Source organism: Sprattus sprattus (assembly GCF_963457725.1).
Source record: "Sprattus sprattus genome assembly, chromosome: 18".
Classification (NCBI taxonomy): Eukaryota; Metazoa; Chordata; class Actinopteri; order Clupeiformes; family Clupeidae; genus Sprattus; species Sprattus sprattus.
The window spans coordinates 29,232,381-29,304,469 of record NC_137916.1 but is presented as its reverse complement, the minus strand read 5'-3'; the positions used below and the strand labels follow the sequence as shown (position 1 = coordinate 29,304,469).

Genomic DNA, 72,089 nt, shown 5'->3' with positions numbered 1-72,089 from the left:
CAGTCTTCCATAACAGTAAAGCAACGGGTGTCATGTGTTCCAACCTGACTGTAAATGGCATTCTATATGGAACACGAACCTCCACGAGACGTGTAAAATGTGCAAGGTCTTGTGACAGTTAACTTAGCCATACAACTTTGGGAGACATCTTTACAGTTGGCAGTTGCTAGGGTGTGCTAATATGAAATAATCTAATCTTCTAAGTTTATGTAAACCAATCAGAAAACTGCACAGGCATCCTGATTGGTTTCCTATTGTAGTTTTGTAAGGTTAAATTAAGGAGATTGTAACGTCAGCTAGCTAACCTGTTGTCATTACATGCAAATGGATCTCTGCCATTTAAACCATTTAAGGTTTTTTAAATGTTTTTTTACAATAAAAAAAAAGCCTAGCAACTAGGCAACCATAACAACCAGGCAATAGCATTCGCTGGCTAGCCTGAAGAGACGTTTCATTTCTCAAAATCAGCTCAGCGTTAAAAGACTGTCTTGGGGTAAGTGATTAGAATGATGTTAATTGGCTTCACGTAGGCATGAAAAATCCTGAGAGAAATAATGGTCCTAGATGGGGCAAGGGCTTACTTTGATATCAATATAGTGACTAAAGGGAGAGGTGCCCAATATCCCCTTGCCCTTCTCGAACACAGCAGTCTTGTGTTTCACATTCACACTGGAGCTGAAGACTATCTGTGATGTTCCACGGTCACCAGGGGATAGATTAACGGTTCAACTTTAACGCTTGGCTCCCATTCCCACACCATGACAGTAAAATAAACGTCTTTCAGTGGGAGTGGGAATGGGAGAGAGAGAAGAAAAAAGGGCCAGTAAAGGGCTTTTGGTTCATCATGATTTTTACTGACATTCTCACTTACATTCCACAGGTTTCTTAACACACTTGCAGTTGCCACAAATAAATATTTCTCTGAATCAAAAAAAAAACATTTAACGGCAGAGGTCTCAATCATCAGTGAAACTGCAATTTCAATAGACATCATCTTAACTAGATTTTCTTCACTGGTAGGAGAAATGTTTTGAGTAAAATTCCTTCAGTATTTAACCATAAAGTGGATTGCAGATTATGCTTAATAAAAATGAATTACGCTTAATAAAAACCATCAAGTTTGTCTGACCAGAGACGTTTCCCAACAGACAAACAGGCTACCTGAAATCAGATCATTTACTATGTTCTGGGGGTCTGTGTTCTCCAGAAGCACTACGCTGGTGCGTAATGGCCTCTCGTATGAAAACATTACATTTCTGATTTGAGAGGCATCATCTCTCTACCCGCAGGCAATCCCTACTACATGCCCACAGCCCGGGCACCCAGCTTTTATGACTATATGAGTTCTGCCTCTGAGGTTTGACCTGGTGAGCAGAAAATGAACATCCATTGAAATGTTTGGAAAATATGTTGGAATGCTGAGGTGTCACTATGCCAAACATGAATTACAGAGAGTGCAACAAAGTAGAAAAACAGGGTAGTGTAATACAACCCGTTCAAAGTGATCACATGTACCCAAGTGATAGCGCGCGTGCGTGAGTGTAAGAAAGCATGTTTGAGTTCATGTTTGTGTGGCCATATGTCTGCAAGTGTGTGAGTGTGTGTGAGAGAGAGAATGTTTAGATGTGCTTGTTTATTCCTACACGTGCGGATCTGTTAATGTGTGTGTGTGTGTGTGTGTGTGTGTGTGAAGCCGTGCTTTTGTCCCTCACCCTGTTGTATCTGGCTGCTGGACAAGGTGGCGAGGGGCCAGCCCATATAATTAAACAGTAAATGCATGCAGCCCCAGAGTGCATGCTCTTCAGACAGCTCTCAGTCTCAAAATTATACTTCAACATGAGAAAGACTGTATATGTAAGTGTATGTGTGTGTGTGTGTGTGTGTTTGTGTGTGTGTGTGATAGAGAGAGAGAGAGAGCATTAGAGTAGTGTGGCGCAGTTCTATAATCAGTAATACCCATGAATAAGAAGTAATATTTCCCAAACCGTCACCGAGAAGGAAACCTGGAAATGTAATAATGCGTCGTTTACGTCAGTTCATATTTTCTCTCTCAGCGTCTTTGTCTCTAACAAATGTCCAAAGCTCAAAATCTTCATTTCCTTTGCTGAACAGGGGTAGAGGAAAGATGTGACGGGGAGAGAGGGAGAGAGAGAGAGGGAGAGGGAGAGAGAGAGGGAGAGAGAAAGAGAGAGGAAGAGAGACGGAGAGAGAGAGAGGGAGAGAGAGAGAGATGGAGAGAGAGGGAGAGAGAGAGGGAGAAAGAGAGAGAGAGAGAGGGAGGGAAAGAGAGAGAGAGAGAGAGAAGTGGGACTCTTGTGGCTGAGGGTTATTGGATATCCACCCGTTCTTCAGGACTGCAGTCGAAGCCATAAAAGCAGAGCCACAGATGCATCGGGGGAGTCAAGTCTCGCTCTGTTGAAACAGGAATCTGAACGCGGGTTGTGACAATTCAAACCATTTCATGTAACAATGTTAATATGGTGTGCCAGCTCATTGCACTGGCCTCTCTGCGAGGCATTCTTCAACCCTGACTCAGGAGTTCACAGCGCACTCCTCTCACCAAAACCACTTAACAGCTCAAAACTTGTCTCTCCATGCCTTTTTGGTTTATTTTTGGGTGCGATAACACTTTTAGATTCAATTAAAAATCTTTAACACCCCTCGAACAAAGATGTCTTATGACGCTCTATCAAATCGGTGTGGACAACATGAATGGAGCACAAAATGTTTCGCCTGTTCCATTCCCTGGCAATCAGTAAGTCCCTCAAAGGCTGTGTTAAAGAGAGGAAGGACTCCTCCCCACTGCACCACCGAGACCAATATTCTGACAACCACTGATACTAATACCTCATCAATATTGGTCTTTAGCCTTTACAAACCACAAAGGATATATGGGTGTCATTTTAAGCGACTGTACATCTTGATCAGATCTTTAGCGAGGCACGCGTCTTGGCTGCCGTCATGTGGGGGTGAGTCCTCGGAGTCGTTTAGGTAAGCGGGGTGTCAATAATGACTTTCCCAGATGAAATGCCCCCTCTCTCTCTCCTGTTACGATGACAGGACACAAACACGGCCTAAAGCGGTTGGCACAGCTGGTCACCCCAATCTCACAACGCTCAATCCTTGCCCCAGTGACACTGCGTATTATACAGGCAATGAAACTAACTTTCTACGCACGTTTTGTTTCTTACCAAATGTATCACTTCTTATGAAATTGAATCAACTTCTAAATGGTTCAACTTCTCAATTATCGCTTGTCATTTGTCACAACAGTGTCATTACGATTACAGAATCTCTTTTTATAGCCAGGAAGTTGTTGCCATAGCTGGAGTTGATTCTGTTACTTGATCTTTCAGAGCTATATTTGGCATTACAATGCATGTGCTGGGCATGATAAAACCAAAAGTCTGGAAATACAAGATCGACCTATAATGCTCTATGTTCCTCTCATTACAAGTGTCCAATATCATCTGTTACCATCAGATTCCTCTCACGGATCAATGAAAGTCTCATTACCGATCAATGAGAGTCTCATTGATCTGTAATCGTACATTGATCTGTTTAATACATCACACACTGCTCTGTTTCTTCTGTGATATAACAACGGTAATTTTACATGCATGTGTATGTATATCACACTAACTGCTAAGACTTTAGCTGAACTTCTGAACTGAATTCTCTAATATTACTTTGCAGACTGAAATGATCATGCTTTTTGTGCATGCTAAGTTTGCTAACCCTGGCAGAAAAAGCCTTATTCAAATTAGAATGCATTCCTTACTAAAGCTCTCTTAGCTGGCCAGCCTGTCAATATTTCATATAACTGAAATCAATTTTAAAAGAGTTGTAACCGTGTTTCATGGGACATAACATAAAAGCCGCTTTAGGTCACGCTTATGACTTACTGCAAAGAGAAATCACTGATGGCTCCTCATCAGTCTCCCTTCTCATTTATTTATCTAATTTATTTTGTCATACAACTGTACTCCTCCAAATTAACTCCTCCAAATTAAGTAGGAAGTATCACTCGACCACCTCACTGTGTACAGTTCAGACTGTGTATGGACACCCGCATTAGACAAGGGTGAGTGTTAATGATGACTACCTTCTCAAGTATGCCCGCTAATGTGTGGCATACTTCACTGACATAAAAGCGCTGATTTGTTAACTTGGCCTACGAAAATGAATTTTGCCTTCTATATTCTTGTTACTTTTCTCTGAAAACAGAAGCAATCCTTATGTGAAGACTACTTAAAGCGGAAATGTGCAAGTTAATTCCCTTAAAATAGTTAATAAACCCTCTTAAAATGACGCTGTGGTGGCACACAGAGTGCTCCGGACCTTCCTTCAGGAACTCTTAAGACAGTGGACGGATACATGGGAACGGTAAGCAGCCCTGCATTTAAGAAGCCTTAGCCTGGTGAAAAACAACATAATTGAGCACAGAAGGCGATGTGTGACGGATGCAAACAGCACTGATTTGTGTGAACCCTGCTCCAAGGCCAGGCTGGTGCCACTCCACTCCTGTCCATTAGCCGTGGTATTGCTAGGAGGAGCTGCAAACTTGCATCAGGTCACATGCCTTCAGCGAGTTACGACTTAGTGTCCAGAGGGATGGTCTGGCCTTTTCCCCTAGCCTACAATGGAAACCATTTTGACAACCCCGGACAATAATCTAAAAATTCTGTCACCCCTTTTTTGACCTTACGCATACAGTGTGCGAGTCACGCAGACATGCTTTGTGTGTGACGCAATGACCTGTCCTTTCTGAACAGATAAAGCACATCATAGTTCTGATATACGGCTAGTTTTTCTTATGGCAAAGCTTGAGCTCACTAGAAGTTAATATAAATTAGTTTCTACTTTATATTACACAAATCCTCTTCACAACACTACGGAATACAACATGTTATTGCACTGCAGTGAAAAATCAGCTGGCAACATTTGCTGGTATTGCACAGCAAAAGCTAAGAAGTGGCCAGTGAAACAAAATATAATGCCTGCCAAGGCTTGTTTATGGGGAAAGGTCCTATTTTTGTGAAAGATTATATTCAACTCACATTTTAACATAGCAAAGCCAGTGGTAAAGGATACAACATCTAGTCAGCTACATAAGCTTTTGAGACTCTCAAACAAATAAATGACCGTAACATTGAACATGATACAATTGATACAAAATAAAATTGAATAATAGAGTGATCAATGTGACTTCCATATTTGGAGTGCATGTGATGGTCATGGTCTAATAACATGAATGGAGATCATTGCAAGAGCAATGAGGATTTTTAGGGGCATTATGATGGTGAAACTGAAACACAAGTGCCCCCAAAAGCCCCTCATTCTCCCTGCGGCATTAGACCTTTATCCAACTTAAAGGTGCATTAAGGATAAATAGCTATTCGCTAAAGGTATGCTAGCAGCTAAAACTAACGAAATCTCTTGAAATGTGCTGACTTTGACATTATGACAAACTAATTACTCAACGACTGTCCTTACACAGTCAAACATCAATCATTTGCAACACAAGACTAAGCAAGACGGCAAATAAGCTACTTACTAGATCGGCAGAAGGTAATCAAAGTCAGGTCGGCGGGCATCGGCAGGCAAAACTACAGAACGCAGTTATATGCCCATCGACCCTGCTATGCCATTGGCACGGACGCAATTCTCCATATTAAAAGTCATTGTAGCGCCCCAATTTTTTTTAAGCTGTTATTTTAAGGTTAAACTGCTTATCCTAACCCTAATCCTGAAGCATAATTGTTGCATATTGTACCTTTAAAGTAAAAGAAAAAGGACTACTTTCCATTATTAGGCTTAAGATGGTGGTGGTTATTAGTTCACTGTGAACGACAGCCGTTGCATTTTATACAGTCCATCAAGATATGGCGAATGCCAGAAGCGGGACTTTGCGGGCCAGTTGGATAGGAGACAAAACTCATCTCGCCCCCAAGATCCCGCCACTTACATCACAATGGATCAAAAACACTGGCAACGTGACAACATGAGCGGCAGGCATGCGTTAGGATTTCACCTTTTTTGTTGACTGCATGCGAGACAATAGATAAAAAAAAATATTACAAACGGCTGGGGGGGAAAGTTTGTTTTGCTAATTTTGAAAGGTAAATAACATCAGGATGTTTCAATTGCATAGTTTGGAAAACACTGAGTAGGCTAATTGGCTTGACATTTAACTTGAAAGCCGTTGCGATCTTATTGCAAGTGACTACACCTTTAACAGAACCGCATCATTTATTTTAGATGGCCCGCGACAATAGTCATGGTTAGGAAGTCTTTCACGAATGCCTCCATTAACGAAAGGTTAATGTCTCATTGCATAGCCTATTATGTAGCATAGCTCTATTGTGAACTGATTTGATCGGAGCCCGTTTATTGATTCACTATTGGGCGTCAGTGGAGTCGAGCCCTACACAGAATCTTTCCCTTGAGAGTTCAGGTACTCGCTCAGACACAATCTGTCTGCAACAGTCGGAGAGCAACACCCTTGAAAAACACATAAACCGTTTAAGCTGTCAATTATCTAAAAAAAAACAGCAACATGTTTGTGTCTTACGCCCTAGGATGACACAGGTTATCTCTTAATATAACCTAGGCTATATAATAAAAGAATCGACCCTAATTATGTCTGCGACGAGTAGTCTCAATCCTGATCACACCTGCTTTTGTCGATACGAGACGGACGTCTCTCAAACCGTACTGGTAGACAACGAAAAAAAATGGATGTAAAGGTAATAATGACACCTTTCAAAAACTTACCGCGATTGTGTCAAATCAGCAGCAGACAACAAGGCACCCACGTCCAAATGCATTTAATCTGTTGTTGTATCTTTAAGTATACGCGCTCCTGGAAGCGAGCTCAGCACTGTCTGGCACAACTGACTCCCTGCATGTTAAATTCCCAGAGCCTGCGCCTCAAACATTGCTACATGGTCACGCCACGAGGTAAGAAGAGGCCGTAAAAGGGGAGATCCGGTTTCAAAAACAGTAGACTACTGCGACAGTTATAACTCAATTTAGGCATAAAGTTAATTTCGAAGAGGTAACTAGATTGGCTGTTTGCATTTTTTGAAGACGCATTCTTGTATTCTGATTTGCATGGAGCCGTGAATGTCTGTCAGAGTATTTCAAACCACGCACTGAAACGTCTATTCTCTTTAGGCCGGCTTTAAAGTTTCTGTCTGACTGAATGACAACTGGTTATTTCTATTTTCCTAGAAAAAACATCCAAATATAGAAACGTGGAATGAACGTACGAAGAAACTCGTGAGACATAGCCTAACTGTCGAGTACAGACTTCCACATGGCGCTATCCAAACGTCACTTAGATAGTTGGACTACACAGGCAAAAGTGGCTTCTCAAAGAAAATTGTCACATTCACAAAATTCACTGTGAGTAGTCAATTATGAAAAGGACAAATAGAAAACAATCTTCGTCTTTATTTTGTTATTTTGTCTGGTCGCTAACAACAACGTCCACACACGTTTAAGGCAACCCTCTCTTTAAAGCAATTAATGGAAACCAAAGTTTTCTATTCTGTATTTTGATCATATGAATAACAACGCAAATAACGTTAACAATTGAGCTACACCTGACAATAATTTTTCAAGCTTTTGTAGGTTTTACATATTTTGATGCATTTGCTGCCCCCTGTCGGATCTTAAGCGTTACAGTGGCCTACCTGTCATTAAATCCACTAGTCTAGTGACTAGCCACTGAAGGCCCTTCATTAAGGATAACGTTTTTCTGAGGCCTTAAAATTACAAGTTTTTCACATTTAAATGAGCACTTCAGTATGCACTTTATTTCGCTTTGCATGACCGTGTAGGCCATCATCAAAATTAATTTTAAGATTGTTAGTAACCTGCAAATGCGTAAGGATTAAATACCGAGAGAATGTTGCTTGAACAGCTTTTACTTTGGGACTGCATATGTGATATCACTGCGAGACAGAGCGTGTTTAACTTTCGGTGATTGCATATATCACTGCGAGACAGAGCGCGTTTACCTTTCGGTCACATGGAAAAGGCACGGACGGGGTTCGAACCCGCGATCTTCGGTTTACGAGACCGACGCCTTACCACTTGGCCACCGCGCCTGCGCCATGAAAAAGGTATGACGATAGATATAGTACCACGTACTACATGAGACAGGATGGATTTGTTCGTATGCCGACATAGAAAAATGATCCTGGCAAAACATGCAAGCCTACTTAAAATGGGTGTAATCCCTCCATCGGGTAGGCTACATACCATTGGAACGCGCTGTTATCAGTTATTAAAATATGTAAATAGACAGACGTAGCATACCGCCAAAAGTATTCGTAGACTTTCCTCCTCAGGTGGTTGCCTTGCTGACTTCAGATTCTTATAGGCTTACATAGAAATACGCTAGGCGACTTTATATGTTTAACGTACGTGGCTTTTCCCAAGAGGACCATAGGCTGAATGACTAAAACTCTATAACGAACTAAGTTTTGCGGCAAACAAGCAAAGCAGAACATTTGTTTTAAGTAGGCTTCAAACCCAGTATTTTGACATTCGTGTTAAATATCATAAAAGACCACTGTTTTCTGCAAGTGGAGCTGACATTCACAGTATTTTTGATATTAAATGTTGACTTTACCACGTGGGGGTGGTGTTGTTCTCTTACTGAGAAAGATGGAGGGCGCCACATCGGTCAACGAGTCTGCGCAAACAAGCTTCCAAAGGCACATGTGCTACACGATTACAGACAGTCGTTGAAACCAACCGAATGGAACATGAAAGATACACGCGTAGGCCTAATAAATGTCAACAGAATAGTCGAACATCAAAACAAAGGGCAGGTGTTTTTGCTATTAGCCTGTATGTTATTAGGTGTTTTTGCTATTAGCCTGTATGGTTATTTGTACAATTCTTTCTCCATATGTTTTATTTTTTTACCGATCAGTTCCATGTAAACATTGCAATGTAGATAAATAAAATGGTTTCATGACATAATACTGACTATTTCTAATACCAACTATTTACTAAGGCTTGGTGATAGTGTAGGTGTGTGCGTGTGTGTTATAAGTGGCACAGATGGTTTGGTCAGCTGCCCCTCTCTGCATCTCTTCGTCCTTTAATCTTCTCTTGTTCTGCGCTGTTCTTTCATGGTAGGAATGGGCTTCAGTCTCACAGCCTGAAGGGAGGAATAAACAAGCACCTCTGGGAGACCATCTAGACAGGCATGCAGTGAGAGGGGGAGGAGAAGGGCAGAGCGAGGGGAGACTGGAGCCTCTTTCGTTTCTGATGAAACCTGTTTAGCACAGCAGGCTCTCCACATCTACACTGGAAGCAAAGATCAAAATGCTGTTTTTACTAATGCTTTCATTTTAGAGTGAGTTGCATTTAATAAATGCCTGCTTGTGAGGTACGTGGTTTAATCGTCATGTTGAAATGCTTCTATATAGCTTACAAAAGACCAGGTAGGCTACGTATAGTGTGCGTTTTTTTTAATGCTTTCTTTGTGTCATCTATTTTGATGAAACTAATTTGATGTAAATGAAGCACTGAAAGTTTGCACCCTGGAGAAACGAGCTCAAGTTGAACTACTGTATTGACATTTATAGTTTGTTCATTTGCACCGCATCCCCAGTCAGTATTTATAATACAATATGCATGAGGCTGCCTGAGCGCTTGCCGTCAGTCCTGAAACAGTAGAGAGGAGGACTAGCCTTAGGGGAGTTTCATTTGATCAGTTATCCTGCAGTTGTTTCAAAGGACTTCAGAGAAATGAATCAGGCTTATTACCATCGGGAACGAGTCGACAGTGAAAAGCACAGATGTTGTGTTTGAAACTTTGACCTTTTTTTCACTATTCATCACTACCTAGCTGTGCTGAGACTACTTTCTTCTTCCCCTTGGATTCTGTGTGGGACTGTCTTTGGCTGTCTGCAGTCAATCAGCTCTTGCTTGGTATTTAAATGTGTCTGTGTTGTCTTACTGTTAAACCAGAGCGACCTCCTGTAACTCAGGTATTATCTGTATAATAAACACAACAGAAAAATAACTCTCTGTTTATGTCCATCTGTTTCAATACAAATTTTTACAACCAATCGTTAGACATAAAAATTGGAGCATTTACACTCAACTGTGAGTTTGAAAATACAATTAATTTAATTGTGTCCGTACTTGAGAATGTGAGTTTATTTTTAGTTATACCGTACAAACACATGTCACATCTTTTGAAGCCAGAGAAGATACAAAATAATGAATGATCACATTACTTGAGCTTACAAGTACAATAGTACACATGATCTATCTATGATCACATGGACGTGGGACTAAGCAACTGTTACCATGGCACATGAGACACATGTGTTTAAAGTCAGAGAAAAGCTTTACATACTGTACATTAATTAACCCATGACCCTGACCTCCACCAGTTTTAATGAGAAGCTCCACATTTAGGTAAAGGAAAACCCATGCATTTTAATCCCATCTATTCATTAAATCAACTGCCGGCGGGAGTCGGGGGCAGGTGAATTTGAATCTCTGTAAGTCAGTAAAGCACAGACATGAGCTAGGAAGAGCAGTTCATGAAAATGATTGACACTAGGGATTTATGTGTGCAACCCACACATCGTTTAATGAGAGCAGATTCATTGTGCGTTATAAACTATTTTGTCCAGGTCTGTTTAGGCTGCCAGGATTAGCTCCAGTACTGTAGCCTCACAGGAAAACAGCAGGCATTGTAGTGAACCCATAAATATCTCCTACCTGACTTTACGTTGGTATATTCATGGTTGCTTTGTTTCAAGCGACGGTCATGTGTGTTCAAACCCATCACCACCAAAAAGCGTTTTACTTGGAGCAGGTCTCCACAAAAACAGACATTTCTCTGCAGCACAACAGCCAGAAGAGACATGATCAACACTTAGGTACAAAACATTGTGTGCTGAAGCTCCATGAAGAAAACGCATGCCATACACATTGTCCAGCAACCACATTGTGCCCCAAAATCCCTTTCCAGTAAATATGCAATTACTACAGGAAGAAACTCTTTTGTCTGTCTTCAATCCCACTCAGGGGGGTTAATTGGTTAGTTTTCTGGCGAAAAATGAAGAGGCAACGTATGATTTGTCCCATTCCTCCCATCTGCCTAAATGACTTAATCTCAGAGCAGGCTATTGCAGAGGACTCCGGCGATGCCACAGGAATAAAGGGAGGAAACTCAGACAGAGAGCTAAGATAGCCTTTCAGAAATGATCAGACCCGTTACATATCTTGAAAGCTGAGCTATGTCATCTACATTATGGGCCATCAAATTAGTTTCATCAAAATAGATGACACAAAGAAAGCATTAAAAAACGCACACTATAAAGCCTTGTCTTTTGTAAGCTATGTAGAAGCATTTCAACATGATGATTCAACCACGTACCTCACAAGCAGGCATTTATTTAATGCAACTCACTCTAAAATGATAGCATTAGTAAAAACAGCATTTTGATCTTTGCTTCCAGTGTAGATGTGGAGAGCCTGCTGTGCTAAACAGGTTTCATCAAGCAAAACAACGGCGCCACAAGTCAAATTGGTCTTGCATAAAGCTATCATGTGGCGTGTGGGAGTATTGGGCTGACCCACCCATGTTTGCACTTAGGATCATGGTATTTTGTAAAGTAATGCCCGGCGGACTTTTGCTCATTGCCACTTGCCCGTCGATGAAATAGGGCCCTATAGCATTTTAGGACCAAGTGTATAATGTACATACTATACTGTATACTAATGATCTAGTATGGTAATATTATTGCAATGAAAGACAATGTAATGGAAATTCATTCAAATTATTTTTAGGAATGTTTCTCTGGAGGAGGCTTTCACACTGAAAAGCATTTCTGTAATGTAATACATTCTCCGACTTTGATTATTTGGAAAGGAAAAAAATAGATGTTGTCTTTATTTCCATCACTTTCTCTGGTGTTCCAGGTATGCCACAACCTTAACCAACATAGGAACTGTTAAGATATTCACAACAAATATCAAAACACCAAGGAAAAAGCTTTAACCTTTAACCACATTTACTAAAGTAATTCATTTGTGTAGCACTATGTGTCTGTTTAAAGGAGGTCTAACCCTCAGAATTTTGGTATTCAAAGCAGTTTCCCAAGCAAGATGAGGAATCCAAACGGAGATCCAAAGGAAACAAACAGTTGGTGCACAAATTGCTGGCATGTCTACATTATCTAAGGTGACAGCGGGAATACTGTCAGAAGTTATGACAGCATATGCCAAACACCAAAATACAGCCACTGCAAAAAAGGACAATGGCCACAGGCAATGCTCTCTGACCGGGACAGATGGATACTTGCTAGACAAAGGAAAAACAGTGTGTCCTGAGCTTCGCAAAGCTGGTATTTACATTTACATTTAGTCATTTAGCAGACGCTTTTGTCCAAAGCGACGTACAAGGGAGAGAACAATCAAGCTAAGAGCATTAAAAACCTGGTGTAACAATAAATACTGCTTATTTTTTTTCAAAAAAAATAGAAAACGACATAGAAAGAAAAAAAAGAAGTGCTGGCCTGTTACTTCTTAAGTGCAGGTTAAGCCAAGGTGCTGAGATACCATACATAAACATATGAAATACATCGTAACATGAAACCTGTAACCCTAAGTAATGAAGAAAAGTAATATGGTCTTTTAGTAAGTAATAAGTCTTTTTCTCTTTGGGATGTGGTTTTTTTTGGGGGAGAAAATTAAAGGTAGCATTTAATCCCCAATATCTGCTGTCAGCTGTTCAGTGTGGTTCTGTAAGCTTATGAGCAGCCCGTTCATTGGACTGTTTTGGTTCAGGGACAGCTCCGCATGAAGTCATGGATGTGTGACAAACATGCAATATGAAACTGTATCACAAGACCAGGGTCACACTATGGAGCAAATACTGCTCCTTCTTGATGTCGTCATATCACAACATAATGTCCCATATCCTACATAGTGCTAAAACCATTAGAAATGATTCTAAGACCACGATGGAGTCAAATGCCTTTCATGTCTATCACAATACCACAATTAAACAGAACCCAACCTTTATGGGAAGATCTGGTGCACAGAGCACAAACTATATTTTTTACCTTTGACTGTCAAAGAACTGAGGGCTGCGCTTAGTGTAGATTTGTATGACAGCATTCCAGGGCAAAGGCTGATCCAACGTATTAGTTAGCACTAGCTTAAGGTGGGTCTATAGTTTTTAGCAGAGCGACGTGTCTTTGTGACAAGCATAACAATATTCCAAATCATTGGGCAACAAGTTTGTTGTGCTGCTGGTATGAGCTAGACAATTACATTGTTGTTATTGTTCAAAGTACATGATATTTCAATGACAATAAATTAGAAATGTCTTAGTAAAGATTGTTCTGTGTATGTATACTAAATAGTAGGCAATCGTAATAATTGCATAGTACCTGACGCATTATTGCACGTAATTACCATGACTACACAAGATGTCACAGCCATACAGGGTCAGACTCAGAGCAAGATGTCAGGTGAATAACATAACTTACATAAATAACTTTGTCGCTCAGAGACTGTCAATAGATACGGTCATAACACTACACATTTTATGTGTGGATGTATTAGCAGACGCCTGCACGCATGTCCACTGAGTTACAAATAAAAAATTAAGATCTTCTTGTACTGAGGAACACCAACTATCAAGATATATATACTTAAGGATAAATCGTGACCTCAGCACCTACCCACAGCCAGTGAGAACATTTGTGTTAAGTATAAATAAGACATTAGAAGCGGAATTCTTCAAACCAGCATTATACATAGCCTCTGCCTCCCAGTTTTGAAAGCAGCTTCATCTTCCATAGTCGATTTAAAAAAAAAAAATCATTATTGGAGGAGGACTGATATTTGATTTCCTGACTGTGCAGCGCCTTGAAGGGCTGCCTCACTACCTGCTGCTGGGAACACCTTTCCTCCCTGATGGTCTTTAAAATCAATCTGGTGCGAGACACAATTAGCATTTCCCAGTTTGCTTAAAACCCAGCTCAACGAGGCATACATGTGTTCATAGAGCCTCCACCAAGCCATCTCTCTCTCTCTCTCTCTTATGTCTGGGGAGTATGAATGCAGTTTCAGTGATGCTGCAGAAAGAAAGAAACAAAAAACTACCATTGCCTCAGCAACACCCTGGCAATAGTGTCATGCTGTGCCTTCACTAGGGGAACTACAAAAAAAATCATTGAATGTTGAAAAATCATTGAATGTTGAAAAGCATAAGCATGTGATTGTTGGTCTTGAGTGTTGGAATAGATTGAGTTCATTGATTACCCGTCATTGTCACATCATCTCATGATACTGTCTTTTGAGATGTTTAATGTTGAACTGCATCTGGTGGAGCTGTTGTCAAGGGAAACCAACCTGACATACATTCTTTACACAACGCTTCCTTTAAAGGATTGTATTCAGTCTGCTACTTGTAACCGAGTAACTGGAAAGGTTTGGAGCTTCTGTAAATAGAACCTACAAAACAAAACTAGTAGTGAAGATGATATTACCCTCATGGTCCCTTACAGTGACCCACAATCAGAGAATGATCTTTTTTTTCTCTTTTCACTAAACATGTATCACTGACGTCTGACTGACTATTACATTTCCCCCGAAGACTAAAATCTCTGCTGACTGTAACTGAATCAGAATGTTAAGATTGTGAGTTTCATGTAGATGCTCGTATCTTATGTCAGCAAACATGAAACCGGATCCTTTTTCATTGTGCTTTCTGTTCAAGTCACTGTGCTCAATACATTTCACTTTGCCTAATAAGGTCTGTCTGACAAGAGTATTTAATATCAAACTTGTTTAAAATTTAAATGTTATAATTACCCCCAGTCAACGACATATGCCCAATTTCTATTAACATAACTAAAGAATGGCAGCCATCATCTTAAGATCTTTTTTATAAATTAAAATGACAATGACGAGGACAACTCCAATTAAAAATCTACTTTTTCATCATGATGTATCACAAAATGTGATTCAGTGAGTGTTAAGAGTACTATTCCACCCACACGGATAGGGGTAGTGCAATTTTAAATTAAATTAAAGATTTGTCATTTTTTACATAGAAAAAAACTGTAGCATTCTTTCTTCGCCATCGAATGATGAGAAAAGTTTCAGTGCTCCACTTCAATGCTTTGCTTCAAACTAACCCAAATGCTTTTCATAATTTTAAAGAAACAATGTTAGACTACAATTTTATCTATAAAGTTTATGCTTAGTTATGTGTACTATAATTAAATACATTATGTAATAGTAAAAATACATCAATGTCATTCTTAAATTAATTTTTATTTCATGGGATTATGTTGAGAATCACTCCAGAATCCGATTTCGTACCTCTTAAGATAATGCACTGTAACTGACCCTCCTGCTTTTAATTGTTTGTCCCTCTTTCTGTTCAGGAGCCATTGCGACTAATGACCAGCTGCTGGTAGTCTTGTGACTGTGTCTCTGTGTGTCTGTGTCTGTGTGTGTGTGTGTGTGTGTGTGTGTGTGTGTGTGTGTGTGTGTGTGTGTTATATTCCTCATCGGTCCTCATTGTCAGTAGGCTGTATAAGTGACCAAGCGTGGCTCCTTACCCACAACCTTTTGCCAGTGGAAGCAGTTCCTCAAAGAGAAGCATGACGGGCACTGAAAACAAGACAGACTCCATGAGGAAATTTGGTTGTAGTGTGGCCGCATCAAGACGAATGCAAGTGGCAGGCGACACCGTTAGTTTTCTCCGGGATGGTCTGAATGGAAAATCGGTCATTGTGGGAAAGGTTGTGCTGGGACTGACCCTGGCTGCTTGCAGACGGGCAAGTGTGAAATTAATATGAAAGGTAAGCAGCTGATATCATGGCACTACAAAAGGCTGTATCATCTCCTGTTATCTGCTTTTACCGTTTTCTTTTTTTTCCAGCGTACTCATATGGTGTTCTTGTTAAAAAAAAAAAAATACACGCTATATATGTCCATCTCTTTTGTTGTCCTCTTCTTCGCCAGCAAGGACATGTGTGCATGCCTAGGCTTCACTGCATAAAGTCTGTGCATTTCTAACCGCAGAGCATTTTACAGGACATTTTCAAAACAGGGCTGCTTGGTGGCTTCAGACAGCTCTTTGGAGACAGACTTTCCTTTCTCCCTAAACAGCCTGGACTGGGGATTGAACTTCGCTCAGCGTCATTTCTGTTTTCAAAGCACGTGTTTTTATATTTTTTTTTGCTTTATTTTTTTTTTAAATGCCACCATGAGCCTGATCACCCACTGTGTTGATCTTCACTAATAGCAAATTTCGAATGTTTACCCAGCAATTAGGAGCAAATCAGTCATGACTGTGGGGTCTGTTGCCATAGTTACACTAGGGGTTCTAAAGGACTATCATCTGGTCCTCGGATCGACCAATCAGGAAGCAGAGCTGAGGCTGCAACATAAAGTGAAAAATGCACATCTTTCAGGAACACGCTAGTAAGAAACAGAAACAGATCCACGAGTGTAAGAAAGTACTCCAGGGTGGCAAGTAGGCGACTGCGCCCAACCATGGCGGACGGCAAGAATCACATCGGAGGAGACACCCACCAGGAGAGGCAGGTGAGAGCATCAACCATTTTGAGACTTAAGTCTTGTTCACTGTTTCGTGGTACTGTTCCATGGAACAAGGCTAACACATTTTAGTAAACAAGATTAGCGTCAGTTTAAGGATCAGTAACCAAATTATGAAACGAGGCGAGAATAATAAGGCAAGTACGCCTGTATGGATCGCGAGCATTTGCGGGAGCGAAAGTGGGATGAAAAGGTTTGGTCATACTTTTCAAAATTATTATCAAAGGCGGCTCAGATACATTTTTTCTCCTCCCAACGCCGCGATCAAAGACCTCCAGCCTGGCTTGTGTTTGGTTTCTGGTACATTTTTTTCCTTGAAATCTCGCAGCGAACGAACAACAAAGTTAATTTGATCTGTCTGTGCATGTGTATCCGCCTTTGTATTTGTGTGTGCGTGCTCGACATTGTATGGACAAAATTTGGCCTAGATTAATCATAGTGCTCTAAATCTCATTATTCGGAACATCTGAGGGAGAGACGTCTTCAAAAGCCTCCCTTGAAGGGCTTTAAATTTAGGCCTTGACGAGATCAAAGGCCTCAGAAATGGGAATGAATATTTGTTTGCAGTCAATATGTTTGGAGAGGAGACTTGAGTGTGGTCAGCGGATCTGCGTAATACTCAAACAGCAGCCAGCGCTCCATGTTTCTTCTGCACCCCTACCAGGCGGGCCGAAAGCCTGTCAATACCGCGATATGATGTCAGTCAGAAGAAGAAGATCCCCCCCTACATCACCACTGAGGGGGGCTGGGGTGGGAAAACACAAGGAGAGAGGAAGACAGAGGAGAGAGAAGACCCGCCGACAGCTGAACCCAGTTGTGATTAAACATGGCGGCTCGGCACACCGCAGACTGCGTAACACAAGACCCAATCTGTCGAAAGACAATCGGAGTAGCCCACCGCTCAGCACAACAAAAACAAGCGCCCAACACCAAGGTAAACCCTATTGGAGATGGTAGGTACGCCATCCGTACGACTTTTATGCCGCTAAGTGCGATAGCCGTTGATTTCTACGCTCACAAAGTTGCATTGTTTGGCGCAAATTTTTTTGTCACAATCTGTTTTTTTTTTCGGTTTTATGAATTTCCTCTTGATCTGCGGTCATGGTCCTTCCATTCCACTCCTGCTCTCAAAGGAAGCACACAAATGGTCTTGATCACTTCATGTGCACCCAAGTATTGGAGATAATGGCAAGCATTGAGGCGTCTTTGTCTGCGAATTCACCGAACTCAAGATCTATGACCATATCCATAAGGTTCAAAGACTATGGCTCAATTGTACTTACTCTGTCTCCAAGTCAACAAACAAAGAACAACCAATGATTGTTATTACAACGTTTTTATGTTGTCATGTATGTTTTGAACGTGATGGTTTTAATCCAGAAAGCTATAATCAGAAATATAATACTAAATCAACTGGAGGCAGCACATCAGTTAATCCTCTGTGCCTAATCCACTCCTGGGCTTGTTAGTCAGAATATATTCAACTATGACAAAGGAAATCAGCAGGACTCCAGAATATATTATGCCAGTCTTTTGGTTCTTCAACTCTTTCAAGAGTTGCGCACACTTAAAAGACCAGCCTGCAAAACCGTCAAGGCAGGCTTTCTTTTCTGATGTCCTTCTGATTTTAATAATTATAAAACATCTATTCTTGGTTTGTTTATACATGGAAGGTTATCTTATTTTAATCTCTGGATGGGTTTTTTATTAAAAATAAGCATATATCGTTTAAAATACTTCAGAATCATGTATTTGAGGTTGAGAGTGCACTATTATTAAAATAAAACATCCATACAACTTAACCAAATAGAAAATAACCTAGTTTGTATAAGAAGCTGTATGTATGGGTATATATATCTATCTCACTGTTTCTGTGGCAGAGACATAGCATTCAATATTTAACATCTAAATAGGCTATTGTCAAGTGAGTGGTTTAGAGTTAAGCCAATTTCAAGCATGGCCAAGAAGGGGTTAATCTACACTGGCAGCTGTAACAAAAACCAACAGAAAGGAGTTTTTTTTCTCTCTGTGTTGAATGTGAATTCAGAATGATATGAGGCCCAATTTTTTAGCTATAACTTAAGTGATTCCTTTCAAGACAAAAACAGATAAAGAGTATCCAAAATATAGTACATTTAATGTATTTGTAACGTACCATGTACCTGTGATATATGTGTGGTAATATTAATATCAGGCATGGAGTTAAAATATGTGATTTATAGGGCCTGGTTATTTTGGATTGACCGTTTAATTATTTAATAAGAGCATTCTGAAACATCCAACAGTAACTTCAAGAACACTAACAGCGAGTAGGCTGTTAAAAGTTAAATAGCTTACTTTTCCTTCAAATTTTAAATCTGATTAATATCCATTAGTTTCATTGTTGTAATAGCATGAAAAGTAACACAAGTTACTATCAAACTGCACTGTTTAGGTAATCTGTAGCCTCAGTAAACTTGTTTTATGTTTTATGATATTACACTGTTGGCTGTCTGCTCTACTTAAAATGGATGTAATACAATTAATAATATAGGCAGGCCATCAGAAAAAAATGTATCCACATATTTTGGTAGAAGAATTCAGATAAACTCATCTACATTCAAGTTCTTAAATCAAAGTGATCAGAGACGAAGAGAACACCTGCAGGTTTCATTCTCTTCCATCTCTGTCTCATTTAATCTCATTTTACTGTCACGGCTGTCATCGCCACTTTATTGAGGGCTTGGGCTGCATATTATTCTGTCACAGCCACTGAAATGGTCAGGCATTATCAATGGGTACATGAATTGGTGACACACAGCTGAAACGTTGGAATGTCCTTTGTCTGAATTCTTTGAGGTTGCCACGGAACTGTCAAGCTGGCCCTTCTCACCTAGTCATTAAGGCTATTAATTGACAGATCCATGCACCTTTTACAAGATGTTCTTTCATAGCTACAGTTGATATGTTGGACGTGTAAGGAACTTTTGGGGAAAGCCTTTATTCGGCCTACAGATATCAGAGCATAATTCACAGCTTTTTGTCATACTCTGAGCCTAACAATTGTCTCTCTGATTTGCTCACTTATGTCTGTCGAGGAAGATTTCTGTGACACTTTATCAACAACTTTACACACAAAAGCCTACTCAACAAGAATCGAGTCGTTGCTAAATGGAGAAAGTTATCGGAACTATAGTGACATTAATTGATAAGAATAACCTTTAAGCATGTTCACTGGTGGTGTGGTCATCTGTAGTTTTAAAGCTTTTGTCTGGGTGATTTAAAACCCAGAACATTCTTCATGTTGTTGAGTTTAAAAAATGCCAAAAAAGTTATTTTCACTTACTGCCAGTCCTCTTCTACTTCTGTAGAATGCACATTGCCCTCAAAAATGTCCTTAACATTTGAGTTGGTAAAGTGATTGCAAGTTGAGATATTTTGTTTGTTCAAAATTGAGACAGAGTTTTGCTTCTCTTGATAACTGTGGATGGCACTATGGCTGTCTCATGCTCTTATGGTTCATTTCAGTTCACTAATCTAGCATAAAAACAATTGTTACCTATATCACACAAAAATCAGCCTGCAAAAGTGCAAAACGGTAAGCTTGTTTCTCAAATGGTTCTGACAGTTGGCAAATTACCTGACTTCCATCAGCGACAGCAGTTCAAACTTTTCCCTGCCCACAGGTTAGGCGTTTCTATGAGGGTGACAGTAACAAAAAACTATTGACAAAACTGTAGGTTATGTGCTTTGAAAAATAGAGCAGTTAAATGGATGTGAGATGAAAAACAGAATGATGGATGATCAAGTGGTTTTATTAACTTATTAGCCAATTTGATTAAGTGATATGATGTTGTGATATGATGAAAACAGAGCCGTGTTTCATCATTTTCATTCACAACACAACATTTGACTGTATCATTTAGGGACACATTACATTAACTGATTAACATAACAACACATCCGCCATTTTATCGTTTACACAGCAAACAATTGTTGTTGCTTCCACTATTTATTGTTTACAGCAGGCAATTATATACTTCTGTTTAAATTTGCTCTCTGAGGAAGTGTCACTTTGTAGTACGCTATGGACTTTTATTGTTTAAGCCATTTTCTCTATTGGAGGAGATTTTGAATAATTGCACCCACCAAACTCTGTCCGTTGTAGTCTGAAATGCTCCCGTTCTACGGATCCAGGGCACAGTTGGAGTCAACCGGAGGTATAGTTTTTAGCATTTTAATATTTCCTTGTTCAAAAAAACTAAACCCTTTGGGGGGGGGGAGGCAAACGTTTTGGTAAGTTAAATTGTAGGTTTCAGTCAGTCTTTTGTTGCGAACTGTTGTCTTGTCTTGATAAAATAAAGATGTTGCTACCGATATGCTAAAGGACTAGCCTACATCGTGTCACTTTTCTCAGGCAACACCAGGGACTCTAGAGTGGTATCAATGGTTACAGGAAACAATCAACTCACACCCCACAAATGTAAGGTTACAGCTCTATCTTCAGATTTATTTTATTCACCAGATTGCAGCTATGAAAATCCAGTGGCGGTCCGTCAGGGCCTTCAAGGCCTTCTCTGCTGGCCTAAACATCATCAGAAAATAAATGTAATAAAATAAATTTAATTTTAATATTTTCTTTTCATAAATATGTATTAAATGATTCCCCATAGTCCATTATCTTCATTTCATGCTTCCAGCGTTGTTCATTTATGTTAGAGCTTTCATCCAATCATATTTCCGCTATCATGTGTTGCCACGCTCCTTGAAATCTTCCCAGAGAACAGAAATCTTCCCTGAGGCCTTCAGAATTCACATTGAAGGCCCGTGTACATCTGATTGGCTATCACAACTTGCTGTTTCAGTTCATTTAAGTTGAATGAACTGAAACAGACAGTTGTGACAACCAATCAGATTTCGAGTTGGCGACACTGGGCCTTCTAGAAGGCCCGGAAAATGTCTTTCCTCGCGTTGAACGTGACACGTAAACGTCCTTTGATTGGATACTGAGGCAGACCGGTGCAGTGCTTCAGTGCTCAGTTTAGCTGGCTAAAACGACGTACATCGGTTTCAATGCTTATTCTTCTAGTTGTTTCAATTGGTAAGACTAAATATAATTACATTAACCAACTCAAATAAATTAGTTTACACAAACTTGATAATTCCAGTTTTTGATACAATTACAACGCCATTTTCAAGACGGAACTTTCAAGAAAAACTGGATATCGTGAGGATGGGAAGTTTAATGAAACTGCTTTGCAGGTGGGACAATGCGATGTTACTTGTTAAACTTGTTAAACCTCACATTGAGTCACATAGGCTACTTTTGGTGGACTTAATAAAACTTTGTAGACTAATCCCTGAAAATCGCCTTTTATTTTTAAGTTGTGACAGTAATATCCAAGCGATCATATAACTTAGAGTTTACTACTCTTAATGTATTGTTAATACGGGTGTATTGATTTGAAATGCTCCGGAAATATTAATAAAGTCTGTTGTACTCGACTATGTTAAGGTGATGCAATGCTCACTTATACTGCCTTTCTGTATAAAATATACTGGTTCGAGATCCATGGCGTCATAATGATGGTATTAGGAGGTGGATTCACTCAGTTTAACATCGTGTAGGACATCGCTGAAGGCCTAGTCGTGAAATGCACGGACCGCCACTGTGAAAATCCCAAGGTAATTGGTGTGTTTACTTAGCTGACACTTGCAATCCCGGATTAGTAAAGCTAGCTGTGGTTAGCTTCTGTGTACCTCATCAAATTGGTGACGCATGTTGTTCTGCTGTCTTGGCAAATTCGCTACATCACCAAGCCAATCAGAGGCGAGTTAGGGTGGGTCATGGCGCTGCCATGGTAGTATCCGTAAATTCACGAGCGGATACTCTTCCACAGAGTCTGCCATGTTTCCGCAGTAGCCCAGAACCTACAAACCAAAACACTTGATCGAGATAGGGTTTTGCGTATTTTTATGGAATTTGACGGCCACCATAGGTACTCACACACGCTTATAAAGGGAAGGATATTCAGTTGGCTGCAATGCTGCAACCTCACCACTAGATGTCACTGGAAACTAAAAACTGTACCTAGTGAAGTTCGAAGTATGAGTGGTTACCTCCGGCTAGCTCCCATATAGCAAAAATCTCAGTTTACAATAAATAAATAGTGGAAGCAACAACAATTGTTTGCTGTAAACAATAAATGACTAGCCTGACGATGTCATACTCATAATTATAGTCAGAATATGAGTCTGATACTGCTCCATTGGGCTGTGATTATGGGGCGTGTTTTAACCGACCAAGAAAAAAAAATGCCACTTCGCTCAATTGGATATACCTAGAACCAATCAGAGCAACGTAGTATGACCATCGGGGCAAGCTGATACATTAAACTTTTACCGGATCTCGTAGGAAGGACGGCAAAAACATCTTTTCGATCGCCTAATACCTTGTTTGCGTTTCTCTGTTCCTCTTACGAAAATAATGTGCTGTCAATGTCTTCTAAAACAGACCCGAATCTCCACATTTCAACTTTCCAGCGGCAGCCATATTTGTTGAAAAGAATTCAACCCAAGCGTTAGTGACGTAGTTGATTACGTTACTGTTGATCATCTGTCCATCATCTGCCCTGACAATTTGATTGTCTGTCGTGTTTTTGGTCGGGCATAATTTCTCCCCAACGGAGCGATGCCGAACCGAACTTCCAGACCTCAAATATTGTGGGCGGGGCTAAGTTCGGTCTGGTATCCAGTCTAATGAATGACGGAAGTAACGCATAAAATTGCTTCCTGTAAACGATGCATGGGCCTTAATCTCAGTCTCAAATCTCAATCTCAAAAACTATTTCAAATTGAAAAAAAATCTATCAAGTCAGTTGACAATTTATCACTCTATTTTTCCATTCATATACATTCTTCCATTTTCATAACCACTGTATTTATCCGTTTATTTTGTGACTTCCACCCCTCATACATTTCCGAGTGGCATAAATTAATGTTGTTTATAAAGAGAATACTGTGAATAGAACATGAAAAATTACAGACAACGGCTTGAACAAAACATGAGCATAAACAAAAATGGCTTACTAGGTTTACTTACTTGGCCTGTGCCTAAATGCAACAAATGAAGAAAAATAACTGTCTAATCTCTTTTAAAAGATTGGTTGCCTGCATGCCTTTATAAATATGGCATTTACTGTTATTTGAACAGCGTCCACAGGGATTCACTGAGGCTAAAGGCCCTGGACAGGATTGGATCAACCACTCCACATAACTTTACGAAGTCTGTCAGATTCAGCTCTTCTGGAATGAGTTCCAAGCGTATAATCTCAATTGAGATAAATAGGTCTGGCAGTCCCAGTCTACATGCATGCCAATGTAAAACCATTACACCATTGCAATCATCTGTTGTTGTTGTTTTTTTACCATTGCAGAACAGAAAATAATATACCATGTTCACACTAAAGCAGACTGGAATCTTATAAAGATATAGCACTGTAATTCAGCCATGGTGGCGTTCCTCTGTGATTTACTGCAGAGAATAGCTACTCCCTGCGGAAACATATTCATCTGTTCTCTCCCTGCACTGCATCGGAACAGATGGTCTGGTCACAAACACTGAAAAAGCGCGTAAAGCTGCCGGGGCTCCCTGCACTGCAGTCAGGCTACCTTATCATCCTCGCCAGCTGCGTAGTGGCGCTGAAGAGCCTCGCCACAGGTATCATGTGTTTCAGTTAGAGGTGACTCAGATAAGAGAGTGCCTCCAGCAGTCTGTTGGAGGTGTTGCGATGTTCTCTTCCGTTTCACAGTCCTTCTTTTCCAACCCGCCTTTGAAGTGGGCATAGTGATGAGAAGGTTGCAATTTACTGACTTTCTACTGGCAAATATTAGGTACGTTTTATTTAATGTAAGCAAATAAATCAAGCGTTGTGGACATGGCAATTTACCACGTAGGACAGCAAATAATTATCCATAGGTGGGCAGAGTTCAAGCGTTGTGGACATGGCCATTTACCAAGTAGGACAACAAATAATTATCCATAGGTGGGCAGAGTTCAAACAGCCCATACGGTGCTGAAGCAGAGGCATCCCTATTCGCGTGAATTTCAATAGCGAAAAACTCTAATGAACATACTATATTGATCATGTGATATTGCGTTGAAACATGAGTCAGCATGTCCTTTCGAGACGTGTTTACAGTTACAGGTCATTTTTTTATTACATGGCGTCATCCTTTGTTTATTGGTAACTTGAAAGGTTTTAAAGGTTAGGGATTACCCTGCTGTAATGATTTGGTGTCTTAATTGCTGTACTCTCCTTGACCTAGGTGATAACAGCTGTGTGATGACTTACTAAATTGTCTGTTGATTAGGAACAAGAGAGTACCCGTCTTTATTGTTTTATAAGTAACTATCTATCATGAGATAACATGTACCATACCCTGCTCTATGAATTCACAAAAACTTCTCCAGCTAAAATAAACACTTCATGTGGGAGACTTTGGAATGTTTTCTTCAAAGTTGGCTTCTCTCTCTTAAACATAGCACAGGCATCTCCACGTAGAGAGATTTGAACATTGGATACCAAAGACATGATACAAGCCAGAAGACCTTTGTAATGACAAAAAGTGGTGGGACGCAAGTAAATGTTTTGTCCAAAGTTCACAGGAGTGTGCTTTCAGTTAACGGCTGCGATGAGATCATTGGTAATTGTGTTTTTTGAAGTTGCCGTCATGCCAGGAGTCACGTACCTATTATATTGATGGCAACAAAGGTTCTTGCAATAAAAAAACTTTGACACCAATATGGAAATGTGGTAATGTCGTGGCGCCCCGGTCAAGTGTAGATTTCAAACCTTTAGGTTTGTCATGCTGAGGGGTGAATGTAGGCTTTTCTCTTTAAGATCCCTCATGGGCCAAAAATAGAATAATATGGCTAACAATCTGTAAGATGACCTCAAAGTTAACTCTGGGCTCTGTCTGTTTTGTCAGTTTGTGGCCGGATTAGACACAAAATGGTGCTGCTTGGTTCTATTTGTTACCAAACAGTTAGTTTAAAACTTTCGGAACTATTAAATGAGGCTTGTTGGACATATGGGTGTCTTCAGTCCTGATGAAAGAAATAAACGAATTGATTAATAAGGATTAGCCATATATAGTGTAAAGTGCACAGGCATTTGATTAATGAGGATTAGCCACATATAGTGTAAAGTGCACAGGCATTTCTTTAGCCATTCCTTTCCCACCACCCTCTCTTCTTTGGTTCACCAACTGCTGTGCTGAAGAGCAGGTACTTAAGCCCAAATTGCACCTGTCACGTCATTTGTCTAACAGCCCAAGGCCACTCAACAGGTAGCTGAGTGGCAGCTGCAGCTGGCCATCAGAACCTTCATCAATTCCTTGGCAGGAAAAACTGCCCAAATACAGCTGTCAAATGATTCCAATAGTTTCCTTCTAGAAAAAGCAGTCAGCACTATAAACAGGACCTGCTGTGAGTGGGTCAGCATGAACACGAATGCATACACACGTAAACATGCACATACACTCACGCACACAGAGCAGTCACGAATGCTCAAATCATTCCTTGTCACACACACACAACATACCCAGCATAGACACTGATTTCGCTAGATCATGCCTCGGCCATGGACTGCTGTTCACAATAAAAAAATGCATTATTGGTAATACATCTTACATAAAGCAGGACTAGATCCATGGAATCTCTTCTCCCTCTCTGGCATGTAGCCAGAAGCCTGAATTTTTCCCATTTTCCCCATGATTGTGTCCAAGCGTCGCTCAGATTCTGTAAGCTGAATTGGTATGCACCCAAGGCCATGTGTGAGCTCACAGCGGGGGGCCCTTCTATCACAGTCAAGCCTCAAGAAGGGTAAGGATAGGGCTGAGTTTACAGCTGCTGATGCCATCTGATGTGAGCTCTGGCCTGAAGTCAGTCCCTGTACAAGGCCTTGTGGTATTCACTGAGCCATCGACAGAGGAATGCCTTTTAATCACCCTTGTTGTAGATCTTCTGAGATGCAGCCAAATGTTGAGAAATTGAGAGTTCCAAACAAGTAAACAGCTCTATGAATGTTTTAACAATATCTGGTCATGAATAAATGGGTCTGACTTTAGTTGGAGACTAGTTTCGTTCATGGTCAAGTAGAACAACTATTACACAAACTCTTGACACAGTTGCCGTATGTTATTCTTTTGACTTGAAGTGGCAAAACATTTTCCATCTTTTTTTTTCAGATACAAATGGATATAAGGAGGACATCCCCATGGGAACAACTGCTGGAATTGGACTTCTGTATATTGACACAGAGAACGATGCTGTCTTCACTGGCACTTGAATTCTTTGGACCGACTATGGAATCCCCTGCAAATGAATATATAATTGGAGGATTAACATCTAAACATCATAGAAGAGTCAGGTTTTTGGAGGTAAAATTATACATTTCTTTCCCGTGTTGGTAAATAAGCATGTTTATCATTTCTTAAAGCTGAACACTTAGGATTCCAATGCAGTATAAATCTATGGCAAATGACAGGTGCTTGGTATAGGCTAAATAACTAAGCTGCACATTACAACTGTTGTAAATGGTTATTAATTTGGTATTTTGGTCAATGTTGTGAAGCTGATGCTGTTTCTGAGCTGTGGTTGTTTACTTAAAATAGTTTTTTTCTATTCCTGATCGATTGGGTATGCTTTGCAATAATTTATGAAGAAACCTAGTACATTTAAAATTAAATGAACTTAACACTACATAAGAACATTAATATGAAGACACAAAAAGGAGTGCATCTCTGAATGTGATGTGTCATTCAGAAACCTTTGGAGTATTCAGTCACCCCCTCATCACATAAGAGTAAATGGTTAAACAGCCAGTCATAAGTAATGTTAATGATGCCACTGAGGCTACACAACATGCAAGAACTGCAGTTTAATCAAAATTGCATCAGTATGTAAAAACAAAAAAAAACCTGCTTTCAGTTTCAAGTTTAATCTCTTGCAGTCATCATGCAGAGAAATGCTTTTCTGCATTCCTACCGGCTTTGATCTTCTTACAAAGTGCTAAGATTATACACAAGATTATTTCCAGGTGTGGAGCAAGCCTGTATCCTTGTCATATGCTCTGTGCAAGAAGAGACCCACACAACACACTATATTTTAAAGGGAAACTAGCTCACTTTTGCTGATAGTGGGCGGTAGCATGATTGGCATCTCATTCTAATTCTGTTTAAGCACAAAGACCATTGTTTTTAAAGCATGTAGAACATTTCTGTTGACTTATTGCAGAGAACAAAACATTCCAGTGCCTGCAGTCATCCTACATTTGTCCATTTTGTCCTCACAAAATAAAGAGGAGCACACAAAGAAGGTCAATTCAGTCAGAGAAAAGCAATATGCATGGCATGAATCGGTGTGAGACTCTCCCTCATGAGTTTAATAGAAACTATTTGAAGCATGCTATGATTCAAATCAAATATGCACAAACAGAAGTAAGACACGAAAGTCAAAGGAACACCTTACCACTAACATCATTATTATAAATTGATAGACAAGCAATGCGCTGTTGTGCTGTTGTGAATAACCTGGAGATAGTTGGTATAATAGTTGACCTTTCTGGTTTGAACAGTCTTAAGGCTAAGTTTAGATTAAGTTTCCCTGTGCGACGGGGTCATGGCCTTGGACATCTTTTTGGCTCTTTTGGACAATGCACTTTAAAATGACACTTGGCCACACCAGCCTATTCCAGATTAATTGTGGATGCCGATTCAGACCATTTAGAATACCTGTCAAAAGTAATGTCATGTGGGCACAAAGAAGTCATGGAACCCATGGGACTGTCAAATTAAATTTTTGTGGCAACAACGGATTTCTTGTCGTTATCCATAGACAATAACCGACCTTCATTCTCTCATACATTCATAGTCTGTTTGCTGTCAGCTGATGTATCATAGTTTCTAGCATGTTTAAAAAACGGCTCTTTTTAACTCTCCTTTGTGAACAGTGAGAGAGCAATTGGGTAACAAAATGTAGATGTTTGATATTTGCGTTGGGTACAAACATAGAAATGCCTTAGAAATGCAAGACAAGACACGGCTTTTTTTTTTTTGCCAGGAATTATGTGAGCTGCCGGTACGGCTGTTGAAGACAGGCGTTTAATGTTCTCGTTCATTCGATTAGTCTACTTAATCATAACTCAGGATTAGAAAATGTGATAAACTCGAACGGAGTGATGAGCGAGCATTCGTGCATTTTGAGGAACTAATTCTGCTAATGCCAGGTTTCCCTCGTATCCCTTTTTCCCTTTGGATAGGCGGCAGTGTGATTTCTGAACGCGAGCGGCGCTGCACATCTCTTGTTCCATTCTCGCTTTACACACACATAGCCTACACACACACACACACAGTCAGGAGTGAGAGAGACAGCCATGGAGAGGTGGAGAACGGACTGTGTTCTTTGTTATTTTTAAACTCGTATGTTTCGCATCCATGACACAATTCACCCCTAGCAGCATACGCCAGTAATCCCGATGCACTCGAAAACGGAAAGTAGGGTTTCACAGGTAAAGTACGAAGCACTTTTTTTCCTAACTCGGGTATGGGATTGCGGTAGATGAAATGTGCCATCGCTTCGCTGTGTTTGAATCAAATTCGTGGAGGAGCTTCTTTTAATCGTGCGCATTTTATCCGAGGTTAAGAAAATGGTTCTCGTAGACTTGGACGTCAGTGATCTTTTTTTTTCTCCGTACGTACGCTTTGTTAAGTTTGTAAATATTGTTGTAAAGTTGTATGATTTGTTAGCAGCGAAAGGGCCTGGCTGTGTGTGGAGTTTGTTTCTACTTTCCCCTCCCCCATCCGTTTCTGCTGCTGTGCTGTTGAGACTCAGAGGCCAAGACATGAATGCAATGAATGTGGGGCTCACTTCAAAGCAATCGGGAGGGTAGTGAAGGGGGTGTTGTAATGCTGATAGCAAACACAAGTAAACTGTTTGGTTTAAAATCTGCATGGTCATACACCGACGTTGTTTGATATCGAGGAAGAATGAGTATTTGCCTTTAGGTGCAATTTAAAAGGTCTTACAAACAGTGCAACGTGTTCTCAGATCAAACGTTCATTTCACAACTAACGTTAGCTTGCTAGCCAAGTTAGCCAGCTAGCTGCCAAGATTTAGTGAAGCTCTTGAGCTGTGGAAGTCAGCTGGCTAGCTAACTGCGGATACCTTTTCATGATCAATATAATTAAAATTGGTCGATGTTCAGCGTTTCTACATGTTAAACGTTGTGAACTCTCTTTTGCATCGTTGTTAGGGAAGGCTGTTTAGTTCGCTAGCCCGTATAAGATTGATATGGTGCCTAGAAGTGCTTTTTTTATGAGCTTGAAAAACAAGCCATCTCGCCTGCTAGCTAACTTAGTTGTATCTACCCAGGACCATGCTTGCTTAATGGTAACTGTGTCTAAAGGGAACATTGACAGTAACATTACATCTTGAAGATGTCTTGTTACTAGATAGCCCACTAATACTGGATAGCCCACCAGTATACTCTGCTGAGATGACTTGACTTCTATCCAATGTTGTCTTTTTGATGTGGGAACTACTAGGCAGACACTGAGTAACGTAATCACATTGAAAAAATGTACCAAAGATATTGTGTTGTAAAGCTGCTAACTTCGAGTTGCCTTTGCTCACCTGTGGCTTATTAATTATCATTGAAACAGTAAGTATTTGGATAAAAGACTGTAGATGGCACAGAGTAGATGTTATGGTGTTGTCAGAGGGTCTCATCTATATAAACACATATTTAAGATTGGGCTATTCATCCTGTAATTTGTGAAATGTCAGAGTATTCCCTCTCCCTTGTTCTTTGTGAGCATAGTCTGCCCAAGGTCGTCCTCTGATATGATCAAACAGGCTTGTACTGCACACCACCACCACCACAGTAGCAATCATTACAGCCACGGCAGCTTGTGCTCTGCCTGCACCCCGCAGTTTCTCTTTTAACCTTGAAAAAGCTCCGTCCTTGTGAGGCTACAGTACCTCAGCTTCTGCTCTGCAAACTGTTGGCTTCTGCACCGCCAGGCGCTCAGATTTAGGATCTCTGCAGTGCATGCCATCAGTGAGCCCCATGCGTTCAGCATGAATGCATTAATATTAATATTGATGCCTTGATTTGATGGGGGTGGAAAATCAGTACGAGGAATCCAACGCGTGGGAACATAACCAAATCAAAGGCAGTAGTCGATGTGAAATAGAGCTGATGTTAGATGAAATTATTTGAATGTTTGGATGATATTTGGTGTTGTTCTAAACATATCAATTTACATTGGAAAAAGCTAAGATTTGTACTCTCAAAGCAGTGCTTTTGGAAGAATGGCAAATATATTTTAAAAATAGTCTTAAAGATGTTGGCCTAATTACACCACTATGCATCTATACCTGATGGGATATTAAAATTTGGTTTCATCTCAAGCTCGTAGGTTATTATGCCCATTTCTGTGGTACTTATTTTTTATTACATCCAGTGCCTAGCTTGACTTTGTTAGACTAAGTAATGTGTATGTAGATTTTGGGTTTACTTGGTTAAGTTTACAGTGTGGTGTTTCTGATCAACCAAAACAGTTCCAGTCACTTTCTGTGTTTAGTGGTTGATGTATTACTGTTTAAAGCTGCTTTATGGAGTTTTGGTCTAAATCTAGAGAGCTACCTTACCTATAAAGCATGCAAAAGCCTTGCAATCATTCCCAACACACCCAGCTGGTACTAATAAAAGCATGCTAACTAGCTTATTTTGGTGACATTATTGGCGATGTCATGCTGTAAAGGCATTTCTTGCATATTCACGGGATGTTCCGCCCTGGACCACAGTACTCCATAGTGCATAGCCTGGACGGCTAGTGGGAACGACAGGTGTGTTTATCAGTCCTTGACCACATGACCTTATTCCGTCAAATATCATTTTTGAAGAAGACACCAAAAGTAGATGCTCGTAAAAAAACAGACATTAAAAAGAGGTACATTGTTGCAGTGTTGCTTTAACAGATATAAAATGGGGTGTGTCAGTGATGATATTGAGGTCATGGCCAAGTGCATCAGGTGGCAGTGATGTACCTATTCAGATTTTGTTCTTTCCGTAAGCTTCTGTCTCATTGTGTTCATCTTTCTACCTCTTGCACTCTCCACTTCTTCTTTGCACTTCTGTTGTAAACTTCACAGACCATTGCACAGTTTGTTTTTGTATTCTGTTGTTATGTATATTTTGTGTGAGCACATTGAGAGCCAGTTCACCAGGTCAAATTCCTTGTTTGTGCAAAACTTACTTGGCCAATAAAATCTGATTCTGATTTCTCAACAGGAGGAATTCTTTTGCTGTGGCATTAGTAGACATCTGGATCTGATTCTCCCGGGGCAGCACCAGGGCAGCAGTGTGCATGGACACTGTGAGCATGAGTGTGAACGACACGAAACGGGGCTACCTCGGGGCGGACCTTGGGGGGGGCAGCTTCACTGAGGATGCCCCCCGGCCCCCGGTCCCAGGCGAGGAGGGGGACCTGGTGTCAGGCGACGGCCGGCAGCACAGCCATGGCTTCTACGTCTCCAAGGGCGACAGCCTCCGGAGCGAGGCCTCCACGGCAACGCCCAGACGGCCCGATCTGGACCTGGGCTACGAGCCGGAGGGCAGCGCCTCGCCTACGCCCCCGTACCTGAAGTGGGCCGAGTCGCTCCACTCGCTCCTGGACGACCAGGACGGCATCCACCTCTTCCGGACGTTTCTCAAGCAGGAGGACTGCGCGGACATGCTGGACTTCTGGTTCGCCTGCAGCGGCTTCCGGAAGGTGGAGGCCAGCGTCGGCAAGGAGGAGGAGAAGAAGCTGAAGCTGGCCAAGGCCATCTACCGGAAGTACATCCTGGACAACAACGGGATCGTGTCGCGGCAGATCAAGCCGGCCACCAAGAGCTTCATCAAGGACTGCGTGATGAAGCTGCACATCGACCCGGCCATGTTCGACCAGGCCCAGACGGAGATCCAGACAATGATGGAGGAGAACACCTACCCTTTGTTCCTCAAATCAGACATTTACTTGGAATACACACGGACAGGCGGCGAGAGCCCTAAGCTGTACAGTGACCAGAGCTCCGTCTCGGGGAACGGCAAGGTCCTGCCGGGCTACCTCCCTACCCTGAACGAGGACGAGGAGTGGCGCTGCGACCAGGAACTAGAGGAGCCGCCTGAGAGTGACCCGTCACCCTGCAACCGGCTGACCGAGAAACTGCTTTTGGATACGGCCCCGCAACGGGTGGTGAGCACCAAGAGATACCAGGACAGCCGGGAGTACAGGTATGTCTATCCCAGTGCTTGCACGTTTTAGATTCATTTAAAGATTTGTTTCTTGGGCTTTTTATGCCTTTAATTGACAGAGCAGTGAAGATTGTGACAGGAAATGAGTGGGAGAAGAGGTGGGGAGTGGACAGGAGAAATGGTGAAAGTGGTCGGGGCTACTTTTTGAGCCACAGTGTTTTAGATTCATAATGCACATCCGTCTGACTGACTTTTAGTTGGGTTATGGTGTCCAGTTGTGGTCCCAGGGAGTTCAATGCACGGGTTTGGCTAGGCAAGTTTCTTTTTCATTTCTTGAACCCTTTCTTACCTTTTTGGCATTCACACTTTGCTATTTATTACACCGTTCTATGCTGCACAACGTTATTTGTGCTGCCTGGTTGTCAAACCACTGCCTATGTTGGAGCTAGCCCCATGCTCTATGGAGTGTGTGTACGGTTGCATTTCTTCCCTCATGTCATGGCAAGTTATCAGGTGGAGAGGAATTAAAAGGCACTCCGAGTTTACCCCTGCCAGGAAGCAGTGTAGATGAGAAGAGCTCTGTGTAGGCAGAGGCTTCTGAGTACCTGTGACTGGTGCAGCAAGGCGGTGACTGGGTCAAGGCTGGTTGTTTGAGGGTGGAAGCCGAGTCTCCTCTTTGTTTTCACCATGCAGGTGTTCTGTGAATGGCAGGCTTTTATGCCGGAGCAAAAGCTCTCCGGGTGAAAAGCACAACACGGTTCCTCTTTTGAGCCTGGGAAAATGGAGAGCCGGTGTGCAGCAGCAGCAGCAGCCGAAAGTCAAAGCTGTCTCTTTTTTTTTTTTTCGCCTGGCACTTAAAAAAGAGCCAGGGTGGAATGATTGTGAAACCATATCTATCAGTCTTGTTTTGCTGCAGGTCATAGATGTATATAAAAGCCCTGAGAGAAAAACAAACAAATCCTACGTTCATTGCTCGATAACGCCTTTCTGTGGTAGAAACGGTTTCCGACGCTGCCCCTTTGAAGACATTTATCTCTTCCAATTTTATCTTCTCATTGTGCTCTAAGAATGTTGAGGAGGCACTTTCTAATCATCTTGCGTTCTTTCATCTATGGAGTCAGTCTAGCTGTAAAAAATGTACAATAACTATACTGAGCATCTGAGCTCCGTCGCACATTAATGGAAAGGGATTTTGTGGGATGTGACTACTTAAGACTCTAATCCGTGTCCTGTTGGAACGGAGAGCTGTGCATCTGGCCATTTGAACAGCCTGTGCAGTGGATTACAAAGCTCTCTTAGCAGTGGCATGAAAAGCAAATATCAACATTAAAAACGCTCCCAAGTGTGGAATTCATGCTTTTTTTTTATCTTTACCAAAGCGAGGCTTAAATGATCACGGTGGTAAGGATAAGTTGGAGGAGGGATTTGCATGGTCACAGCAAGGCCCAGTAAATTGCTGAGGAATATATTCTATTTCTTTCCCTCTGATGTGCTTTTACAGTGCTGCACACTGCCGGCAGTCTCCTGTGTGGAGATTGTAGATTTCGGAATTCTATCCCTAGAAGTTGACCCAGTTTAAAAAAAAAAAAAAATGTTTTATCACCTACGCCCTCGACTGTCTTAAGACAATCCTTGACATCTGTTGAAAATTCAGGAAAGGTGTCCCCCCCCCCCCCAGCCATTTTTCCCCAAAAGGAATCCAGATTTGCGTTAGTGCTATACACACAACAGAGGACACCCATAAGACCTTAGAACTCTCTTTCCAACAAAAACTGTTTTGAAATTCTTTTGTTCCTTATTTAGAAACGGGTTTGATGTGTAAATTGGAAGGAGCTTTCATGTCTCGGGCAAAGACAACCTGCTGAGGTTTTCACAAGTCTAAAAGGCAAAAATGAGATGTTGTAGCACGTCGTTATTTTGACGAGAAAAAAAATTGACACGGTTGAATCCTGCAAAAACAAATCTTCTCAGTAGTTGATTGTTAGCTTATAGACTCTGCCAGTCTTTCTTCTTCTCTTTGCTAATGAGGACGATGGCTTACGTACTGTGTTTTACCCTGCTACAGTGGGGTGTCTGCTATTCTCTGAATTCTATCACAGAGCATATGGTCAGGAAATGTCAGTGAACTTTGTATCTTAATTTCCAAAATCAGTCATGTGTGTTCAGTGATGTGAACTTGGTTTTATTTAGCCCTTTTTTTTTACCACAGTTCCTAACTCGGAGTAAGCCCTGAGAAAAGGGTTGAACTGATTGCACAACATTTGAAGTATTGGAACATGTTACAGGGCACTTGCTAACAGGCTATAACTTGAGACTTTGATGTTCCGAAACCATGGCAACTCTCCACCCCATTCTGTACGTATATTCTCTATAGCCCCTGGTTACAACGCGGCTTTAATTGGGTAGAGACTTGTATTTTTGACGCTCTTTTGAAATGATTATTTCATTAGATGAAGTATTTGGCTTGAATTACAAAAAAGACACTTCATTTTTAAATAGCCTTTTAGGACTCGCCGTCGGGCTTTTTGAAGATCTAAATTTTACATAAGTCATATGTCTTCCCGGAATCTGTGCACTTGGACGAGATGGTATGCGAACGGAATACATCTTATTTTGCTCAACTGTTAAAGTAGACCATATCTTGCATATCAACTATGCGGAAGTGAACAGTGCTAGTAAGAAACTGTCTGCTTTCTTTAAAAAAGCCTGTCACAACTCTGCATTGGTAACCTCCCAGTAGGCCTACCTGTTGTCATTCTTGTCACTATCATTCACTGGGGTTCATATTGTTGGAAGTGTCAGGGAGAGGAAAAAGCTCTGTGGAGACCTACTCTCCGTCTGATACTATCAGCAATCTGTCAACGTGAGCAGGGCTAATTTGTGGGAAGACTCGTGTGTGTGTGTGTGTGTGTGTGTGTGCATCCCTGTGCACTTCCTATATTTGACTTGAATGGTTGAGCAGTCCCAGAGGGGGGTCTAGTGCTCTGAGCTTGAAAGCAGGCCGCCTCTGTCTCACCTGCGCTCGGTCGACTTTGATCAATCGATCTCCCACCATCTCGAGGCTGCTGCCGCCGCGTGTGGCAGCGGTGGATGGGGCTAGTGACGTGAAGAGCCGGTAATTATTCCCAGAGTGCAAAGGGGCATGCGTTATCATTGGAACGGCCCTGAAGTTGCCACACGTCTCTTCGAGTAATGGCTTCCCTTAAATCAAGTTCCTCTCAACACAGGAGAGAGAGAGAGCGAGAGCGATGCAGAGATTGTGTTCATCTTAATGGGTTTCCTCTGGTTTCCTACATAGGCGTTTCAGTTTCGCTCTTGCAGAATGACTGGCCATTGCATAGTGAATTATAACATTTTAGTTTTATGTGGCAAATATACTTATTTAGTCTTAGCATAATGTTATGTTAATGTGGCATAATTTGCTATATTTCATCCGCTAGAGAATGTACTTTTTTAGCTGCTGCTTAGTGGAAACGCTATGGATTGGATTTGTCTGGAAGACTGGAGAAGAAAAAAGTATATAAGACCCATGTGGATTGTGGAAGACTTTGTTTTGGAGATAAATGGAAAAGATGTGTGAGTGTGCCAGTGCTCCGGTGAGGGGTGTGTGTGTGTGTGTGTGTATCAGTGAGGGAGATGTGTGTGTGTGTGTGTGGGTGTGTGTGTGTATCAGTAAGGGAGGTGTATCAGTGAGGGAGATGTGTGTGTGTGTGTGTGTGTGTGTGTGTGTGTGTGTGTGTGTGTGTGTGTGTGTGTGTGTGTGTTTGTGTGTGTGAGTGTGCCAGCGCTCCGGTGCAGGTTTGAAAAGGCTCCCTCCCTCCTCCGGCTGCCGCACTTCCCTGTGATCCGCGGAATATCGACATGCCTGCTGCTTAAATCATTAGTGGAGCCTGGAATGGTTGAAAGCAGCGCATAATCACCAGAGGCTGTGCAGCCGTCCTGGCTTGAGCTTCCATCACTCCTTAAGTCAGAACACACTCCTTTACACACACACATACACACACACACACACACGCACACACACAAAACAACACCACCAAATACACTGACATTTTCACTGTACCTAGTCTTTTTCACACACAAAATCATAACCTCTCACTGTCTAGGTAACCCTGTGGAGTTAAGGTCATAAACAGGTGCTTGGCTTGTTGTGGAATGCTGAATGTGTGTGTGTGTGTGTGTGTGTGTGTGTGTGTGTGTGTGTGTGTGTGTGTGTGTGTGTGTGTGGGAGACACACTGGGAAACATGCATGTGTGTGTCAAATGCAGCAGGTCCTTCAGCTCTTAGTTGTGTTGGGTTTAGGTGTGTGTGTGTGTGTGTGTGTGTTGGACTGTTGTGTTCTACATCTTGGCTGCATTTGGGCCTCTTGCATGCAAGCCTGATCTGTTCGGCACGTAGGTCATGTCCATTTGGATATTCATCTGTTCCACATGAAACTCATGAGACATGAGATACGGATGAGACACATTTGAGACAGGGCTGAAAAACCGTCAATGTTCTGTTGGTATCCATGAAGTTAAGTGTCAAGAGTTTTTGACATTTATGTATGAATGATTATGATTTAATTAATAGTTGATGGGATTAGAAAGGTCGAAAATGGTGTGGTGGTTTGTTTTGAAACGGTATATAATTATAAAGTGATAGAAGTGTTTGCTCGGGCGCTTTTTGTGGTGCTGCTTTCATTACCAGATGAGTCATATTTGATAAGTGAGATGTCGAGATGTCTTGGTCCCTATTATCTATCTTATTAAGCTGTTAGAATTCTTAATCAGTCTTCACCCCTTTTGCTTTAACTAATTGATGAAAAGAAATTGGTTTTGGTTGCACAAACGGAGTGAGAAGGGAAAATATTTAGACTCACACACACACACTCACACACACTCACACTCACACACTCACACACACACTCACACACTCACACACACACTCACACACACACACTCACACACTCACACACTCACACACACACACAAATGTACAAAGACAAAATTCCAGCCTGCAGATCAGGTGTGTGCAGTGTCTTTGTCCCATTATAGGTCTGGAGTTTTTTGGGATATTGTGAGATGGTAAGGTGTCTGTCCAGCCGGTTTGGCAGCGGATCGCCTTACGGTATGAAACCGTTAGAGGGGACGGCAGTGCGGGGGGAGAGTATCCCATGACTTCCCTGACGTTGGTACCATCTCTTACACGGAGGGAAAAAGGTGTAACTGTCATGGATCGTTCTGTGAAATAAATATTCAGAGACGTATGTCTTTGGGGAATAGACCTACTTTTACAGGCGTATCATGCTTGTATGTCATGTATACAGCTGTGGCCTTTTGAAAGGTGTCTTGGCTTACCCAGCCCCCCCCCCCCCCCCCCCCTCCCCCCCCCATCCTGGCCGTTCTGTGGAAGAGGTGGGCACTGGTGTTGTTCTCAAGGCTCATCCAGTTTGAACTCTGGTGGTTTTATTTCTAGTTTTTGTTGATGAGGCAGTGGCCCCATTGGTTGAGAGTGGAAGGCTTGTAGGTTCAATTTGGGTGTTCTGTTACAAAAACACACTTACTGTTATATTTTAGGAGTTACTTTTCAGTTGTACTTATTGACACAGTGCCATTTAATGGGCATCGTTTTAAAAGTGCTTAACGAAGCTTAAGGCCCGACAAAAACAAAGAGCCAGCTTCTCACCTGTCTACAGGCGGAGGGAAGAGGTTTGTGGCCTCAGAGGCAGCGTCTGCCTGAGGCCGGCCTGAGAGAGATCTGTTGTGTGAGGCGAAATGGAGAGACTGGACGGCGAAGGAGAGGAGGATCTGAGGTGGAGAGGAAGAGAGGAGGGGAGGAGAGGAGGAGAGGAGGAGAGGAAGAGAGGAAGAGAGGAGGAGAGGAAGAGAGGAAGAGAGGAGGATCTGAGGAAGAGAGGAGGAGAGGTAGAGAGGAGGAGAGGTGAAGAGGAAGAGAGGTGGAGAGAAGGAGAGGAGGATCTGAGGTGGAGAGGAAGAGAGGAGGAGAGGAAGAGAGGTGGAGAGGAGGAGAGGAGGAGAGGAAGAGAGGAGGAGAGGAAGAGAGGAAGAGAGGAGGAGAGGTGGAGAGGTGGAGAGGTGGAGAGGAAGAGAGGTGGAGAGAAGGAGAGGAGGAAGAGAGGAGGATCTGAGGTGGAGAGGAGGAGAGGTGGAGAGGAGGAGAGGAAGAGAGGAAGAGAGGTGGAGAGGAAGAGAGGTGGAGAGGAAGAGAGGTGGAGAGGTGGAGAGGTGGAGAGGAAGAGAGGTGGAGAGGTGGAGAGGAGGAAGAGAGGTGGAGAGGAGGAGAGGTGGAGAGGAGGAGAGGAGGAGAGGAGGATCTGAGGTGGAGAGGAGGAGAGGAGGAGAGGTGGAGAGGAGGAGAGGAGGAGAGGAGGAGAGGAAGAGAGGTGGAGAGAAGGAGAGGAGGAGAGGAGGAGAGGAGGAGAGGTGGAGGGGTGGAGAGGAGGAGAGGAAGAGAGGAAGAGAGGAGGAGAGGAGAGGAAGAGAGAAAGAGAGGAGGAGAGGAAGAGAGGAGGAGAGGAAGAGAGGAAGAGAGGAGGAGAGGAAGAGAGGAGGAGAGGAGGAGAGGAAGAGAGAAAGAGAGGAAGAGAGGAAGAGAGGAGGAGAGGAGGAGAGGAGGAGAGGAAGAGAGGAGGAGAGGAAGAGAGGAGGAGAGGTGGAGAGGAGGATCTGAGGCAAAGGAGCCCGCAGATGGAAGAAAGAAAACAGGTGCTTGGGTGTCACACCAGTATGCAGGGATGGATATAGCCAGGAGATAATGGCCATGTTTTTCAGGAAAGCTGCAAAATAAATGTACTGTGTCAGTGTGTCTGCAACTGGAAAGGAAAGAAAATGAATTTAGAGTTTGGGCGGGTTAGTATTTTTGCTACTAATTTCTCTAAACCAGTGTTACGTGAAGACCTTAGGACCACTATAAATATATTTAATATGGACTCTTGCTCATGAAGCCGGCCTTGTCACTGTCAAAACATTGATAAATGTGTCTGTTCCAGCAGAGCTTCACAGCTTGCTGTCCTTAAAATGATAGACGTGTTGGTCACTGAAACGTCTGAAAGTTTGTACCCATTAAAGATTCAGGGTTCCTTTGCCCCATTAGAAGAGGGCTGTCTTCACACACACACACACACCACACAGTTCGACGCAGAGCCTGAAGACTTTTTGTATGTGAGGTCCATACCCTAAGACAATTTGGTGTTTCGAGGACGACGCTGATGGATGTTAGTCTGGAGAGTCCCCCCTCCAGGTCTCTGCTGCTCCTACTACTGTCCACACACACACACACACACACACACACACACACTTAGACACACACACACACAGACACACACACACACACACACACACAGACACACACACACACACACACAGACACACACACACACACACACACAACACACACACACACACACACACACACACACACACACACAGACACACACACACACACACACACTTAGACATACACACACACACACACATAGACACACACACACACACACACACACTTAGACACACACACTCACCCTTAAACACACACACACACACACTATGCCTTGATTCACATTTTTAATCTCATAATCTCTAATGCAGTTTTAATGGCCATCCATCCATCGTGAAGAAACTCTTCCAGGAAGGGCTCCGGCTTGAAGCAGACTCAGAAATGTGCAGTTACGAGGCGAAGCGCGGATGAAAACTCTCGTCAGGCATCTATATATATATTTATTTAAGCAGAGAACTTAATTCCCACCCAGATGTATTATTTAAAGGGGGTACAGATTCGGCGGAGCACTCAAGAGTGTGTGTGTGTGTGTGTGTGTGTGTGTGTGTGTGTGTGTGTGTGAAAGACCAGAGTCAGGTGAGGGCCCTCTGGTCGCTGCTAATAAGGCCAAACGAAGCCTCTCTTCTGGCACACACAGAACAGCCCAGGTTTAGATTTAACTGTGACAGTCCATTTTCGTTTAAAGTGTGTGTTTGTGTGTTTGTCCAGTTTCATGCCATATGGCCCTCCCCTGTGAGCTGGGTTTGGAGAAGGTGTTGTTGTAGTTGTTGTTGTTGTTGTTGTTGTTGTCGTTGTTTTCCTCACATTTTCACTCTCACCAGAGTTGCTCAACTCTATTTAACTCACTCTCACCAGAGTTGCTCAAGGCTTTGTGTTAAAGGGGTTATTGCACATGGCAGTGTATCTTTTTCAGAAGAGTATCTGAAGTGAATGTAGAGGAATAGAAAGTATAGAGGAATAGAGAGTAAAGGAGACTGAAGCAAAGGGCCTTAAAGCAGGGGTCGTGGTCCGTGATGCTTTGACTGTAGTTAGTAGGCTCTCACCCTGGTCCTCCGAAGCGTAAAATGAAACCATGAATTTGATTTCAGGATGACTAGAACTGAATGATGACTGAATGTTAAGTTAAATGACTATTGAATTGATTTCTTTTGTCTTTCACACTGTTATATAGGGCCAGATCTATCCTGCACCTGTAAACACCCCACTCCCTGTGTACATGTTCTCCCTATGTGTATTGTTTTTATTGTGATTCATGCATGTATGTTTGTGAGTTAAGTGTATAAGCTACTGGATGACCTTAATATCCCTCGGGATTAATAAAGTATCCATCTATCTGTCTTTCTTCCCATATTCCCATATGCAGGCATGGCCAATGGAGGGAGCCCATCAACCCCTACTATATAAACCTGGGCTGTGCTCTGGCCCCCGTCACCAGCGCCAACGACAGCGAGCAGCAGAGCATGTCCAGCGACGCAGACACACTCTCCCTGACCGACAGCAGTGTGTAAGTGCTCTCCTCTACACACACACACACACACACACACACACACACACACACACACACACACTCACACTCACACACATGCTCTCCCTGACCGACAGCGGTGTGTAAGTGCTCTCATCTACACACACACACACACACACACTCACACGCATGCTCTCCCTGACCGACAGCAGTGTGTAAGTGCTCTCATCTACACACACACACACACACACACACACACACACACACACACACACACACACACACACACACACGCTCTCTCCTTGACCGACAGCAGTGTGTTCGTGCTCTCACAGATATCTCCTGTCATCTATACACGCACCAAAATGCACCCTCGCTCGCTCTCTCACTCACTCTCTCTTACTGACAGCAGTGTACTGTGGCACACATCTAGACATACTCACCTCTGTCCACACCCCTCACTGGCCCTCTCCATGGCCGGCAGCAGTGTATACGTATCACACACACACACACACACGCTCACGCTCACGCACACGCTCACGCTCACGCACACGCACACGCACACTCACACTCACACTCACACTCACACTCACACGCACACGCACACGCACACGCACACGCACACGCACACGCACACGCACACGCACACGCACACGCACACGCACACGCACACGCACACGCACACGCACACGCACACGCACACGCACACGCACACGCACACTCACACTCACACTCACACTCACACTCACACTCACACTCACACGCACACGCACACGCACACTCACACTCACACTCACACTCACACTCACACTCACACTCACACTCACACTCACACTCACACTCACACTCACACTCACACTCACACTCACACTCACACTCACACTCACACTCACACTCACACGCACACGCACACTCACACTCACACTCACACTCACACTCACACTCACACTCACACTCACACTCACACTCACACTCACACTCACACTCACACTCACACTCACACTCACACTCACACTCACACTCACACTCACACGTTCTCCCACTGACCCAACCGGGGAAAGCAGGACTTCATCATCATATTACTATCGAGGCTTTCTTGGGTATCTCCTGCTGTGAATGTGTGTGGAAGCAAAACCACTGCTCAGCTTCGAGAAGCACGGCACGTTATTTTATGCCATAGCTTGGACAAAACATGCTAGCTGGCTAGCGCAAGCTTTCTACCTGCTAGAACCAGATACCGTCCAAAAAAAGAGAAGAAAATCACCGGCTGTAGAAACATTTTTTTTTTTTAGCAGAGGAGCAGAGGCGGGCAAGACCTACCTGCCAAACACCCCCTCTCTACCCCATAAACACGCATACTGATTGACACACACACACACACACACACACACACACTCTGATCTGGGAACAGGAACAAACCTTTCGCCTCGCCTCTAAGGTCCGCCATCTGCTCATTACTCACGCCAATGAAAGCTCCTAAATGTCATTACTTATGCTAATTATAGAGCCTCAGACTGGGAGGTACACGAGGGGGCCGTGGGGTGCGTGAGGAGTGTAATTTGAAGGCTTTGACGACGAGGGTCCTTTTAAGTCAACTTCCCACCCCACCTTCTAAATTCAGTGAAAATGCGTAGTATTTAAAAATTAAAAAAAGGCAAGTTGTTGTGTGGGAATGACGGTGAAATGTTTCCAGGTAAGAAGCGACCCTTTGGAGCACATTCACCTATTACATGGGCCGTGTAATATGGCAACCAAAGAAATCGGCCCTAATGAAATGTGTCCTAAATGTTTTTGAGTTCATACGGGTTGCATGTAATTCTGTGAAGCGTGTGCTTGGTAAACCCCCCCCCCCCCCCACACACACACACACACACCGCCCCCCCCCCCCGTGATGAGCGTGAGAGCTGAACTGCCCACGTCACGCAAGGAAAATGGACCCTGCTATTTTTGAGGTGTAGTGCAAATGCCATGGCGCTTCTCTTCACACACACACACACCCCCCCTCCCCCCTTCCTTCGTAAAGAAAGTTCTAAACCCGTGTTTCTCTCGTCGGGTTCTGAGGTGAGGTGTCTCTGGGAGAGAGATCAGCCTGCACTTAGAGACGGGCCGGGGTAGACTGGGCTGTGCGGAGATGTGGCGCACACACACACACACACACACACACACACACACACACACACAGGAACATGTTTTTCTCTGGCGCCGGCAGGAAATGAGCTTCCTCTGAATGATCTGAGCAAGGATGTGCTGGCAGGAGAGAGGGGGGAGTCACACACACACACACATGAACACACACTCTCGTACACACACACATACACACACACACACGAGCACGAACACAGAGGGGGTGGAAGGCAGGGAGAAAGGAGAGGTGAGAGAGAAAAATGAAAAAGGATGGAGCTGAAGAGACTTGACAGGGAGGAAGCTCAGAAAGAAAGTGATGCGGAGAGAGAGAGAGAAAGAGAGATAGAGGGGGTGCTCAGACGCATGCAGAGGGAGAGATGCAGAAAGGGAGGAAGGTAGACTGAAGAAGAAAGAGACTCGGAGAAAGGTGGGGAGAGACCCAGACACTGGGAGGAGGAGGAGGAGGAGGAGGAGGAGGAAGAAAGGAAGAAGAGAGAGACTGTGAAAGATGCAGACAGGTACTGACCGAGACACTCCGAAAGAGAACGTGTCAGAGGGACCTGAAGAAGATCGAGGAAGAAATACCCTATTATATCACACTGACAGCTGTTTTATCTAGTTATTTATCGCCGTTTTTCCCCTTATGATTTCGGGTGGGAATGGGTGCAAAGCGATAAAGATGAACCGTTAATCTATCCCCTGGCGGACGAGGAACATTAAAGATAATCTTCCGCCTCGGCTCCAGTGGGAATGTGAAACACAAGATTACTGTGTCCGAGAAAGGGAAAGGGGAATGGGGGAATTCACTCCGTTGATATTACAGTAAACCTTGGCCCCATCTAGGTCCCATCAGGGCTCCGGACTTAACTTTTTCGACGGTTAGCACTTTTACCCTAGTTGGTCACACCAGCAAAAGATGTAGTCGCAGCATGGTGTGGATCAATGACCTTGATACTATTTTTGTTTGTCGTAAAACTTCTCAATTTGTTGTGGTTGACTCACAGTGAGCATGTTTACATGTTTACATCACTATCATCCGTAGCAAAGTCACAGCCACCCATGGTGTCTTTAAACGGCTCTGGGAGTTTGGTCCTTTGGTGCCCGCTGCTGGTTTTACACACCACAGCAACTTCTGCGAAACATTCCGTCGGCCACTGTATATTTCAGAGAGGACCGTTTGATGATTCTACGGATGATAAATGTTCCTGTGACAAAGTCGGAGACGTAAAGGCCGCGGTACACTTCTGGCGACACGGTTTTGCGCTATACGAATATGGACGTGTGCATTGATGTGTCCTAAGTCTACTCGTTTATTGTCTTGCTGCGGAGATGGACAAGCTGAGCGTGTGCACTACGCCCTTATTGTACTGGGCGCATGCAAATTACTGCATGCTCTGTTTCACGCATGTGCAGTCAATACTCACACGTCCGTATGGACACAACATTTTGCTGCAGCACAGAGCGTCTGTACGGATGGCAAACGTTTGCATCATCCGCACCCTAACGACCACATCAGTTACCCTAGCAAGATTCTAGCAACCACTGCTATAATGCTAACCTAGCCACACCCTAGCAACCAGCATAGCAACTATTACCCACCCTATTAACACACCATCCCTTAACTGCCAACTGTTAAGAAACCTCCCTAATTTAGATAGCTACGGTAGGTAGGTAAACTGACTTGAGACTTGTACATGTTTTACACGTCTCACAGATGTTTGTGCTGCATAGTATTCCGTTAAGTTAATTGGTAATACACAACACCTGTTGCTTTACCGCTAGGGAAGCCTGAGTGAGAGTGAAAATGTGTTGTTGTTACCTGATGCATTAGCGGGTTTCTTATGTGAAAGGGGGCCTTGGTGCATCAGCTCTGACAAAGGGGCTTAAGAGAGGGAGGTGGATAGTGGGGAAGGCGAATAAGGAAAGACAGAGAGAGAGAAAGGGAGGCAGTGAAGGAAAGCAGAAGGGAAGGGAAGGGGAGGAGGAAGAAGAAGGAGGAGGAAGAAGGAGGAGGAGGAGGAGGAGGAGAAGAAGGCAACCGTTGCGTAAGCGTTGGGAAGTTCAGAGATGGCACCGGGGGAATGGCGCTGAGGAAACATCAAAGGTGACGCAGCGGGACAAAACCATGGCTGAAGCGGGAAAGATTAGAGGCCATTATCAGCTGTTTGCCTTGTGGCCCCTCCCTCCCCCTCCCTCCCTGCCCACAGGCCTCGTTGCTTCACACCCAGTGGGACTGCTGCACTTTTGTGTGTCAGTGTGTGTGTTGGGTGTATGTGTGAGAGTGTGTGTGTGTCTGTCTGTTTGTCTGTGTGAGTGTGTGTGTGAGAGTGTGTCTGTCTGTGTGTGTGTGTTTAAGGGGGGCCGGAAGGCGGTAGCTTCAGAACTTCCTGTCAGCAGAAAAGCAGCCCCCCCCCCCCAGGCCACATCACAGGCCCTGTCAGGGTCACACACACACACACACACACACTAACACACACAAACACACAAACACACACACACACACACACACGTCAGGGTCACACAGTCTCCTTGGGGACTCATACGGCTAAGTTTACTCAACGAATAAACCCTCCAGGGTTTATAATGCCTCGGACCGTGTGTCAGTGTGCTATTGTGGTCTATACCTAATGTGTGGGCAAAGTAAGTGTACCATTTAAAGGATGAATATAACCATCTGTACTGCTGGGGTGAATGGGTTTATAAGCTTCAGTATTTTTGGACAGGCTTTGTTTTCATTTCTAAATAATTGACCACAGAAAGTTCAGGTGCCTTTTGAAGCAGACTTGAAGCATACTCGCTGAATGAAAAGCCTTGATTTCTGGGCTTGATCCGTACACACACACACACACACACACACACACACACACACACACACACACGTATGAAAAGCCTTGATTTCTGGGCTTGATCAGTACCTGAACAATGGTTCTCTCAACTAAACCCTCTGAGAGAGAGAAAGGGAACTTTCATATAGAGCCAAACCAACACTGACTGTTGTTGTTTTGCCCTTGTGCTGTTCATGAAATGAAATGTTGTTTTAATGTTGTTTAATGTTGTTTTCTTGTTTTTATTTGTGTTTCCTCAGAGATGGAGTCCCACCCTATAGATACCGTAAACAGCATCGGCGGGAGATGCACGAAAGTGCCAAAGCTAATGGACGAGTGCCACTACCTCATATCCCTGTAAGTCCTCAGACCCCCCCTCTCCGCCCCCCCTCCCTCACCCTCCCTTTCTCTACCTTTATTCTCTCTTTCTGGCTCTTGCTTTCCTCTCTGTTATCTGTTCTGCAGGTATAGTTACAGCCGTTCTCTCTCTCTCTTGCTCTCTCTCTCTCTCACACACACACACACACACACACACACACACACACACACACACACACACACACGCCACACAGTGCAGTGTGCAGTGAGGGTTAGCACCCAGATGAATCACAGCTCTCAGTTCTCCCTCTCTCAATTGCTCCTTCGCTCTCCCTCTCCTTCTGCTCTCTCTGTTTCTCTGTTTCTTCCTCTGTACTTCTTCTCTCTCTCGCTCACCCCTCCTTTCTCTTCGTCTCTCGCTGTCTCTCCCTCCCTCCCTCCATCTCCTGTTAAAATGAATGTGCATTCTTAAGATGTGCGGTGGCGGTTGCTGCAGAATGCCTTTGATCAGATGCTAGCGAGGCACTGTGTGTGAGTGAGACAGAGGGTGTGTGTGTGTGTGTGTGTGTGTGTGTGTGTGTGTGTGTGTGTGTGTGTGTGTGTGTGAGAGCTTCTGCTGCTGTTCCACTCTGAGCTGTCGGCTCGGTCCCCAGCAGACCCCAGCGCTGCACTGATGGCCAGCAGCTCCCTGCCTCCTCTGCTCTCTCTCTATCACACACACACACACACACACACACACACACACACACACCCTGCCTCCTCTGCTCTCTCTATCACACACACACACACACACACACACACACACACCCTGCCTCCCCTGCTCTCTCCTAATTGAAGCCTCAGAGTGAGGGGTCCAATTTAAAACCCCTCCAAAAGAGAGCAGCGTGTCAAGCTATCTGCTCTCTCTCCTTCTTTCTCTCTCCTTTCTCGCTCCCTCTCTCTCTCTATCTCTCTGTCTGTCTCGAGCATTGCATTATTGAAGGATCAGAGCTCTGGTAGTTTGATTGTTTGTCTATTTTCGCCAAATGAGGATGCTTGTGTAAAATATCAGGCAATTCAAAGGCGCGATGAACATTTTAATGGCCAGATGGATTTATGCCCACTTGTAAGGTGGTGGTGACATTTTAACAGTCGCTTGTCAGCCGTGTGCCATTCTTAGCTGCTCTGGGTTCTCTGTCGCTCTTTCTCTCTCTTGCCTTCTTTTCTCTTTCTCTATCTCTGTCTCTCTCTGCCTCCCAGGTAGGACATTTTCCTGTCCCCAAAGGGCTGCCCTATGAAACGCACAGCTCCCGTCTCCCGAGTCTTGACATGCTGTCAAGGCCAGACGGCAGTTGCAGCTTCACTGAGCATATGGGCTAGTTATGTGTGCGGATGGGAACAGGGGAGAAAGAGAAAGACAGAAAGAGAAAGAAAGAAAACGAGAGGGGAGGGGTGAAAAAAACAAAACACAAGGAGAGCAAAAAATCTGAACTCCGCTGAGACCCAGAGCACAGAGATGGAAGCAGATGAATATATTCTCACTGTCCGTTAAGTCTCCAGAAAGCTTTTTTTTTTTTTTACCACTTTTCTTTTTTAATCCATACTTTACCTCGCAGTATAGATCCAGCAGCACCCTGCTATCCTCACCAGATGTCTTGAATAATGTATTTTGTGGGGCCCTCTGTTCTTGTAGCAGGAGCCGCAGCCCAGCGCAGCGCAGCATAGGAGCGGGGAGAAACTTGCACAATGCGTCCCTTTGATCTAAATTTACAGCTGGCTGGTGCGCCCTAATCGCCTGCGATCAGGAGTGATTTACAGTCGTGAGCCAGCCAGCTCCGCGGAACCAACTTTTTTACTTTTGCTTCGAACATCGAGGGTGATTAGTCCCCCCCCTCCCACCCCCCCTTTAGTGTGCTGTGCAAGATTGCAGAGATAGTAACGTTATTACTCTTTTTCTTTTTGGTCTTATGTTTTTAATTGCGTACATTTGTCGGGTGGACTGGTCTGACCTTGTCGGCAGCAGTCGGCCCACCCTTGGTCGGGAGCGCGCGCACACACACACACACACACACACACACACACACACACACACACACACACACACACACACACGCGCACACACTCACACGCTCAGACACACTCACACACACACTCTCACAGACACACTCACACACACACTCTCACAGACACTCACACTCACACTCACACCCTGGGTCGGGAGCGTTATCACAAGAGGCTGCCGCTCGCTCCAGCTTGGCCTTTGTTTGCTGGTGCTGATATAGAGGAGTGAATTGCTCTCTCACACACACACACACACACACACACACACACACACACACACACACACACACACACACACACACCCCTGGTGCTGATATAGAGGAGTGAATTGCTCTCACACACACACACACACACACACACACCCCTGGTGCTGATATAGAGGAGTGAATTGCTCTCTCACACACACACACACACACACACACCCCCCTGGTGCTGATATAGAGGAGTGAATTGCTCTCTCACACACACACACACACACACACACCCCCCTGGTGCTGATATAGAGGAGTGAATTGCTCTCTCACACACACACACACACACACACACACACACACACACACACACACACACACACCCCTGGTGCTGATATAGAGGAGTGAATTGCTCTCTCACACACACACACACACACACCCCCCTGGTGCTGATATAGAGGAGTGAATTGCTCTCTCACACACACACACACACACACACACACACACACACACACACACACACCCCCCCCTGGTGCTGATATAGAGGAGTGAATTGCTCTCTCACACACACACACACACACACACACACACACACACACACACACACACACACCCCCCTGGTGCTGATATAGAGGAGTGAATTGCTCTCACACACACACACACACACACACACACACACACACACACACACACACACACACACACACACACACACACACACACACACACACACACCCCCCTGGTGCTGATATAGAGGAGTGAATTGCTCTCTCACACACACTCACACACACACTCACACACACACACACACACACACACACCCCCCTGGTGCTGATATAGAGGAGTGAATTGCTCTCACACACACACACACACACACACACACCCCCCTGGTGCTGATATAGAGGAGTGAATTGCTCTCTCACACACACACACACACACACACACACACACACCCCTGGTGCTGATATAGAGGAGTGAATTGCTCTCTCACACACACACACACACACACACACACACACACACCCCCCTGGTGCTGATATAGAGGAGTGAATTGCTCTGATAATGCCCCCCCCCCCCCCTCCTCCTCCTCCTCCTCGCTCCTGTGCCACGTTGCTTTGGTAGACCACACACACACTCTCACACACACACACACACACATACTCGCCTTACAAGCCTTTCTCAGTCAGTTAACCGTCTGTCAAGCAATGCTTTGAAAGATTGATTTATTTCCCGCTAATGAACCTGAGTCTGTTAGTGCACCGACCGTGCGGTTTGTTTTGGAGGAGTCGCTCCCACGACTGAAGGAAAGAAAACATTGATTTTTTTTCTTTCTCTTATTGTTCTCGATTCGGGGCGTTTTCTGTCTTTGGCTTATGTTGTTGGGGGGGGGGGGGTGGGGGGGGCACTAGCTAAAAGATCGGGTGTTTGAGTTCTAATGCAATATTTGGGTTCTGGATCTTTCCTTGTCAGCGCCAAAACCGGATGCCAAAGGATATCCACGTGGACCCGGAGAAGTTCGCGGCCGAGCTCATCAGCCGGCTGGAGGGCGTTCTGAGGGAGCGTGAGGCCCAGGAGAAGCTGGAGGAGCGCCTCAAGAGGGTTCGACTGGTAAGCAGCACAGATGTGCACACACACACACACATACACACACACTCTCACACACACACACTCTCACACACACACACACACTCTCACACGCACACACTCTCACGCACACACTCTCACGCACACACTCTCACATGCACACTCTCACATGCACACTCTCACATGCACACTCTCACATGCACACTCTCACATGCACACTCTCACATGCACACTCTCACGCACACACTCTCACGCACACACTCTCACATGCACACTCTCACATGCACACTCTCACGCACACTCTCACACACGCACACTCTCACACACACACACTCTCACACACACACTCTCACACACACACTCACTCATGCACACTCTCATGCACACACACTCTCGCAGACCCAGACCCAGACCCAGACCCAGAACAACAACACCGGGCATCAACACTGTAGAGTGTGGTGTAAAGCAGACAGGCTAGTCTCTCCATCCAACTGGCACATGACCAGACATAAGCTGCCAGCGCTCCCATTGCCACCCCAGTGTGTTCCTCCCTATCCACGTGTGTGTTTACCCCACGCCACCCCACGCCACCCTGATGCCCCTGATCACCCCACGCCACCCTGATGCCCCTGATCACCCCACCCCACACCACCCCAACCCACTCCACCCTGATGCCCCTGACCACCCCACCCCACCCCACCCTGATGCCCCTGACCACCCCACGCCACCCTGATGCCCCTGATCACCCCACCCCACACCACCCCAACCCACTCCACCCTGATGCCCCTGATCACCCCACCCCACACGAAAAATGGTCTGACTGGTACAGTAGGGGTCATAGAGCCGTAGCCCAAAAACCCATTAGTGGAAATCAATGTTGTTTTCCACCCCCTCATCCCCCCCCCCCCCCCCCCCCCCACAGTTTTCACACTTGCATTGAGTGTCAGCTATGAAGGTTGCCAGTGGTGCAGTGGAACTCAGAATCGCTATAACAACAGGAAGGAGTAGCAGCAGCTGTGTGACGTCATTGTGTCCGCGTGAGCGGCGCTGCTTGACCGGTACAAAATGAACGGTCACATTCAGAACTCAAAATGTTCTAGCCGGTGGGGGGCTGGCTGCGCTGGAGACCCCCAGCCAATCAGATTGTGGACCATTATGGTTCATTACGCTGCTGGAAGGAGAGTGGCTCTCTCTGTAGGCACCTGTACATGTCGTCTGTGTGCCTACACACACACACACGCACACACGCACACACACACACACGCACACACGCACACACACACACACCCAGACACACACACACGCACAGACACACACACACACACACACACACACACCCACACATGCACACACACGCACAGACACACACACACACACACACACACACACACACACACACCCAGACACACACACACACACACACACACCCAAACAAACACACACACACACACACACACATGCACATGCACACACACTGACACACGCACACACACACACATATGCCAGGTCCACTCCAGCGTTGGCCCACGGAGCTCCTCCGGCACCTGTACATGTCGTCTGTGTGCCTACACCTTCAGAGGCACGCACCTGTACATGTCGTCTGTGTGCCTACACCTCCCGAGGCACTCACCTGTACATGTCGTCTGTGTGCCTACACCTCCCGAGGCACTCACCTGTACATGTCGTCTGTGTGCCTACACCTCCCGAGGCACTCACCTGTACATGTCGTCTGTGTGCCTACACCTTCAGAGGCACGCACCTGTACATGTCGTCTATGTGCCTACACCTTCAGAGGCACGCACCTGTACGTGTCGTCTGTGTGCCTACACCTTCAGAGGCACGCACCTGTACATGTCGTCTGTGTGCCTACACCTCCCGAGTCACATTTAAATAACATCCTTAAGCACAGGGAAGTAGCAAAGTAGAGCACATCATCATTGTCTGCAAACATGAATTTGTACAAAATGCGACTTGTCAAGAGGTTGAAAAATGCTTTCATTTTAACCCCAGAGTGAGAAAAAAATCGCAATGAAGCTTATTTTTAGGCATGTGTTGAATAGCAACAGGTTTTGCATTTTGATCATCCAACAACTCCTTACTATGGGTGGGATAACATGTTGTCTCCAAATGCAAACCAACAGTGGATAGCAGAACCAAATAATGTGTTGAAAAAGAGCGTGTACTGCTACACGTTTGTTATCTCCCATTACCTCCTTTTTAAAATGTGGCCAGTGTCTGTAATTCTATATGGAAAGTAGCACCGATGGATGAAAATAATCATCACATTCCTAGATTCCCTTCCCTTCAGTTTTGAAAGCCATCTGAAGTACCTCATGAACCATTCAGACATTCTAAAAACCATAGAAGTAAACCATAGAGTTTACCCTTAAGTGTCCCAGTTACCAAATTGTAACATTATTGCAGTATAGCGAAGCTAGCAAGAGCGTTCTTTTTTCATTTGCAGTCTCCTTGAGCTAGTGCCGACATTCCTCTGCGTTGAACGTAGCATCTTCCAAGTCCTACCACAGGTGTATACATAGAAAAGCAGAATAGAAAAGTCTATTTTGTCCCACATGTCGATACCACTCATAACATTCTCCGTACGTTCAAAACGTCATCATCCTCAAAGAGCAGCGTGGTTTTGTGTCCCATGCCAGGTCCACTCCAGCGTTGGCACACTGACATGCATACACACACACACACACACACACGCCAGGTCCGTCTCCAGCGTCAGGTGGACACACACACACACACACACACACACACACACACGCCAGGTCCACTCCAGCGTCAGGTGGACACACACACACACACACACACCCACACACACACGCCAGGTCCACTCCAGCGTCAGGTGTAGCACCTGCTCCCTGCGCGTCGCTGATGGAGATGGTGATGGCAGCTCCCTGTGGCAGCGTAATGACTCCGCTTGAAGTCCACTGGGGCGTGAAGGAATGCCTGTGCTCTCTGCAAATGAGCTCTCTCTCAGAGCTCAAAGCCACGCATTAGGTCTCAAGGCGGATGATTTAGGTAGTTTGGCCTCTCCTTGTAGGGCACTTGCCCCCCCCACCCCCCCCACCCCCACTCCCTACTCTCTCATCGGAACAGAAGGCTTGGATTATTTAAAGCTGGAAGGGCAGGAATGTCATTCTGTATTTAATTGATATAGCCCTGCATCAGAGAAAAGGCCTTGTGTCGCTCAGATGTGATTATGGTTGAAAGCCTTCAAAGGCCGTATCAGGCTCTGTTCCTCTCGTCGAACAGTCAGAATGCGGTCGGAGGTGTACGCGTGATTAGAGACAGTTAGTATTCCGCCGGCAGACTCCACAAGCCTGTTGCCGGGAATATCAAAACAGACATCGAGGCGCAGTTGAAAGATCACTTTTCAATCTTTTGAAAATACTCTGAAAAATGCAGCACTACTCAACTCAACCGAAAGCGCTCATATACGATTCACCCAGAGTGAAGTCTAAGGAACATTCTAGAAGAAGTCTTCGGTAAGGGCTTTTTATGTTGCAAGAATGTCAAAGCCCTGAAAATGCATAGATGTCATTCTTTTTTGAGAGATTGGCCATTTATATTCAATTCAATTTTATTTATATAGCGCCACAACACTAAAATTGTCTCAAGGCGCTTTACAGAGCCCACCCCATATTCACTGAGCTATGACACAAGTCCACAAGCACCCACACTGTCTTGAATGAACCACCACAGCCATCTGTGCAGTGTGCTCATCACTCCCACTCGGCCCCAGTAAGAATCGCTGTGTGAATTCACTGATTGAGGAACTTTGTCTTTACTTCTGTTACCTTGGGTGCTGATCAATAATATTCCAACAACAATAGCTGTTTGCTGGGTTTCTTTTTTTTATTATTCCCCATAGTTCAGTACTTCTTGTTCCGTCCACTTATCTTTTCAAATTTGAGCTGACCAGCTGCCATATGCAGCGATACAGACATAACGTGAAAAGAACATGTGAGTGTAATTTTCACAGTTTGGACTACCGTATATGACCACATATCCCTCCAAAAGGTAAAACCAACAACAACAACAACAACACTAAAGTGTTAACACTTCCAGACAACCCGCAACATGTGAAACCAAGGGCCATGTCCTTGTGTAGTTCTGAAGTCCTGTTTGAAGAAGTTTCGGCCACTTCAGTCTTACATGTTCCCTCTCATGATTTACAATGTCGGCCTTTGTGTATTATTTAATTATGATTAGGCTCATGCTATAATCGCGGCATAAAAATGAACATTAAATTGTTAAATGCCATTTCATTGCTGGTGAACGCCCTAGTAGAGTGTCTATCTTTAATTCCTCCCCCCGCCTGTGGAACATCCCCCCCCCATCAGCTGGCCCTTGGCTGGATTTATGTGTAGCAGCAAGGAGCAGAGCCTCCTCAGTAAACCCCCTCAGCCTCCTCATAACCCGCTACCTGGAGGGAACATCAAAGCCCGGTGATGTATAAATTATCTCTAGCCTTTCCTCTCTCAGCTCCTTCCCATGTCCAAGGGGGGGGAGGAGGAGGGAGGGTGTGTGTGTGTGTGTGTGTGTGTGTGTGTGTGTGTTGTGTGAGAGCCAGAAGGAGGCCTGAGGCTTCTGGCAGGGGTGCTTAAGATGCATGAGGCGCGAATCAGAGCCGGATCAAATCAGAGCTGCACCCCTGACAGCTTCACACTGCTGGCCAGCCGTGATTGGGATGAGGGGCTGTAATTGTGGGTTGCAGTCTGGCAGTAGGCTTTTCTTTGCTGGGTTCATCATCATTACAGGTTTTTGGTTGCTGTGGCGTAGCTGTACCTGAATGAGATTACAAAGTGCATTGTGTGTATGTGTCCTCCAGCATTTTGTGATCTTGTGTTTTCACATTTTCACACAAATTCAAGGATTCTGCGCGACTAAAGTTGCAGTTTTTTAAGCTCAATATTTATGTAAACAAACGCAAAGTCAAGGAAATTCTGTATCATTTGTGACCATTTTAACAGCAATTATTTTTAATTCACGCAGCAGCTTCAGTTAAATTTGGTGGGATCATAATTTGCAGTAATTCCAGCAGGAAATTAAACTGCAATTAAAACTGTAATTTGTGAAAGAACTGCAGCACTTTTTTGTCACTTTTGGCTGAAACGATCACAACAGCCCCTTGCAAGACTGTGCAGTATTCCATGGCGAACAATGCCACCTGCTGGTGTAATAAGTGCCACAGCAAGTGATTGATTTTCTTCATGTCAGTAATAACTCCCATATATATATATTTTTGTGTAATCTCTTGTGGAAAGGAACCAATCAAAAAGCTCTGTGAGGAAAAAAGAGCGTCATTGCACAGTCCGCTACATGACTATATTCATGTATTCATTTACAGCAGGTTGCTTCCCTGCAGGTTACCTTCTGTTCTCAACAATTTTGAGAAACTGTTCTCAGTGAAAATCAGTTCATTGGTACCTTATGCAACTACTAAAATATGACCAATTTGTGGCGTGCGGATGTAGCTTCCTCTGCAATTATAGGGTTTCGTGGAGAGAAACATCAGGTGTGGAGTTTAGAGAAAAATGGTGTGCAAGACATAATTGCAGCTCGAAAAAAAGGAGGGAAGTCTGTTGGAGCTCAGATTGGAGCTTGGAACTCTGGTTGGGCAACGAGTAATGGATGTTGTTATTAAATAAAAACACTGTTATTACTGGATAAACATGTCTGGAAAATAGCCTAATGTAAAATTAAACCATAAAGCTGGAAATGTTTTGTGTACATTTTTTTTTTTTTTTTAAAGTTGGATAGTGCCCTATGTTAGATAGAGGTGGAACAAACAGCAAAACTCATCTGAATCTCTCTCTCTCTCTCTCTCTCTCTCTCTCTCTCTCTCTCTCTCTCTCTCTGTCTCTCTCACTCTCTCCCTCTATCTCTCTCTCTCTCCTTTATTTTATCCTCTCTGTCTCTCTCTCTCCCTCTCTTTCTCTCTGTGCTTCTTTTTTCCTCCCTTTCTCCCTCCCTCCCTCCCTCTCTTTCTCTTTTTTCTTTTTTTTTCTTTTCTTTCTCTTCTACAGGAGGAGGAAGGAGACGATGCCGACGTGTCAGCCGCCCCCTCCGTGTCCAGCCACCGCCTGCCCCCGCCCTCCTCGCTCCACCACATGCCCCCCCACTACGGCGCCCGCTACGCCGAGTGCGCCTACAACGGCCTGCCACCACTGGCGCCGCCGCGCGACGCCCACGAGGAGAACCCCGAGAGCATCCTGGACGAGCACGTGCAGCGCGTCATGAAGACGCCCGGATGCCAGTCGCCCGGCACGGGGCGCCACTCGCCCAAGTCCCGCTCGCCCGACGGCCTGCCCGCGGGACCCTGCTTCGGGAAGGGGACGGCGGCGGGCGGCGTGCCAGGCGGTGGTGCCACCCAGCAACCGCCGGGGCGGTTCGGGCCCAAGGGCGTGGAGGCGGGGGGGCAGGCCATGCACCTGTACCACAAGCACGTGCTCCAGCACGGGGCGGGCACAGGCGGCAAGCCCAAAGAGCAGCTGGAGGCCGAGGCGGCAGCGATGCGGGCGGGCTTCCCCTGGCCTGCCGATCAACATCACTACGGCAACAAGAGCAGGACATACGCCGACTGCATGATGGCCGGCGGCCCTGGCGCCATGGATCCCATGGCATACGGGTGAGCTTTGAGGGGCACTCTTGTCTGCCATCACATCTTAAACTGTGACGGTTGCCTTGGTAACGGAATAAGACCCCTTTCCATGTCTTTGTCCCATGAGTCATTTATATTAGATACAAGATGAGATGGGCCACACATTCTCCTCCCATTTCCCACTGGAGGTCAAATGCTAAATTGCTAGATATTCATTTTGATTCTGAACTTCCTGACTTACTGGTAGTTGACTGTGAACACTAAACTCCAGTCACTACGCAGGACGACATCATTCCATGAAAAAAAATAAGTTAAAATAAAATTGAATTGTATTGAATTCCAAGCAGTGTGTCCCTCTCTAGAGCCTGTTTAAAAAACCCAAGCAAGTGTGTAGTCTTCGCGAGTGTGAAAGAAATTGAAATACCCTTTTCCCCTTTGCCCTTTGCCCCCTACAGCAGCAAAGGCAACACGCTCAACAATATCTACACTTCCTACCTCAATTGCTGCTAGTCCCAATTCTGTTCATATTTCACACCTCACTCTTACTGTATATATCTTATTTATTCACTTATTTCACTTTACATATGCACATACTCTGCCCTTTTATTACTATTTTACACTTCTGGTTGGATGCTAAACTGCATTTCGTTTCCCCTTTGCCCTCCACAGCAGCAAAGGAAACACGCTCGCCAAGCGGCCGTCCAAAAAGGTTGAGGACCCGCGGAACCTGGAGATGGGCTCCGAGGAGCTGGACCGGACCCAGAAGATCCTGCAGTGGATGATGGAGGGAGAGAAGGAGGCCGGACGCTACAAGAAGAGCCCGTACGGGTGAGTGGCCGACGCCGACGCAGTCACTGCTCCTGGATCAGTTATCCTCAGAGAGCCTTAGTGGGTTGTTTTTGGGTTTCGAAGCCAGTCATGCGCCTTGCCAGTCTTGTTCGTAGCTCCCATACGGGTGAGTGGCCGACGCCGTCACACTGCTCCTGGATCAGTTATCCACAGAGAGCCTTAGTGGGTTGGTTTTGGGTTCGACGCCAGTGATGCGCCTTGCCAGTCTTGTTCGTAGCTCCCATACGGGTGAGTGGCCGACGCCGTTTGTATGGTGTGGGAAAGCGTGTTAACAGCAGCGCTGCATAACATGGCACTTACCAGGTCAGTCAGGGCGACGGGTTTCAGTCTGTCTGTGGCACAAGTGAAGGATAACGTTCAGCCAACCAGTCATTATTATGTACAAAATCGGGTGAGACGTGATGCCTACCAACACCGGCGTCGCCACTGCTCCTGAAAAGTTATCCACAGAGAGCCTAAGTGGGTTGGTTTTGGGTTCGAAGCCAGTGATGCACCTCGTCCGTCGCGTTCGAAGCTCCTATTCATTTGCTGATCATCAACACACTATTGAAAGGTGCAAGGCATTGTGTTGCAGTGCTTTGTAGCAGCTGCTGAGCAGAATTTACTCAAAGGAGATGTGTGTGTGTTTTTTAGCACTTCACACACTGGTGGGCCAGTTCAGATAAATATGTGTTTTTGTATGGTGTGGGGAAGCGTGCAGAAACAGCTTTGTGAACAATAGGTCACTGTAGGGGAAAAAAGGCCGTTTCGAAACAGAATACAATTGGAAAAACCTCAACAGAGAAAATAAATAAATAAAAACGCAACACATCGAGACACACGTCGCTCGGCGTGAAGGACAACATGGAGAACAGGATGACAGGACTTCAAGTGCAGTCTCACAGCTGAGCTCATGAGTCAGTCTGCGTCAAAGAGCTGTTACTGAATAATGAACGACATGAAATGTATGTGACTGGTGATTTGCCATTGTGCATGCACTAAGGGGGTTTAGGCTCTGGGCTCTGTTAAGCGCCTAGAGGCAATTGTATTGTTATGGTGCTGTATAAACAAAATTGAATTGAATTGATTTCACGGAGGCTGGGATGAGTGACAGACGTGTGCTTCCAATAAGACTAGTTCAAACATTAGTAAACATGTTCAGGGCATGTGTCTGTTTTCAGGGTTAACATCTTATACTGAGTGCTAGTAGCAGTTAGTAGCGGTTCTTAAAAAAATATATCTCATCGTGGATGTCAGAATAGTCACTGTGGGGGAACTGTATGTGGAGATGTAGATGGAGGGGTATGGGGTTGTGTGGTGAGCTGTCAGTGCAGTGTTTACCTTGATTGACTGGTGAAGACCAGTGGGGTAGTGCCTGTTAACAGTGGCGCTGAATAACATGGCACTTACCAAAGTCAGGGTGACGGGTTTCAGTCTGTCTGTGGCAAATGTGAAGGATTACGTTCAGCCAACCAGTCATTATTATGTACCAAATCCTGACAGGGTGAGACGTGATGCCTACCCACGTCAGGGCTGTGGGTTTCAGTCTGTCTGCTCGGCTGAACGTTATCCTTCACTTATGCCACAGCCATTATCATGTGCAAAGCCCCTCACAGAGCGATCAGGGGCTACAGCATGGACAAGCTCACTGTATGTTATCCCAGTGATTACACAGCTACTGATCAAACAGATTAATCGACCGAATTTTCATATTAAATAAAAACACTGTTATTACTGAATAAACATGTCTGCAAAATGGCTTAATGTAAAAAATAAACCGTAAAGCTGGAAATGTTTTGTGAAAAAAAAAATAATAATAATTTGATAGTGCTGTATTTCAAAAATATTTTGCATTTATTGTTTTTGCAAGGATGGTAACACTTTGAGCACCCAAACAGATCAATATGCTGGAACTGTGTATTTTGATGTACCCTATTGGACAGTGCTGTATTTGTGACCCTTTTGTGTGTGTGTGTCTGTGTGTCCCCTCTCGTCTGTCTCAGGAGTGTCTCGGGCTCCAAGAAGAGTCACGAGACGTCGCGGCCCAGCTCGGTGGAACGGCCGGGCGCCGTGCACCCCTGGGTGAGCGCTCAGTTCCGCAACAACAACAACGTGCAGCCCTCGCACCCCTTCATCCAGGACCCCACCATGCCCCCCAACCCGGCGCCCAACCCCCTCACCCAGCTGGAGGAGGCACGGCGGCGGCTCGAGGAGGAGAAGAAGAAGAGCACCACACTGCAGAGCAAGCAGAGGTGAGGAGAGAGAGAGAGTGTGTGTGTGTGTGTGTGTGTGTGTGTGTGTGTGTGTTGCACGAGGAAGGGAGATTAGCCCAGGTTGGAGAAGAAGAAGAGCACCATGCTACAGAGCAAGCAGAGGTTAGGAGAGAGAGTGTGTGTGTGTGTGTGTGTGTGTGAGAGAAGAAGAAGAGCACCATGCTACAGAGCAAGCAGAGGTTAGGAGAGAGAGTGTGTGTGTGTGTGTGTGTGTGTGAGAAGAAGAAGAGCACCATGCTACAGAGCAAGCAGAGGTTAGGAGAGAGAGTGTGTGTGTGTGTGTGTGTGTGTGTGTGTGTGTGTAGAAGAAGAGCACCATGCTACAGAGCAAGCAGAGGTTAGGAGAGCTCCATCCAGCTCGCTAAGCATTCTGGGACACTGGCTGGGACACTTACTGTGTGTTTTTGAGAGAGACGTTTCCAGTCTCGTCACATGTTAGTTTGAACACCTCTTCTGTAGTGATAGGTCGTTGGAAAAACAATTGATTGGCAATTTGATGAATTGTTTTTGTTTGAGTATAGATCCCATGCCACACTCAAGTGGTTCCACCTCCACGTCTGAATTTAAAGTGAAGGGATGACTGAAGTATAGTTCCGTAGGGATAGGCGCGCTCTACTTCAAAACAAATATATAAATGCGTTTTCAGGTGCGAGTAAAAGAATGTAAACTATTGGTAGAATGAAAACCGCACTCTCAAGCTTTTCTCTTTTAACAATAAGACCAGTTTATTTTAGTACAGACGCGTTTCGGCCTTACGCCATCGTCAGTGTGTGAGTTATATAGTATAGTTCCCTCAGTGAGGAGCAGAGTACTGTGGACATGCTTGGTGACGGTCAGCACCCTGGTTATCCCTCTGACCTGCCTCCCTCCGGTGTGATTTGTTAATAGATCTCAGATTGATCACTAATCATCTTAATCTGCCTTGTCAGAGGACTGTGAGCGACCTGACCTGTCTTTGATTCAGCGCAGGAGCAAAATCAAAGGCCTGCAAATACTGCATCAGCTCTCTGTGTGTGTGTGTGTGTGTGCGTGTGTGCGTGTGTGTGTGTGTGTGTGTGTGTGCATCAGCTCAGTTCAGTGTGTTGCACGAGGAAGGGTGATTAGCTGAGGTTGAAAGCGGCGTGCCTTTGATCCAGACGCGCTGCATCTCCTGAGAGTTCTCAGTGTCAGGTGTGTGTGTGTGTGTGTGTGTGTGTGTGTGTGTGTGTGTGTGTGTGTGTGTGTGTGTGAGTTCTCAGTGTCAGGGTGTGTCACCAGTGTCTGAACTATAGAGAAGAGAGAGAACTGGGAAGTAATGGTGTATGGAAATGATCTAACCATTCTCTCCATCCAGTCCCTGCAGAGGTGTTTTTGTCCCCCTTTGTCATTTCTGTGTGTGTGCACGTGTTCACTGGCGTGGCCCACATGTGCATCATAAGAGATTTAAATATGAGTGTGTGTGTGTGTGTGTGTGTGTGTGTGTGTGTGTTCACTGGCGTGGCCCACATGTGCGTCATAAGAGATTTAGATATGTGATCTGGATGGATGTTTCTCACGGCTGTGTCTGAGCGTCCCATAGGCCTATATGTCCGTGTGTGTGTGTGTGTGTGTGTGTGTGTGTGTGTGTGTGTGTGCCATCGTTACACCCTGACAGGTGTGTGTGTGTGTGTTCTATGGGCCCTGTCTGCACACCCCTGTCCTGTGCTGTGGTGTCTAACTGCCACTGGGGTTGTTTCTCAGGTGTGTGTGTGTGTGTGTGTGTGTGTGTGTGTGTGTGCTGTGGTGTCTAACTGCCACTGGGGTTGTTCCTCAGGTCTGTGTGTGTGTGTGTGTGTGTGTGTGTGTGTGTGTGTGTGCTGTGGTGTGTAACTGCCGCTGGGGTTGCTCCTCAGGTACGTGCTGGAGGTGATCCAGAGAGGTCGCACCGCCGTCCGGCCCGCTCTGTTCCCCCCGCTCAGCGTGGTGCCAGCCGTCTCCGACACGGAGCTCTCCGAGCCCGAGTACGTCCCGTTGCCCTTCTTAGAACCTCCCCACCACCCCAACCCTCACCCCATCACCACCCACGCGCCTCTGCACTACGTCCCCATCCCTCTCCCTTCTCATAGGCCATGCCCAGACCCCAACCCTCACCCCATCAGCACCCACCCGCCTCTGCACTGCGTCCCGTTGCCCTTCGTAGAACCACCCCCCCCCCCCCCACCAATCCTCTCCCCATCACCACCCGCCCGCCTCTGCACTGCGTCACGTTGCCCTTCCCCCTCTTATACGCCATGCCATGCCCAGCCCAGACCCCCTGTCCTTCAGCTCGTCAGCCATTTCCCCTCCCATTCCCTGGGTCCATAGCTAGCAGCACACAAGGCTAGAGTGCTGTTTCTACCTTAGTTTAGTTGTATTGGTGCTTACCACTGCTTTAAGCCTGCTTGAAAGGCAGCTCATATTCTGGGGACATATCCTCCATTGATGGGAAAGATGTTAATTGAGTTAATTGATGTTAATTGATATGTTAATTGAGTTAATTGAGTCATGACTAAAATGTGAAGGTTCCTCTTCATTTTGATGACACACTTCTCTGGCTCTTACCAGAGACATCATCCTTCTCTTCCATCACCATCAACAATGTGGCCATTTTGTACCTGACGCAAATTGCCGTCCTCTGCGGTCATCTGTTATGACCCTTTGAATATGGAAATAAGAGGCTCCCCCCTCTTGGCCATGAATCTGATCTGCTGTTGTATGACGCATGCTGTCGTGTGTAAACACTCTGCTTTTCTCTCTGCCTGCAGACATAAACCTGTGAAGACATTTTTTATTTATAAGGCGCCTTTCATGACACTCAAGATCGCCGTACAACAGTCAACAATACAGTTAATACAATTTAAAATGCACAGAGCAGAGCAGCAGCAGCAGAACAACAGCAGACAGGAACATTAAAAGTTATCTGCCTGCCTAAACAGGTGGGTTTTGAGGCTAGATTTAAAAAGGGAAATTGAGTCAATGCCTTTTTTTTTGCTTTCCCCTCTGCCTGCAGACATAAACCTGTGAAGAAGCAGCCGTGCGAGAACATCATCGTGGCCTACTACTTCTGTGGAGAACCCATCCCCTACAGGACGTCAGTGAAGGGGAGGATCGTCACACTGGGACAGTTCAAGGAGCTGCTCACCAAGAAAGGGAGTTACAGGTAAGGATACACACGTGCATGCACACAAACACACAGACTCACACACACAGACTCACACACACAGACTCACACACACAGACTCACACACACAGACTCACACACACAGACTCACACACGCAGACTCACACACACAGACTCACACACACACAGACTCACACACACAGACTCACACACACAGACTCACACACACACAGACTCACACACACACACACACACACACTCACACACACACACACTCACACACACACAGACTCACACACACACAGACTCACACACACACAGACTCACACACACACAGACTCACACACACACACACACACACACAGTCACTTAAATGGACCCAGGTCAAACAGTACATGCAACACAGACAGATACACTTTGATCTCAGGCAGAGAGTATTGAACAGTTCTACAATAGACCACAGAGAAAATAAAATAAACCTGGTTATTGTTTTCTTCATATATTTTCTCCAACTGTTGTAAAAATACACATGGTGTCAGGAATTGCACTGGTTTGTACATTCAGCTAAAATAGACATTGAGTATTGGCACTGTAATCTGGTACTTTGTTTTGGAATTGCTGTCTTCCTGTGAAAATGGCCTCTTGTGTCTTACCCTTACACCCCCCGCTGTGAAGTACACTCACGAACACTGATGCAACCGACTAGACACCTAGTGAAAAATGTGCCGGAATGGCTTCCATTTATCTGTCCCCTTTTCCCTTCCAGGTATTACTTCAAGAAGGTGAGCGACGAGTTCGACTGCGGGGTGGTGTTCGAAGAGGTACGCGAAGACGACGCAATCTTGCCCATCTTCGAGGAGAAGATCATCGGGAAAGTGGAAAAGATCGATTGACGCCGGAGCGAGGTCGGAGAATAAGAGAAAGAAGAAAAGAGCGAGAGAGAGAGAGAGAGCGGAAGAGAGAGTGATGGGACGTGGATGGTGGTGGGGGGGGGGGGGACGTGAGAGGCGGAGTGGTAGGAAATGAATGAAACGGTCTCCGTGATTGGTCGGAGAGAAAGGGAAAATGGGCCGCGAGCAGGTGCAGAGAAGATGGGACAGGAAGTGTGTGTGTGTCTGCGGAGGGCTGGATGTCGGAGGTCAGGCTCGGTAGAGCGCAGGGGTTCTCCCTGTGGGTCACGCTGGAACCACACATCATGGCGCCATGGCAACCTTTCCTCACGGACTGCTGGGCCACCCTCAGCTCCTAGTGGACCCAGTCCAGCTGTTAGTAGTCTGTGCATGGGATGGAAAGTGATATCAGTGGGACAAACAGAGACTAAAGAGGAATGAATTGAATGATGAAGAAGAAAGAGGAAGCATACTCTTACCTTTTTTTTGGTATATTTCTAACTGAAATGTAATGTAGCATTGCGGAAGACAAAAGTTTGACTAGGACAAAAACAAAATTACTATGAATCTGTTTACTAAAGCTGCATATTTTTGATATGTTATCAGACGGAAGGTATCCTTTCTAATGTAACAACTTGTAATTTTTTTTTATATGTACCTGGTACCAGATTGTGTACAGATTGTCTGTTTTAAACAAGAGAGTTAAAAAAAAGTTTTATATCTATTTAAATATTTAAAAAAACAAAGCTATTTGGTTTTAAATCTTATTAAAGCTGTGGCACAGTATCTGGGGTTTTTCTCAGGGCTTATACCTCTGAAGCCTAAGTCTAAACCTAGATACCATAGCCCCCCATGTATTACCAAGTGCTTTTAACCCCCCCCCCCCCCCCCCCCCCCCAACCCCCCATGATTCTGTTATTTAATCGCCCTAGTCCTTTGGCATTAATCCTGTCTGCACTTCTCATTGCATTAGAAGGACAAAAAGCAAAAGTCGCCTTGATATAAGCCCCCCCCCCCCCCCTTCCCCAACCCCTCAATGAGTATGCCTTCTGTAGCTAATGGAACAGATACTGAATCAACTTTTTTGAACAGCGATGTCCGCAGTGTGCTTTGTGTACTCGGCTCGCTCCCAAAAGTGAAGTCCATGGTTACGATGCGACACAAGTCTCGTGGCCTGCATTTGAAAAGAGACCCCTGGTAATTTTTTAAAAAGGCCAATTAAGGCCTTAATTCTCATTTCGGAAGTACTTGAACAAAAGTACAAACTTGTACAAAGTACAAAACTCCCTGTTGTGCACGGTCGTGGAACGAAAGAAGGGCTTCGTCCAGCAGCAGGTGGTAAACGTCAGCAAGTGAGCGCACCCACTTGTAGGAACTAAACGTCAGCATTTACTTAACTTACGGGCTCCGGGGGCCATCTTAAGTGCTCGTGTATTTTCGTACTTAAGTGTATGAGAAAGCGGCCTGTCGAAGTATCAGCGTTTGTGAAGAAATGGTGTTTTTTGTTTGTTTGTGTGTGTGTGTGTGTGTGTGTGTGTGTGTGTGTGTGTGTGTGTGTGTGTGTGTGTGTGTGTGTGTGCGTGTGCGTGTGCGTGTGCGTGTGCGTGTGCGTGTGCGTGTGCGTGTGCGTGTGCGTGTGCGTGTGCGTGTGCGTGTGCGTGTGCGTGTGCGTGTGCGTGTGCGTGTGCGTGTGCGTGTGCGTGTGCGTGTGCGTGTGCGTGTGCGTGTGCGTGTGCGTGCGCGTGCGTGTGCGTGTGCGCGTGTGCGTGCGTGCGAGTGTGTGTGGTGTGCAGGAGGCCTGTATCATTGTGTTGATGCGTGCACACACCTTAAAGGGTGTTTGTGTGAGACCCTAGGGTCCATTGTCGGAGTGCCATTGGACGATTCAGCTATCATGTTTACACTTACCTTAATGTATTACGGAGAAAAAAATAACTAAATGATGAATTGTAGCTTTTTAGCTTAATAAGGCTAAATTTGGTGCCTGGTTGGAATGCGTTGTTATACAAAAAAAAAAAGTAATTTTAGCATAAAAAAAAGATCTACTTTTTTCTACAGATCACAAACACCAAAGAGAACAGGGGTTTAATATTTTCCACCCATTTTGACATTTGTTATTTTTGTTTTGTTTTTCTCAGATAGTTTAAGAGATGCAAACCCAGTTATACTTGTTTAAGATCTTGCACATTATTATTTGATAATATTTCGTAGGAAGATAGAAATTGCTGCAAGCTGGAGTGAGGCAACCATCGTGGTATTGGTGTTTACAATGGGGCAAAACTGGTAGGAAGAATTACACAAGGTTGCTGTAATTTGGGCGTTTGGCACTTTGAAGGCACTATATAGGAGAGTTTTGCTTTTCTGAAAAGACGTTTCTGCAATTACTCTGAATCGAAGATCACAGAGCTCCACACTCTAAAATGTTTGGTATGAATTTCCTCACCAATTTCCCTGTGCTCAACACAAGTATTGAGGGGAAGGACACAGGCATATCTTTTTACTTTATTTTTTTTTTTTATCCCAATTTAAAATAAAACAAATAATGAAACAATTCAATTCAATTAAATTTTATTTATATAGCGCCATAACAATACAATTGCTTCTAGGCGCTTAACAGAGCCTAGAGCCTAAACAGTATCTAAATGGAATTTCCCCGCCCATAAACTTGAGCAGTATCGGTACTCGAATGTGTTGTTGTGATTCCGTTGTCGTTGTCGTTGTGCTCCCTGGTGCTGGTGGCACGGGTTTGAGGTGACCTCCCGAGACCATTACTGTGACAGCCTGCACGTGAGCCTGCCTCACCTCGCCCCCTGCTGGCTGCTGCTGTAAATAGACATCACAGAGTGCCTTCCTCTCCCCACCCTTGCATCCACTGCAATCATTTCATCTCGCTTAGTTGTCGATTTCCAGGGACAAGAATCATGTTTTTTGTTTGTTTATTTGTTTGTTTATTTGTTTTTGTTTGGTTTCCGTATCCTTTTTTGTAAGGATGGTCGCATTTAGTGTCCCCGTCATGTAAGACATGCATCCTCACTCTGTGGACAAAACCCTTTTCTATGTAAATATGTACATTTTTAAAAATGGCTACCAGCAACAACGTTTGGATATTTAGTGGCCTGGTTCAGCGCCTGGTGCTCAGACCACCGGTGTGCTGGGTTGTACAGCTCTCATTTACAGGTACTTGAACAATAAAGACATGAAATAAACCGCTAACACCGCTGTTTTCCCCTCATTATTATACCAGTTATACATATTCTACCAGTTTTCATATCTTTTAAGAGTGGGAAATGTCTGAAAAGCATTAAACTCCGAAGTTTTTAGGGTGTAAGACATCCACACAGCTAAAAAAACAGCTCTTTTATCGCTATACCTTCCCCAGCCACTAAGTTCATGAAGGCCATGTTACCAGTAAGAGGGGAGAGCTCTGTTAAGACAGGAAATAAACCGCTAACACTGCTGTTTCCCCTCATTTCTCTAACATATGCTCATCTGTGTTGTCTCTCCGAGATCATTTTGGATCTCGTCCAGTGAATGTAAACGGTAACGTATTTAAAATATTCATCTCCAGCGATAATTCTTTGATAAAGTCTTCCATAAATTGAGAATATTATGACACAATTTAGCCTGTAGCTTTTCTCAACCAGCCTATGGGGACCTCATGTGATGTCTCCTCTTCACTTGCCTGCTCTCGACTGATGGTGGCAGCCTTGGTCCTCAGTTCTCGTGCCAAAACTCCCATTCTTCCACTCCTCTGCAGAGAGGCTTGCTCGCCTCCAGTACTTCAGTGCTCCAGTGCAGGTTTATATAACTTTAGGTAGCTAATGAGGGAGCAGGGAGTTGGTGCTGTTCTTGGCCTGGGAGAACTGGGGCTTTGTGTTGCCAAGGATTGGTTATGTTTAATGCATATCTCTGTTGTATGGCTGCACATCCATGCAGGCATTCCATTGACAAACATGGACACGTAACCTATTCCAGTAATCTCACTCAGCATGAACACCACAAGACACTTTCAACTAGTGTGTGCGTGTGTGCGCGCGTGCGTGTTTTGACCCCCCCCCCCCATTTGAGATTTAGACCCTCCCAGAGAAGGTAACATTTTGGTTTGGGTGGTTCAGAAGAACATTTACGCATTGTGTGCTCTTTGAAGTGTGTTGTACTGAAGAGGTTGAGTATACCCTGACAAAAAAGTTTCTGCATTCTGCTTTCAACCAGTGTTCTTCTTTCCTCTCTCTCTCTCTCTTCCCCCCTCTTGTCATTGATCAGGTAGTTCTCTGTACAGAGAGCTCAGGTGTGGAAGTGGGATTAAGAGATAGAGCTAAGGGCCAGGATGAGAAGACCAGTGTTGATGAAAGCAGCAGGCTCTTATTGGCTCTCATAGGCAGGTGGCCTTCACACTTCTGATGGTTTTCAACGTCGCCTCAAAGAGGCTCTCTTAAAGCCTTGATGTCAGCCTCCAGTGGAAAAGCCACTTTCTTTCTTTTTTTTTTGATTCATTGTCAGACTTTGCAGACTATGTTTTTTCTTTTTGTCGGACAACAATTAGCTGTTGGATGCGGTTTGAGGCTCCTTGTATTCCCAGGCAGGTGTTTGATATGGCTAGCTGTGCGCTTGTTTTGTTCACGGTGCTTTGTGCGCGGTCCAATAACAAAACCTTAAGAATCCCTGCTGTGCAAACCCAAAGGAGCCCTCGTATACTGAACTGGTAATTAATTCTCTAGCAAAATGTTGGGCTCACTGCAAAACGAGGGAAGACCATTAGAGTTGTCTGTTGAAGTGTCCAAATCAATCGTGGAGCTTCAGAAGAAGGAAAAGCAATTAAAGGAGAAGAAGAATGTCTTCATTAGCAGGGGGCGCATACCGATGGTGTAGTGGCGTATAATGAACAGCAGGGGGCGCATCTTCAGGTTGCTGATATTCTGTTTAATCAAATCTGACCCCTGGGGCTAATTGGTTCTTTCCTCCATGAACCCAAACATGAACAACAATATCACGTTTCTTAAGTATTTTGTAGTGCATGCAATGGTTTAATATTCGTGATACAAATGGACAATTTGCTATATTACTTGCAATTATCTTTAGTTAATGTGGTTGCCTATGCGGAGATATCTGATGCAGTAAAAAATTCCGGATGAGAAATATCTAGAATGAGCCTCCTTACTCTGCTCCTGTGTGTGCGTGTGTGTGTGTGCGTGTGCGTGTGTGTGTGTGTGTGTGTGCGTGTGTGTGTGTGTGTGTGTGTGTGTGTCAGCAAGTCATTAACTATTCATTACTGAAGCGAGGCTCTTCCATACATTTCTCACCAGTGTTTGTGTTCCCTGGGGATCCCCTTTCTGTTTGTATGCCCACAGTACCAAGAGCACAGAACCAGAACATTTCAAATAACCTTTTTAGGGAAGAGTACAAGGCAGTTGGGATGTGTATGGTGTTGGCAGTTGGGATGTGTATGGTGTTGGCAGTTGGGATGTGTATGGTGTTGGCAGTTGGGATGTGTATGGTGTTGGCAGTTGGGATGTGTATGGTGTTGGCAGTTGGGATGTGTATGGTGTTGGCAGTTGGGATGTGTATGGCAGTTGGGATGTGTAATGTCACAGACTTACATTTACATGTAAAACATGTACTGTGAGATATGATTGAATATCCATGAAAACCACTGGTCCGGAATTGATCCAGTAGTCACAAATGCAAAACAGACATGAGTCCTATGTACGATATTCTACCAGTTTCCATATCTTCAAGAGTGGGAAATGTCTGGACAGCTTTAAACCCCTTAGTTTTTAGGGTGTATGACATCCACACAGCTTAAAACAGCTCTTTTATCGTTATACCTTCCCAAGCCACTAAGTTCATGAAGGCCATGTTACCAGTTAGAGGGGAGAGCTCTCTTATCGTTATACCTTCCCCAACCACTAGGTTCATGAAGGCCATGTTACCAGTAAGAGGGGGGGAACTGAATGGAGCTCAAGACTAACTCATGTGCATGGGATGCAGATTGCCAAAACCTGTTGATAGCAAACTGGTCACTTTGTCCACAATGTTCTTCAGGTTGAGGTAACATAACTGTTAAATGTGTTATTTGAAAGATTTCATTAAATGACACAAGGGAGTAGTAGCAAATAGTGCTTTTTAGGTACCCACATTTGCAATCATAACATTTCTAAATTACTTTCTTTTTGCAGTGCCTGGGAGCACCATCTCCTCCATTCTGTTTAACTAAGGACACAATTCAATTCAATTCAATTCAATTTTATGTGTATAGCGCCATAACAATACAATTGCCTCTAGGCGCTTAACAGAGCCCAGAGCCTAAACCCCCTTAGTGCATGCACAATGGCAACAGGGGCAAGGAAAAACTCCCTGTTAGGCAGGAAGAAACCTTAGGCAGAACCACGGCACATAAGGGGGGACACATCTGCTTGAGGTCGGCCGGGAGGAGACAGGAAGGTGGGAAGGGGGGAAGGGGGGAGCTTTGTGACACACTGTTCCTGCCGCATTGGAAGGCTGTCTGAAGGTGAGAATACAGCACAATAGGTGAAAGGGTTTCTGTCAAGGTTGTGTTATTCCCAGAAAACCTTGAAAAATGTCACCTTGTTCACACATGCACACTCCTCACACACACTCACTCACTCACTCACTCACTTCAGTGTCTTTCTATGAAATGTTCTCCCACACCCACTTGAACACACCTATAGCTACATGACACATAAAGAACATCTCAGATACAGCATATTTAGCGTTTGTAGTGTTGTAGCATCTACCTTCAGAACCTCCTCTGAAATGCTAGCCTTGCCAGCCTGCCAGAGCAGAGATGGTGGACCTGAAAATCCGCAGATTTCTCAACCAGTGCAGACCAATTTACACGGTATGACGTCTCACCTGTAAGTTGTTTTGAACGTCAAAACTGGTCCTCCTCTCGTTTCAAAGTGCAGGTGGAAGTGCTGTAGACCGTCATCCTTTGAACACACACTCTCGTCACTTATCACAGTTTGAACCCTGGCTGTTACTAAGAGCTTTGGGGCTTTTTTTCTTTGTCTCCTACTCAACATCATTGCCTGTGTTTTTGACCCATACAGAGTGTGATTTTCCACCTGCCTGTCAGGGGGAAAAAAACCTTAACTCTTACTATATTACCTAAGAATAAGGACGACACTGTTATCTCCTCTAGACAAACAGACAAAAAGATGAGACGTCCTTTAATAACAGAGAAACCATTCATGATAATACTTATATAAGAATACTTTATTTTACAGTGCCTCACTTTGGCTGTCTAGATGTTGGCTTCCCTCTGTCAGAGGAAATTAATGTTTTTTCCACGAATGTTTTCATGGCTTCTGATATTCGTGACTGTATCTCTGATAGTAAGAATATGTGGCCTTGCAGGCTTTCTCAGAACGCTCTAAATTCAGGAGGTATCACATTGTACTCTGGCAGCAGATCAGACGTTGGTGAAGTCCATCTCTATGGTAACCAGTCAATTCTTTTTCGACATTTTAAGGGATACTCCGCCTGGATTTTTCTGTTCTAGCTTTTGATATAGATACATGTCTAAGTCTTGGTTAAAACTGGAAAGACTTCTTATGTAGTTCCATTTAGCTGATAAATAAACAGAGAAGATATGTGACTGGCATAA

At 44.5% G+C, this 72,089-nt stretch overlaps 1 protein-coding gene across 2 annotated transcripts; it reads left to right on the top strand.

The window, feature by feature from the left end:
* Positions 1-29,044: 29,044 nt before the first annotated feature.
* axin1 (axin 1) lies at positions 29,045-65,310 on the top strand. Of its 2 annotated transcripts, none has more exons than XM_080856785.1 (10): positions 29,045-29,180; positions 31,968-32,951; positions 41,554-41,694; positions 46,865-46,961; positions 50,624-50,761; positions 56,779-57,380; positions 58,026-58,181; positions 60,185-60,433; positions 63,462-63,611; positions 64,339-65,310. In XM_080856785.1, exons 2-10 carry the CDS (start codon positions 32,044-32,046, stop codon positions 64,463-64,465), a joined length of 2,568 nt encoding a protein of 855 aa, XP_080712911.1. In that variant the 5' UTR covers positions 29,045-29,180; positions 31,968-32,043; the 3' UTR covers positions 64,466-65,310. The 2 variants fall into 2 exon arrangements, with proteins under 2 accessions (XP_080712911.1, XP_080712910.1); XM_080856784.1 differs by having other exon boundaries at positions 58,023-58,181.
* The last annotated feature ends 6,779 nt before the right edge of the window (positions 65,311-72,089 follow it).

Coding starts and splice junctions, on each gene's coding strand:
- axin1 (XM_080856784.1), top strand. CDS start 32,044: ATGGACACTGTGAGCATGAGTGTGAACGACACGAAACGGGGCTACCTC. Junction 32,952..41,553: donor CAGGACAGCCGGGAGTACAG/GTATGTCTATCC, acceptor TCCCATATGCAG/GCATGGCCAATGGAGGGAGC. Junction 63,612..64,338: donor ACCAAGAAAGGGAGTTACAG/GTAAGGATACAC, acceptor TTTCCCTTCCAG/GTATTACTTCAAGAAGGTGA.